Source organism: Pezoporus wallicus, unplaced genomic scaffold (genome assembly GCF_028554395.1).
Source record: "Pezoporus wallicus isolate ANWC-B61680 ecotype Strahan unplaced genomic scaffold, APGP_CSIRO_Pwel_v1 contig_1876, whole genome shotgun sequence".
NCBI lineage: Eukaryota > Metazoa > Chordata > Aves > Psittaciformes > Psittacidae > Pezoporus > Pezoporus wallicus.
In genome coordinates this window covers 759,401-831,489 of record NW_026638337.1, presented here as the reverse complement: position 1 = coordinate 831,489, position 72,089 = coordinate 759,401, and the positions used below count along the sequence as shown (strand labels likewise).

The window sequence follows — 72,089 nt, the reverse complement described above, 5'->3', positions numbered from 1 at the left end:
CGGCAGTGAGCAGGACTGTTAATATTTACTCTGACTGCTGCTGTCTTCTCTGTTTTATAGAGCACCCCTGAAGGAGCAGAGGAATAGCGACGGACCTTCTGCTGCTGTCTCCAGAGAGCAAAATGGTTTCGCAGGCACTTACATTTTGGTAAATGGAAACCCCAGCATCACCTTTAGTTCTGTGAGCTCACTTTCTAGCAAGCATCTCAGACACTGGTCTTTTCCTGATGCTGATGCAGATTTGTCCTTTCCCTCTCCTCCTCTGCTCCAAGGACAAGCCTGAAGGTAACCAGAGAAGGCTTTCTCCTCTCCAAGCTGGAAGGCATTCAGGGATGGTGCTGGGAGCCAAAGCCAGTGTGTAGTTTCTCTGGGTGTGAAATGTGGAGTTGAACATGGAAGAGAAAATTCTCATGGGTTCCTGTGTCTGGGTCTGGGTCTCATTACAAAATTAACTAATTAAATTTTCTGCTTTGTGTATGCTTAGATTTTTAAAAGGCAGAAGCACTTTCGGGTCTCAAAGTGAGAACCAGTAAATACACTGGTACCAGAAGTGGCTTTCAACTGTTTCTTATTGTCCTTATTTTTGAGCAGAGTATTTTAGCTCCTGTAAAAGGAGACACTGCCAGTTTTCACTATACAGCATGCACAAGCTACCCAGGGCTCTGTGCCATTGCCTTTCCCCTAACTTCGTGTGTATAGATGAGACCATTATTTCCATAGCGTACAAGTAAAAGCACATTGGTGGCGTGGGAGTTTCCAGTGATTAACGCTGGAAAGGTTAGGCATGGATCCCTTGTTGAGATACCACTGCATTCTAGCAAGGATCACTTTGCTATTGTGCATAAAGTGGTTTGTTCTAAGAGCAGTAAAGTGTTTTGTTGTTCTAATATTACGAAGGTTCTTTTATTCAGATGTACTAGCCAAAATCACTTGAGCATTCTGTTGTTCTCAGCCTGAGGCTTCTCACTGCTCAGCATGCAGCTGAGGAGGTATTTTTCTGTGTATCAGCAGAGCAGGAATGCTCTGGCAGCAGGAGTACTACAGTGCCACGTCTCAGCTGAGAGGCAACCACTTCTAAAATTTATCTGGCATAAAGTGCTTGTTTTTTTGGAAAAGGCACAATAGCCTGTGTTGGTGGGCCCAGAGCCACTCAGTTTGTCTTAAGATTAAAATGTTAAGGTTGGGATTCCTATTACCTAAATTTAGCTTTTCAGGAGTCCAGCATCTAATCTAAGCTAGCCATGTTGGCCACCTGTCTGGTCAGAGAAGAGGTGGCTTGCCAAAATGGGGTGCATCTATCCAAAGACAGTTGCCAGAGTAGATGGAATGACTTGCCCTCTGCTCTTGCCTTTATTTGTAGTTCATTTGAATTTTAAGGTAAACACTGACCTTTCAGGTGGCTTCTGAAGGGAATCCACTTCTAAGTGTTCAAAGCTGATGCAGAAGACTTCTCTCTGAATTGGGGAACTGATACTTTCTACATGAGATTATGTTGTTGGGGTAGTTATTTTCAATCAGCATGCTTGCAACAAATGTGAAACCTGCTAAGAAATTAACAGATGGTTTTTTTTTTCTGGCTTGGTTTATCGGCTTTGTTTTGTTTTTAATGTATTCCAGTATTTTCCAAGGGAGGTGTTTGGTCTGCAACAGCCTTGCATCTCATAACATGTTTATAAATGACCCCTCAGAAAAAGAATTCTGGTTCCCCTTTTGGGGAGGGAGGTTGGTCACAGAGCTGAGAGCAGGAGGGTAAAAGAACAAGACTCTTGGCATCTCATCTCCCATTTGCTAACGAAACAAGTCTACCCAATATTTAATTTGGTAGATTAACAAAAGAAGCTATCCCTGCAGAGTTGGAAGCAAGCTTCATTATGCCATGTCTTTAAAATTGCCAACAAGTCTCTACAGGACCTAATTTAACATTCATTTGCTCACAAAAGTGCTTGAACAACAACAAACCCGTCCTGTAGGGGGGTTTGGGACAAAGAAACTCTCTATTCTATTCCGAACCAATCATAAAAGCAACTGTATCCTTCTCTGTTTTATTTGCACACATATCTGATTCTGTACAGCAAGTGAGAGTACCCATAAGACTTCTCTGAGGCCCCAAAGGGCTTTGGACTCTTAACTAAAACACCCCAAATGCCCTTCGCTACAAGATCCCACCAAACAAGCCAATTACTTCTCCAACAACCTGAACTGCACAGAGGACCAAGCACCAGGCAGGGAAATTGGGGAAAAAGAAACAACTGCCTTTACTCATGTACACACACGCATATGGTTTTATAAATACATATTTTGATATCTGTATTTTTTTCTGTTCACCTGTCTGATCAGCCCTTTTCTTTGGCCTCTCCAGGAGATGCTGCTCCCCAGTAGGGAAAAGTGGAAGCCCAGACTCTGTTGTAAGAATAATCTGATCAATATGAGACAAGAGCATCCATCACACATTGCTCCACCTTACACAAACTCTGTGACAATGAGAAAAGGTTACATGCAGTAAGACACTGTACCCATGAGACTTCTGGTCACCTACTGTTTGAGAAAAGGTCAAGGAGTAATTCAGAGTCCCTGTTGTCCACAGCTTTGAAGCCAGGACTCAGTCTGGAAATACGAGAGAAACAAACCCTGCCCCAAACTGCCACATTAGGGATCTTACAAGCAGAAACCATGCTGAAACATCTGAGATGGACTTCAGCCAACCACTTGAGCTTGACATTTATACCAGACCACCTGAATAGCTCACTGATCTCTGGAATTTAGTTGCCAGAGCAGGTGCTTAAGCCTGGTCTTCAAGGTCACGGCATGCACAATCTGAGGGCTGCCTCATGCTCACAGGGAAAGATTGTCTTCTCCCCATCCTTGGCCAGTGGAATTCATCCCCATGCACAATGTATATGGTATTACTTTCCCACGAGACGGTGATCATCTCATCGTCTCAGCACAGGCTGATAAAATACTGCAGGCTGGGCTTAGTTTCCACACATAAACAGCCCAGGATTAGTGATGCTCATGGGATTAAGCATGTGAAAAAACACTTTGCCAGAAGAAGAAAAGAAAGAGTATGAGAATGGATGCTGGTGATGAGGAGACTGATGCACATTCTGCTAGCTGCTTAATGCAAACAAAAATGTTCAGGACAGGATTAAACACATGCTGCACAAACTATTCAGCTACTTGTTCATCAACCTGTAAAACACCACATCAAATCCTATTAAACTAATTGGAAATATTTTTGAAGTGGGAAAAACAGTCTCACCTTATCCATTTTTTAGATTAATTTCTGACTCTATAGAGATCTTGTCTCTGCCATCACTTAAGTGCTTGTTCATATTATCTAGCATGTAAACCCATTTTAAGAAATCACCTGTCTCTAGATTAGAGGGTTGAATGAAAGGCTTAAATGCTGCAGAAATCAGCAAATTCATTTATTTGTCAACATTGCCTGATACAAAGATCCTGTGATGCATCACTCAGATGCTCATTACCGAGTAGGAATGGCACTGCAGTCAGTGAAATGAAACTGAACCTAATGATGCATGCCAGCAGCAAAATTAATTGCTTTGCAAGAATTTATAAGCAAACTGTTTAAGTTGTTTCCCCAAATGAGTACAGTGTCCCGGGTAACTTACCTTTCCTTCTCGTTACTCTCGATACAGTTGCTACAGGCTGTCGTTTAAGGGTTCAATAGCAGAAAAGGACAAATAAACATGGAAAGGAAAAAAGTTTACCTCTTTGCATATAAAAATCCAAATTCTACAAAATATTGCCAATGGCTTAGAAAATACAAAAATTGCAATGGTTGCTCTCATGGGTTCTTCTGTAATAATTTTTTTAACCTGACTCATATTTGCAACATTTTAGGCTCATATGTGATTAGGAGTCACTGGATGGTACTACTGGAGATGGTTTTGCTGATCTTATTTAAACTGACTTACTTAAGGCCAGTTCCTTCCTGAATAAATGTTTATGGCCAAACATGATAGATTGCCAGTCTCTGTTGTGGAGAGGCTAATGAGTAAAATCCATTTTTCTAAATGAGGTGTTTTTTCAAGACTGATGTGTAGATTCTGTCTGTAGGTTACATCTATGCAAGCAAGCAGCCAGGAGCCTTGTAAATCCAAAATCAATCATCTGTGGAGAAGTCTGCCTATATTATTAAGTTTGCTGGGATCCTAGAAAGAATTGTAAAGGTCTGATACACTAGGGAGCTGGAAAAGTCAAAGCAGTTTGAGAGCTCTGCTGGATCACTGACAGCCTACAGAAATATGCTGCTTTGAAAATCAGTTCTTCACCAAAAGGTTTGAGAGCATATATTGCCTGCGAAAGCTAAAATGGAAATGCATTTTTTATTTCATCATGCTACACACAGCAATCAGGGATAGAACAATTCAGTCTGATGACAGTTTTCATTCCTTTTCTTTTAGGGGAGAAAAAAATACTGAATAGCTTTTTGTTTTTCAGTACTTGCCTTGTTCTTTCACTCTAATATGCAGCCTTTGCCTGCTTTTTCACCTGCCACTTACACACTTTCTAAAGCACAGGAAAATCAGTTTTTCATACAAAAGGGAAGAGGTGTTTCATAAATAAGGAAAAGCAGGAGTTCACTTTTACTGCAGTCATTCGTCACAGAAAGGGCAGGGAAAGTGAACAAGATCTTTCTTTGGTGGCATTTTTAATATTCTTGAAAATACCCTCTAATATTCTGTGTAACCAGTCTCTGTTTAAGAACTGCCTCTTGCTGCATCTACAGAGAAATCTGCAACAGTAATCTAGAATGAGCAGTCATTTTACATGCTGTATTAAATCTATGAAGAAAGAGATCTAGATGCATTTTCCCTAAGTTTTCACATGCTCTTCTTGTTCTTTCCGTAGAATCATAGAATAGTTAGGGTTTGAAAGGACCTTAAGATCACCTAGTTCCAGCCCCCTCTGCCATAGGCAGGGACATCTCATACTAGAACAGGTTTCTCAAGTCCCTGTCCAAACTGGTCTTAAACACCACAAGGGATGGAGCATTTGCCACTTCTTTGGGCAACCCATTCCAGTGCCTCACCACCCTCATGGTAAAGAACTTCTTCCTTATATCCAACCTAAATCTCCCCTGTTTAAGTTTTAACCCTTTACCCCTTGTCCTATCACTACAGTCCTTGATGAAGAGTCCCCCTCCAGCACCCTTGTAGGCCCCCTTCAGATCCTGGAAGGCTGCTATGAGGTCTCCACGCAGCCTTCTCTTCTCCAGGCTCAACAGCCCCAACTTTCTCAGCCTGTCTTCATATGGGAGGTGCTCCAGTCCCCTGATCATCCTCGTGGCCCTCCTCTGGCCTTGTTCCAACAGTTCCATGTCCTTTTTATGCTGAGGACACCAGAACTGCACACAGTGCTCCAAGTGAGGTCTCATGAGAGCAGAGTAGAAGGGGGAGAATCAACAAGCAATTCAATTCAACAAGCCTTTAAAGATCAGCTCCCTCATGTATCCTTGGTGTCCTATATAAGGATCCTTCTGGAAATATGAAAGGTTTTCAGACCTGATGCAACTCTAAGTCACATTGTAGGACTCTGCCCATATAGTTTAATAGCAGTCATGCTGTGCTCCAGCGAACTGACATTGCAGACTCTGGAGCACATGCTGTGATCACTGAGTAGCCTCATTTAGCAGAACAGCCAGCCCATAACCTTCTCACCTCTCTCAGGAGAGCACTGAGGTGTTTTATGTGATGCCATGATTGTAACGTTTCCAAAGTTACTTCATCATTCATCAGTTTGAAAAGCGAGTTAATTAAGTGACAATAGCAAGTTTTGTGTTGCAAAGAAAACAAAAGAAGAACATTTTCTTGCCTCGAGGTGATTATTATTTAAGCCTTGATCCTGCCAAAGTTTATGCACCTGCTTAAGTATGTAACTAGTTCTGCTTGCTGTTAAGTAACTCGTTCAGCTTGTGCCCACTGTCTCCAGCCATAGCAGTACTGATTTGATGCTGAAGGTCCTGCATAAATGTTTGCATAAGCCATGGCATTTGATCTCAGCACTGTGGTGTGAGATCTGTGCCAAAAAATGCCAGTGTCTGGGTGGGTTGGTGCAGAACAGCCCTGAGCAACAAATCATGGTTAACTTTCCAGCTACGCAGTGTGTGGAGCTGAAAACACTGCCTTGATGGGGAGAAGTAGAAAAAATTAGAGGGAGATTTACCATGGTTACGTTCAGCTGTATAAAAAGTAAGCATCTAGTCTAAACTAATTGTATAGGCTTTTTTAATAATCAATAGAGTGAAGTTAAGAGTCTCATCTAAGAGATCAAGATGGAGGACATAGCTTGCTCCAGTATGTGGAGGGCAGATGGAAGCTGGACAAGTAGCTTAGATAGGATGTCAAATATCTTTAGACGATATTAGAAATATAGGTCAGTTGAATCCCACCCTTGGAGTCTGATAAAGGGAATCTGAAAATGGGGCATGAGTTTTTGCACATGGGACAAACATTAACACTATTGCTTCTCATTCATTTGTTGTGCCCACAGCTGGCATCCAAGACACCAGCCCATTGGCAGGGATGAATGACTCGCAACATAAGTGAGTAGTGAAATAATTATCTGACAAATTCTCCTTTCATTTAACTAAAATAATTCTAATAAATCAATAAAACTAAAATTAATAAAAGCTCATAAAGCTCTTTAACAGCAACTGCACATACATAGAACAAACTCAGACATGGTAAAACTTGTCCAGGCTTTCAGACTCTGTTGCTCTCTTGCTGACAGTAAACCAATTAGACGATTTTTAATGCTGGCTATTTTGGGAGCAGTTGCCTATACTACACAAACACCTATTACTGTCCACATAGGCCTTGGGACTGGAATGAGAAAGAAAGGCTAGAATTAAAGCAGGCTCTCTTGGGTTTTGAGGTCATGATGAGCGAAAGTGAAAATAGAGAAAAAAATCAATCCCAACACTGGCAGTATTCAGGATCCAGGTGACTGACCTTGGAAGTAACATGGAATTCAGGCTCCTATTAATTTGCCCAGTCCCTCTCTTACTGTATTGTAAACCAGGAAACATTCAGATTACGTCAACAAAGTCAAACTCGTATAAAATTATTGTAAGATCCCAATGCAGCCCAAAGTCCGCCTGTTAAAAAAACTCTTGCATGCAAGACTCCATTCCCCAGAGCTATTTTTTTCTGTATTTTCCCTTTTAAAACTGAAAGAAAGAGGACCATTCAGCAAAACAAAAAGCAGTTATTCAGTGTTTCATATACTGACAACATTCATCCTCAGGAAGTCTTTGTTGATTGTGCCTCACATGTATAGTAATAAAGTAAAAGAAACACAAAACTCTGGTGTCTCCATATCCTATAGATGACATGAGACCATTGTCCCACTATGTTTAAACAATGCGCCACCCCTCATGGAGAGTCTCCCCAACAACAGTAACCAGCTACCAGAGGTCAAGCAACCTCTTTAGCCAATTAAAAATAGCATTTCTAGACACTGCTTCATTCAGACATTGTTTCTGGTTTGGAGACTAATGAATGATAGAAAATAAGGCAGATGAAATGTTATATTACATTGACATAATGTATGTAAACAACAATTAGCGCAAATTCTGAGATGGGTTTTTGTTTCAGTTCAAGTGGCATACAATCAGATTTGAGTGTAATCTGTCTGAGTGCTACAGACAATTTAAAAATGTTCAGAGAATTAATAAGCATGTGGGCATATAGAATTAGAGCTTATATAAACATATATTTATGAATATATACCCATCCATATAAATAACAGCCTTAAACAAGACATATGAACATCCTTAAATATAAAAACCTAAAGAGTTCTAATGTCGTGTAGATAACAGACATGAATATCAAACAAGCAAGAATGATTTCTTACTTCCATTTACTATTTTTAGTACTAATTTTATAAATGGTAAACATGACCTATAACGAGAGACCACTAATGTTTAGCTGCCCACTGGAGGCCTTTACAGTAAAAAAATATAAAAATAAATTAACCTAGCTGCCTGATAATGTAAAAAAACATCCTGCTGTAGTCAGCAGGACAGAGCGATGATAAACTGCAGTCCATGCTCCAAGATCCCTGCTGAGTTTGACTCTGCACAGATAGTAGGCTACACTAAGCCTTGGGCTGCAGCGGCTCCTCTAAAGCATAAATGAAGGCTGGGATCCTGGTGGCACCAACAAGCAATAAGAGCTATAGCTCTCATGTTTAACAGTTTTACAAAGCCATTTTCCTTCTGCATCCTTAGTTGGACTGAGAGTAATTTCTGGTGCTCTTTTTCTATCCTTCTTGAACATTAACTATGCATTTTTTCTTTAATTATTTTCTAGACAATTTCATTGGCAATGTTGAGTTCTGTAGCAGACATTCACCAAAGTCACAGATTCTTGTTCCTTTTTCTGCAGAGCTGTCATTTAATTTGATATGGCTCTTTCAGGGTCTTTGACTTCCCTCTTCTCTGCAAATTTTAACAATTTGTACCACCACAACCCTTAAGACCTTATGATAAATTACAGGAATAATAACCCTTATGCTAAATTATAGGAATAATAACACTTATGATAAATTATAGGCATTTATAATTTCCACATATTTGATTTCATGATATTAAAAAGCATCTTACTGCTTTGTTTTGTAAATCTTTTGTTAAATCCAAGTTTCAAGTTCAGAGCTTGAGCATTATTTCATAGAATCATAGAATCATAGAATCGTTAGGGTTGGAAAGGACCTTAAGATCATCCAGTTCCAACCCCCCTGCCATGGGCAGGGACAACTCACACTAAATTATGTCACCCAAGGCTCTGTCCAACCTAGCCCTGAACACTGCCAGGGATGGAGCATTCACAACTTCCCTAAGCAACCCATTCCAGTGCCTCACCACCCTAACAGTAAAGAACTTCTTCCTTATATCCAATCTAAACTTCACCTGTTTAAGTTTAATATTTAAGTAATACTTCCCTTAATTACTCCTTGTTGTCAGGAAGCTGATCCAGGTTGGATGCTTCTGTGCTAAAAGTTCTCCCTCCTGTTTCTCATCTACTATATAATAAAGAACTTTTTCCAGTTGTTTTCAAGGTTATTTTTCAGTACAGATTGGACAGATGCATCTCTAAATTCCTAGATGTACAGAGAGTTAAGCCACCTCAAGAACAGTGGTGATTTGAGCCCTCTCCAAAAGAGGACTGAGGACTTATTGTTCTTACTCATGTTATTCTTTCTTTCTCGTTATTTCACCCTCACCTTTGTACCCTCCTCTATCAGTTTTCACCCCTGCTCTTAGGAGTTCCCGGACATAACTAATGACATCAGTAACTGTAACACCACTACACATCTCTGCTACACCCGTTAGACTGGCAGAGTTCCTGCCTAGTTCAGCTTTAACAGGAAGGTCAGAATAACCTCTGGTACTCAGTAACACCTTGTTGTTTCCTGTTGTCTTCTATTTGTACAAGGGTACTGCAAATGGGAGAGGGGGAAATAAATCCTTAAATCATATTGGGGCATTCAGGTGCATGATGTGAGTTGTTTTAAATCGGTTTGCATTTTTATTTTCCAGCAAGATTGGTCTGATGAACAACTTAAAAAGTAAATAAATAAACCATGATTCTGGCCAGTGGTGTGTATTATAAACTCTACAAAACCTCAGAGGTCATTTTGTTGTCTCCCTGCTAGCTCTGAGGCAGGTGAGAACTGCTAAATGCTGTTCCCAGAAGTCTGCTGGCATCAACAGAGAGGCTGGTAGGACTCACATGCTGGTTTGACTTGACACAGAAGCAGCAAACAGGCAAAAATCAATGTTCTTCCAAAGGGAAAGAAATTAGTTTAGTACGAAAAAATATCTGAAATCACAAATTATGAGATTTCTCCAAAGGCCAGCACAAGAAACCAACAGTGCACAGCAGCAGACTACTGGTGGCAAGCAAGCTGCAAGATCCAGCCCCCATTTTTAGTGCAACTTTTTGCCTGAACACTCCCCTGTGAGAGGCCTGAATTCAACAAGACTTGAGCCATACCAGGTAAATTAAACGCAAAATTGGCTCTGTAAGACTTTATATAAAATGCCCATGTATATCTACAAAGACATTAAAAGTATCCTGTTGACTAACCTGATCTGTTCCTTGCTGCCCTGGATATCTTGCTCTGTGGCTGCCAGAGAAGGAAAGAATCCTGATCTGTCCCACAGCCAAACCCCAAAGAATTAAACCCTTTGTCTCAGGAGCCTTTCACCTTCTCAGGCTGCTCTGTAAAATCTGGAAATTTCATGGTGGTGTGTGTTCCTTCTCTTGAAGATGCTCCTGTTCACAGACTGCCTCAAAAGGGAAAACTCTGGAGCACAGGAGAGGGCTGAAAGTTTCAATGTTGGTCTTGGAGTGTAGGTTTGACATGGTCTCCAGTCCCAATAGTAACAACTGTTGGGAGAGAGTGCTGCTCTTTTGAAAAGTGGCGATTCTGCCATTAAGGCTATAAAAGACATAGGAGATGAAGTTTTATGCTTCAGGGCATAAACCAGCCTCTCTAGCAGCCTTGGTACCAGTAGAAACTTAGCAAATAAGATTATAACACGGTTGTCCATTGTGGGGGGTTTGTGTGTCTTTCTCTGAAGCATTTGATGCTGGCCACTGCTGGAGATAGGATATCACATTGGCTGGACTACTAATCTGATTTATAATAACAGACCTTTTATTCCTATTAAGCACGTCCCAGTACAGAGTCAGGTTTCAGCTGGTACTGATGGCCATGAAACACTAAAGCCGCAGCCCAATCTGCTCATAGATACCTGGCACAATTCTTCTCAAATGGAATAGAGCACAGCAAAATTCTACTTACTTACTCATGCCTTGACATATTTTTCAAATGAGGAGCAAAAAAACAGTTGCATATGTCATCATTTTTCCTCATAAATTGCCAAAGTAATGATGAATGATTCTGTACCTGGACAGCTAAATTCATGTGACAATTCTGCAAGGAAGCCTTAATGGAGAGGAGATTTGTATATCTGAGTACAGGATTAGGTTCCAAAAAGCAGAATAGCCTTCTAGGCTCTCTATGTTGCTAGCACTCCTCTCGAACAGCATTTCCCTGCTTTGCTTGCTCACTGGATGTGGGAAAGATTTGTTTTCAGATGTGTATGCCTGTAGCACTTGCCTGGGGGTTACCTGCAAGATGATGCCAGACTCAGCAGGCAGCTACACTTCTGCAGTTCTTCTTGTTCCTGCTGACTACTGCTGACCACAACTCATTTCCTCTCTGTGCGAATGTGAAATGAATACTATCATAACAGCCTTTCTTAATACATCCCAAAGAGAAAAGATCGTTTTCTGTTTGATGTTTGGCCATGCTGCATTTCAAATACATGACCTCACCTCTATAAAACTGGTGGGATTTACCATATTGTCACATGTAGTACAACTTCTACCTAGATCACCTCTTTTTGCCCAGCACACAATCAACCTAAAATGATCCCCAGCATATACCAGCTGTGCTGAACTCTTAATTTGTGTTGGGTCATCATAGCTGACAGACAGGGGAAAAAAATTATGTCAACTGTTGAGTAAACCCAGCACTATGAACCTTCCAGGACAGAAACTAATGTATGCTTGTACTGTGCTATGCCCAACACAGTGGCATTCTGGCCTGCAGTCACAATAGTAGATTCAAATACGTAATGATAATTAATAAAGATTAGTAAAGATAAAGATATCAAATATGTAATGATAATAAAGTTAACTCTTCATGCCATCTCTTGGACAGCACAACTGCACATCATAGAGGGGAGCTGATCCTCATTTATACAACAGAAAAGTTGACCAACTTGCATGTAAGCCAAGTAGCAAGGACAATCCCCTCTCTATTCCTGTATCCTACTGCTCCATCAACACAAGATGCATGATCCTTCCTTTTAATGGACTGTTAACTAGAGGCAAAGAAGCAAAACCTATACAATCATGCTGGTTTAGGCTCTACATCTTCTGTATTCTACCTTATGGTTATGTCGTACGGATGTGCTTATCTTTGTGTGCCACAGATGAGCTCATCCTCCTAAATAATTTAGAAGAGCCATCTCCAATGCAGTGGAAGTGCCCTGCTGCCGCCTGCTTGCCTTTTTGGCCCCTCATCTAGTTTGCCTGTGCTTGCTGATATCCTTACTTCTCTGACTTGCTTCGGCACATGGACTTCTTAATGCTCAATTGAAGGGTATTTCCATACAACCTTTGGCAAGTCATACTGTGAACTGGAAATGATTACAAAGCCCTGCTGTCTGCCCTGCCTCCTTGTAGCAGAGGTGGTGGGAAGGGCCATGCACCTCAGCAGTCACAGTACAGCCAAGGACACAATTCCAAGTTGCTGCCAATTTCATAGAATCATAGAATGGTTTGGGTTGGAAAGGACCTTAAGGTCATCTAGTTCCAACCCCCTGCCATGGGAAGGGACACCACGCACTAAGTCATGTCACCCAAGGCTCTGTCCAACCTGGCCTTGAACACCACCACGGATGGAGCGTTCATAGGTACCTGTACAGGGCTGTTGTCTGCATGGAGTGAAAGGCTGGTCTGCAAGGTGGCCAGGACCAGATCTCAAGAGCCTGTTCAAACTTAAGCTGTTGTATGTAAGGGTTTTTAATTTTGGTGGGTTTTTTTGGTTTTGGGTTTTTTTGAAAAAAGTCCGTATTAATAACATTCTCAGTAAAAACTCTATTCAGGGAGATCTATTTATAATTCTTCAGTCTGTCACTGATTTAACCAGAAAGTCATATGTACCCAGGAATGTATTATTTGGGATAGAGATACAGTCTTCAGGGCTTATCCCTTCATCCCATCATATATGAGCATTTCTATTTAGATGTTTTATAAAAGTAAAAAGCAAAACCAAATAACCAAGAATGGAGAAGCCCTGCACTGGATTTGTCCCTCAAGGACACCCAACTGGAGAAGAACTAAGCAATGTTTCAACATTTTGCTATTACTCCTATGAACACAAGCTTTTTTATCCTATTGGTGGCTAGAAGACCTGACTGGGATTGGGGATGATGATATGAGGAACCATAAAAACATTTATCAGGGGAGAGTCACAGTTACAGCATCACTGTTTTTGCAAGGGGCTGCTGGAGGCCATCTACACCAACTTCTTGCTTGAGCAGGGTCAGCCAGTGCAGGCTGCACATGTCCAGTTCAGTTTTGAGTATCGCCACACTTACAGGTTCCACAGCCTCTCTGGGCAACCTATGTCAACATTCAGTCACCCCCCTAGGGAAACAAGTCTTTTCCCATGTTCAGACTGAATTTATTGGTTTTGATCTTGTCTCCATTGCCTTGTTCTGTCAGTAGGCACCACTGAGGAGAGCCTTGGTTCCTCACCTTCATTCCCTGCCACCAGGCACTGACACTGATTAGAGCCCTCTGAGACCTCTCTTCCTGGGGCCCAACAGTCCCAGCTCTCATCCACTCCTCCTGTGAGAGATCCCTCAGTCACTGTCTCCCAAAAATGCATTGCCTAAGCAAACTTGGCTGACAAGAGAGGGGATGACACAATGTGTGACCCTCACAGAGGCCTGCATGTAGGGTCACTTCTGCTGGCCTCCAGGTCTTCTCCCAGGCATCGAACACGGCTGCTTGTGGTAAATCCATCTGCTGCAGTCAGTTGCTTTGCGTTGTTTTGGAGCAAAGTATAAAGAACGGACTTACAGCCTCAGCAAAGGACAGTGTCTTGCCAGAAGCTACCTTTGCCCCAAAGTCCCAAAGAGGAAAGGCAGTGTCAAACTTTTAGTATTAAAAGGAACAACTTGGTCCTAATTTCCTGTGGTTTTACACGAGATCTGTCCCAGAAGGAACGGGGCTGCCTCTGTCTCATGCTCCATCTACTCAACTTTCCTGATTTTCACTTTTTCTCTTGGACATCTTTACAGTCACCGGGAGCAGCCTGGAATGAGGAGTAAAACACCCATTACACACAGCATTTCAGACGTGTGGGAATCTCATAGGAGCTTTACATGTTAATAAAACTACGCAGTTTGGGGGAAAAAAAGGAAGATAAAATCAAGAGCCTTGATATTTCAAACTCTAAAAATAATGTGAGAAATGAGAAATACAAAAAATGTACGGGCCACACTTGCAGACCTGGGGTGCAAAACATTAAACCACTAACATAAACATTTATTTTTGTTTACTGGAAGCCGTACAGGAGCAGAGCTCGAGCCTACAGGTCGGGGAGGGGATCCCTGGAGGAAGGTCTGCAAGGGCAGCCGCAAACACCCCGAGGAGGCCGCAGCCGCCCTCGGTTACAGGCGGGTTGATGTGGTACGTGCCCGGGTGGCGGTGGCGGTGGCAGGGCCTGGTCTCTGCTACCAGGCCCCGGCCATGGCCCGCCGCGGGAACGGGACCCCACAGCACCCGAACGACAGTGGCGCGGCGCGGGGGCGTGGCCATGCCCACAGCCTACAAGCCCCATGATGCCGCGCGGTGCCGGTGCGTGCTGCGCGAGCGGAGACCTGAGGCTGCGGGAGGCGGCCGCCGTTGAACGCCCCCCGGCCCCCGCCGAGTGCTGTCGCCGCCGGAGCGCCGCGGGGGAGGGCTTTCCCCTCCGGCCGCCCCTCAGGCAGCCCTCCCCGGCCGCCGCTGTTGAATGCCGCACACCGCCTAGAGGGGGGCCAAAGCCCGGCGTCCTCCCGAGCCGCCGCGGGCCCACCCCGGCCCTCCCGCACTCTTGCCCCGCCGAGGGCAGAGCGAGGTCCTGCTAGCCCGCCTGCCTGCGCGCACGGGTCGCCTGCGCCGGCTGAGGAGGTGACTTGGACGCACCATTATCCCGTGAATCATCCCGTCGTCACTTGTCAAGGCTGGGAGAGAAGGAAGAGGGAGCGAGGGGGGAAAAAGCCCGCACGCAGCTCATGTGGCGGTGTAGTCCTGCCTGGTCCACCTGGCACCGCTGCTGCCTCCGCCGCTGACAGGGATCTGCTGCCATCTCTGGTCTCCCGCTGGCTCATCCGGTACAGCCCCGGCACCGCTTGCCCCTGGATATTCCTCCTCCTCAGCCGGCCGCGTTCCCCGCTGCACATCGGGCACCTTTGTTTCGTAGGGGACGTGGAAGTTGCTGCTTCGGAAACTGACCCCCGTTTTGCTTCTTGAAGCTCTCCGGCAGCCGGCTGTTCTTGGTGCCTTTTTTTTTTTTTTTTTGCCTTTTTTTTTTTAAGTTGGTTTTGCGCCATTTAGGGTAATATCAAGATGTCCAGCAGCGTTCCAGCTGATATGGTAAGTCTCGCGCTCCTTATATAATAATATTATTATGGAATAACGTTTATTTCGGCTTTTTTTTTGCAGAGAAAATAGAAAGAAGAGGGGCGTGGGAAGAAAGAAAAAAACCCTGTCTCAGTTAAATATTTAAGGAACAAAAAGTTCCGAGTTAATAAACGCTCTTCCAGCTCCAGATGCTGGTTCTGCTCCGCTTTTTGGTAGCAGAGTGGGAAATCTGCAGCGTTGCCTTCTATGTAGCAAGGCAAGGGGGATGTCTGCTTTCTCTTACCTGTGGCAGCAAATATCTGACTGCCCGTGCTTATTTCGTGTAGCACTGCTGCTCACCTATGTTGAGCATTTTTTTTTTTTTGAAAGATAATATGAAGTAAGAGCATTCAGAATTATTTATTCGAGCTGTTTATTTTATTTATTTTTTTATCCCCTGTCTAAACCAGCTGAAATTTGGTCTCAGCCTCCTTCCTTTTCTCCTCTCAAACTTGGCTTGTTTCTTACCGACGCTTTGTCTTCCGATGTTGATGGGTAGTTAATCTCTTCACTTGCTGCCGGGTCAAGAGCAAGAGAGAAATTCTCATACACTCATTACATGGCGAGGTTCTTTGTGCACTAGCTGCAATCTGAACATTTTTCAAGGGCACTCCTCGTACTTGGATGGCGGACTGTACTTCAGCCTGGGTTGGACGCTCGGTTGATTTAAAGTAGGAAGGTGGAGAAGGGCAAGAGGAGGGAGGGTGGATCAGGTCTGATAAGTAATCCTGCGTTCAGTACGACTTTCCCGTTTTGTACGTATTTCCGTAAGTCACTTAATCGGGAAAAAAAAAGTTGTGGCTGCAGTTTAATATGTTCCTTATTCTCACGGCACAGTATTTTCACGTTATCTACCCACTACTGTTCACATTTAAAGGTACTATTTTTTTCCAGTGCACCAGGCTTGTCCATGCCTTTGTTTTCTTTCAGGATGAAGTTATGTTTTGGGAGTAAAACCTGCCCTGTGGTGATAACAGTAACCCCGAGTAGCCCTTGTTTCAGCCGTCGATATACAATTAATGGTGCATATGTATGACAAACGGGCTGGTGAAACAGTATTATCCTTTAGTTGCTTACTTTCAGTGTTTCTTTCACAGCTTTTGTACTGCAGCCAAAATGAGTGAATTCTGCTGAAAAAAGCAAGCAGAAGCAGTAAGAGAGGATGATCAAACATGGTTTTAAGCTCACTTCTTTTTTTCCCCCCCTTTCTTTTCTTTCTTTCTCCCTATCTGCCTTTCCCAAATACTATAGATAACTTCCCACCCCCTGGATGAAAAGGGTAGTGAGAAAACTCTCTCAGACTTTAAACCCTTTCAGACTGTCATTTTAATATATTTCATTTTAGGGTCTGTCTGGCAGTTAAGAGTACTCTGAAGCCTCTTCTTGCTTTCACGTGTCTGTCTAGCATAATATCACAGAAATCCTCTCAGTAGCTGTGGAGGGTTAGATGCAAATCTCTTTGTGCCGCTTTTTACATTGCCTGGAGGAGTCCCTTGGCTGTGACATGAAGCAGTCCTCTTCCCTCTCACCTGGGCTGAACATGCTGCCACCTCCACATTACTTCTAGGTCTTGCCTGCCTGGGAATCATGATGCTGCCACTAAGCTTGTAGTGTTTGACACGTTAGACAAAATAGACACATTTTAAGATAGGTGAAGTACTGTTTTGTTACTATGAAAACAATTTCCTTCTGTTATGATGTCATAAGAATACCAATGACAGAGATAGCTAGGCCTAGCAATGCTGTGTCTTCAAATCAGGAAGAGGCTTGTTATATACACAGTGATGTTTAAATACTGAGTCATTACAAAAACATTTGAATGAAGATGTTACCAATGTCGGTAGAAGGAGTTTGTTCAGGAAAGAAAATAGGATTGTTATTTGATTGAGCTTTAAAGAGGAGCACTTACCAGGCTGTCACTTTGTTCATATGTGTTTTTATTTGGTGCAGGATTTTTGCAGTTTGCATTTCTCTTATCCACCCACTGTGTAATCTGAATATACAAAAAAGGTTGTTTCCCATTTCAGTAGGAGTTGACATCAGTGTGATGGAGTGTTTACAAAGACTCCATCACACTTAGTAAATCTGCTATGAATTACTGGAACATTATAATGGTTATGTTTCAAACTGTTTATGTCAGGTTCACGCACTAACCCTCATAATAATAATAGTAAAAAACTGTAATTGCTGATTCTTAAAAATGTGTTTGTCTTCCTGTCCCACCTCTGAGAAGGATCTGCTACACAGAAATTCATAGTAAATTATCAAATTTTTAGTAAGCTTTCTACTTGTATGTAGGCATAATTTGATCCAGCCTCCTTTTGTCTGACATCTAGTCAGACAAAAAAAGCTACAGCAGATTTTGCCAGCTAACCATTTCAACATCACTTCTTAAATAATTAATGCAGTACTTTATGATTTGCATTCCACTAATAAATTGGGTAGTGACACACCACATTCCAGGTATTATAAGTTTATGGTGCATTATTCCTTAGCAGCATGTGCTACTTACAGGTTAAAACTCCATTCCTGGAATGAAATGTGCTAATATGTCTGTATTTGATTCATTAACTTAATTTGGACTAGATGGGGGTGGACTGTTCATTAGGGACTGTAGTGACAGGACAAGGGGTAACGGGTTAAAACTTAAACAGGGGAAGTTTAGACTGGGTATAATGAAGAAGTTCTTTACTGTAAGGGTGCTGAGGCACTGGAATGGGTTGCCCAGGGAGGTTGTTCACCTCCATCCCTGGCGGTGTTCAAGGCCAGGTTGGACAGAGCCTTGGGTGGCATGGTTTAGTGTGAGGTGTCCCTGCCCATGGCAGGGGGGTTAGAGCTAAATGACCTTAAAGTCCTTTCCAACCCTAATTGTTCTATAATTCTCTGTATGGTGCAGTGCTTGAAGACTGCACTGCCGATCTAGAACCTAATTTTGTTTGATTTCTCACATAAGTACTGGTGTTTGTAGTGGCAACAAGGCATCTCTGAATAGTCTCTTTCAATAATTTCATCAGGCAATTCATCAGTTTTACTGTTCGGTAGCAGCTAGAATTTGACTGTGAATAACATGAAGGCTGTTCGCAAGTTGTGTTTCTTTTGTAATAATAGAGAGACATGAGGTGGCTTATGGACTTGTTAATCACACTTAGGTGTTTTGTTGTTTTTTTTTTTGAGTGGACCAAATTAAAATAGTTTGGCATTTGTTTAAACACTGTAGCTGACTGTTGTTTTAAAACAAGCTGTGAAAAACCTATGTCAGACAGGAGTTATTACTCAGTTGAATAATCTTCTTTATTTTGGTAGTTATCGCCAGAATCTGGGAAGCTGTGTCTCTGTATTCTGTGTGCCTATGGTACTTCTTACAGATACAATGTTAGAAGTTCACAGTAAGGGGCCGGTATGTCTGAAAAGTGTTATGGTCGCCACTGTTGCCTGTATCGGTGTGTTTTATATAGGTATGAAAAAACTCTTCCTGGGCAGTTCTGTGCATGCCCTCTAGGACATCAAATTATTTTTCTGTCGGAGCAGTAACTGAGCATGATGCTTTAGGCTCATGGTGGGGTTTTTGTTTGTTTTGGTTGGTTTGGTTTTTTTTTTGATACTTGATAAAACAGCAGAATACTGAAATCTATCAAACAGGTTTTTGAATTTTATTATGTACAGCTATTGAATCCATATGCTATACTTAGGAGATATAGGTGGTATGGGAGAGATTATTTCTAGTAAAACAACGTTTGGTGTGAGACATTTGCAGACATGCAAGGGGATGGAGTCTATGGTCTCAAACACATACATGGAAAATGTTAAAAGGGGGCAGTAGGTGGAAGAAGAATAATAAATAGAAACCCTGCTAAGTTCACCCTATGTTAGTGTCAGCATCTTTAGTGGAAATATCTCTGTGCATTCATTTTTAGGAAATTTAGTATAGGATGGTGATGAATAGCTTAAGGTATATGAGGACTTCCTTTTTAATGCATATTAATGGCAGCTAGCAGGAAAAGGATGGATATGTAACTGATGCTACCTCAGTGGAGGAATCCTGGCATCCAGGAATAAGGTTCAAACAGGAGGGACTCGAAAGTGTAGCTGGTTGCATAGCAGCTGAACTTTGTTGTTCATCATTCAGTCTGAACAATTCTTTCATTTAAGAATAATAAGTGTGGCATCACTATAATACTCTTGGAACATTGAATGAAAATACTTTGTTCACTCATAGCATTTTAATGTATCAGAACAAAATGTACTGTTCGTCTATTTTAACTGCTTTTCCTTTTGCCTTCAGTGGATCCTTTTCCCTGGTTTTAAAAATGACTGTATTCCTAGTAGCCTTTGTGCATAGGAGACATAAGTGAGGCCTGTAAATCGGTTTGGTTTTTTTTTTCCTAATAAAGGTGTAATTATTTGTTTGTATTTTTGTACCTTCCATGTTGAAAGTTCTAATTCGTTACATTCCAAGATAGAAATAGCTTAACAGGTTTTTATGTACAGAAGTTTTTTCCTTCTTTTTTTTTTTTTTAAATTTTTTCACTGTTACTTGCTGATTGTAAGATACTCCTGTCTTATCCATTGTCATTCTCAGTGTTTTGTTTTGTGATTGTTGCCTCCGTTTGGAGAAGGAATTGGTGGCATCTGCATTAGAACGAAGAGCTTGATAAAGCTTCTTCTGACTCCTTGTATATTGAGCCAGCCTTTGTAGCATATTGCAGTGTTTCTTGTAACCAGGTAAAGAACATCCTCATCTGTTACCTGCAGCAGTGGCTATGGATAAACTTGTCAAAAGCTGAGGCTGGATGTCTATGTTTGGCTGTACTTCAGTATAATTTACTTTTTCCCGTACCCACCCATCTTTTTTCTTCTACAGATTAAAAAACGTCCTACCTATTTATATAACGACCAAAAAGAAGTATCTTAGTAATGTCTAGCATTTTATGAATGACACTGTAGTGGAAGTTCCACAGCACCCGAACACATTAGGCATACTCTGAAATGGTGTTTGCATGTCCTTCATTTAATTTTATTTGGGGATGAACTGCTGTAACCTGTGGATGAGATAATAATTGATATTTATGCTGGGCCTTGGTGCAGCACTTTAGAGGGAAGTGTAGGCTGGCAGTGTAAATGGTTTCTTCCTTCCTGCCACCCACCCTTGTTGTTGTTACCTGAATTGGTTTCTCTCTACTTTTGTTGTCTAACGCGATGAAATACTGGAGGGGATGTGCACTGAGGGACATTTAACTCCTCCCTTGTTGGGAACGCTGGGAAGCCAGTGGCTGACCCAAATGTTAACTTTCTAAGTGTAGCAAAATCATCGCCTGTACAACAGGAACATTGAATTCTGCATTTTAAAAATTGCCAGATATCAGCAGTGGGAACTGGAAAGCTCAGTGGGGATCTGAATAGGGATAGGTTGTACCTCTCAGGTGTGGAATTAGGGACAACTTCAGGTACTGATAATCTGTATTTGACCTTGGAACTTGTGAATGCTGTTTGTGTGTATCTAAACTGAAAGTATTAGATCATTCAAGGCACATAACTCTTTGTTGGCTTGGCTTAAGGCAGTAGTAGGAAATTAGGCTGTCTGAATGTGGTTCTTGCAGCAGACTTTGTAAGCAGTACTTTTATGGCACTGTAAACAAAATGACTAAGGGCATGGCGTGCTTTTCTGTTTTTAACAGAGTTCTTCCTAAGCACAACTTCTGTGAATGTTGAAAGCCATGGTCATGGTATATGATGTACCTGGGATTTACTTGCTTTATATTCCTGGTAAAGCAGCTTTGTTTCTCAGTAAAAGTTAGAATGTAAACTTTTGGTGATGTCTCTGTCTGCTTATGCAATACTGAGCAGAATGGAGAGCTCATTTCTGACTCAGCCTGTGAGTGCTACTCTAGCTTGCAGGAATCCAGAAATATGTGGAATGTGACTAATCATTATTGTGGTTTTATGTAAAAGAGATAGTACAGTTTATTTTCAGTCTTTTCCGTGTATAGTATTGGATCCACTAACTTGGTTATTTCTCAGTCTAACTACGGTGAAAAGCAGAGCTGATCAATACTTTTTTCCATGCTAAGACTGTTTTTGCAGCAACTAATTGAGCCTACTGAAGTAGCAAACCTTCCCTGCCACAAATCTGCATGCGTAAACTTTAGCTCACCATAATTATTAAAGGGATATGCCTAAGCTTTCATTTTAGAAGCTGTTGAAGATAAGCAGAAAGTCAGTGAGAAATTTTAATATGTGAACTTTGAGACTCCAGGTCTTCCTCAGTTCTAACATTCTTTTGAAATCCAGTTTTTGTTAAAATGTGATTCTGTGAATTCTTCTAGAACGACAGTCTTGAATTTTTGACAGCCTCTGTTATACATACGTTGTAGAACATCTTAAAGCAATGACTGGAACATTTTTTACTTTGTATACCTCCAAACAAAACAGGTTCACAGATGTTCTCTTAAGTGTTGCAAGCAGCGATAGTGGGGAAATGTTGAGGGAAGAAAAGATGAAAAATCAAAACCTTGCAAGAGTTGTTAAAAAAAAGAAGTTTGCTGAGACATCAGTTAAGGTTCTGCAGATAGCATTATGCACTTCAATACTATAGTTCTATGTATCTGAAAGAAATGTGAAGAGGGAGAAGACTTGCTCAACAGGCTTTCTGGGAATGTAGGGAGAATTATTTAAGAGGTTTGTTAACATCTGAGAGCAACACTTAAAGAAAAAGTTCAGGCCTACTTACTGGTAGGTCTGATGGGCCTTAAAAGTATAGTTCTGCAGAAATACTTAAATGCTGTTGCAGGTGAGTACTCTTACAGACTTGTGGAAATCTGTTGTATTTTGTGGTCACAAGCTGGGATTGAGTTTAGCTCCTTGACAGAGGATAAATTTGTTGCTGCTTGTAAATCACCCACAGTGAAGGCTCTCTCTCAGTTTGTAGTAAGACTGCAAGTATGTTGAAACCTGATTTAAAAAACTATAATGGGTATTTTCCACAAATAGAAACTTTGTGTAAAAATGCAGATTTGACAGATCACACACTGTGCCACTGCCATCAGCATCCTGTAGGTTTTTTTTCTACTTTGTGTAAAGAAACTTGAAATTATCTTGCCAGTGACAGGATTACATTTGTGGGTTTGTTTTGTTTTGGTTTTCCATTTAAAATTATTTGGCAGATTCAGTTTAGAGTTAAATGGAATGCTTGTGACAAAGTTTAACTGGGATTTTATTTCGTTGTACTGTTGTTATGGAGATAGAAACAAGTAAGAAATTCGTTGAGTTTTATGTATCCCATATAAATCAACCAAATAAAACTAGAGGTTTTGCCTAGGAGTTTGGTAGGTTGGTTCCACTACCACAAAATGAGTCTCTGCCTTAGTGGGACATAGGTACCAAAATGGTACTTGGCGTTCAATGGCTCAGGGATGCAATTGGAAAATGTTTGTGTTGGTGTCTACGGACTGTGATGGTTTCCATCTCTCCTGAGAGCTGGCTCAGATTACAGGCTAATCTAATTTATGTCAGTAGCTTGGACCACTGCTGAGGAATGAAGGTGGTCTTACCCTGGAGTGCTTTTTAGTGCAGCTGAGGAACTGGATGTTAATCTGAATATTGGCAGTTTTGCCACATTCACAGTATCATGTTGCGTAAGAAATTCTCTCAAACATTTGATATAAGTGTAGTACCAATTTCAAAATAAGCACAAAGGAACTAAATGTGTTTTTTCTTTAAGAGATTGAAAAAAAACAACGTGTTTCATCTCCAGAATTTTAGTACTTCAAAGTCATACTGTAGCATTGGCTGGAATCTCCTCAGTGGAGTTACAATATGGTAATATTTCTTGGTCTGGCAGAGATCCACATCACTGTAATCTGTTTCTGATACTTAACGTACATTCTAGTTAGCACTACTTAATCTGTCTCTGGAGTCTGATAAATGTTTTTAATATAGAGAAATAATGGAATAGTGATAAAGCAGTGAAGTGCAATGATACTCAAAAATCTTTCATAGTTGATGGTGTAAATTTAGGATTCTCTTCTTAAAGGTAGATTACTGTCAATCTAGATGTGAATATATGTGGCAAATGCTAGTAAGCCTCAGGAAAGGTATTATAAATCATATTACTATAAAAATAATTCTTCTAAAATAGCAGTCTATTTCAGGATTTCTTAGATTAAATACTGTCTAACATTTTTCAGACATGCTTACCATTTATATACTGTAAGGGACTGAGCAGAGGCCTTTGTATGCTTTTAAAGCCTGAAATACCTAATTGCAGTAATTCATGTTATTCTTTTTTTATTTATTTATAGAATTAATATTTGTATGAGCAGTAACATGAACATTGAAATAAATTTAATTTTTGGGATAGTGTTCTGTGATTGTATTTGATGCACAACATGTTACTTAGGACATACTAAATCTGAATATTTATGTCATTTTGCTTGTGAATGAATATACTTTTAATCTGTGCAAGCAAGTTGTGCATCATAACAGCTGTGTGGTGTGACTGAAAGTTTAGGGCTCACTTCTTAATCCAGGTTGTTGATCTGTGGTGGAAACAAACTTTATTGGGCTTGCATGTTTTAGTGATTTATGCTTTGTACACTTGTATAGCTATTTTTGGCAATAAACCCCAAACTTTTCCACTTGTAAAATGAAGCACAAACCCAGTCATAAATACCTGACTGTTCAATAATATTTATCCATCCTGTGAAATAAGTACATAATTGTCTCTTCTTCCAGAGCCATGTGCTGAATAAGGAGGGGGAAAAGCACCTTATTGTTCAGAGACAGGATGGTGCTTTATCTTCCTGTGCTGCTCAAACTTTTCCTGGAAGATGAGTCTCAATTAATTTTGAGCCTTCCTGTAATAGTAGACTCCTTAACAAGTACTTCATAAAAATCCATTTATCTGTGGAAGATCAGTGAGAGAAGAGGTTATTAATTCTCAAAGATTATGGGTATTGTGGAATGTAATTTCACTTAAATATACTCTTATACCAGATGACACTGCACCAGAGTTTCAGGGAACGAAATCTTAGTTTGAACTGCAGTCAGAAACAACATTCAAAGATGAGCCAAGATTATGGTTTTTGTTTGTATTTTTAATGACGTTGTCTGTTTTAGCCAAACTTAGTTGAAATGTCTCTGGCCAGCTCTGCTCTTGTACATCGTCAGTGCCCGTCAGTCTTGGTTGTTCACAGTAGTCATATTGCATGACTGAACCAACATTTAAGTGAAGCTAGTGTGCTCTTTGCTGATGTGAAGATTTTATTGCAGAGACTTCCTGTAAGACTTGACAGTGAGTTAATTAAAATTATGCAAAAGTTAATATAATGTTTATACATGGATAGATGCTTCCAATAACATTCGGAGGAATGTTGTAAACTTACTTGTTAGTGGGTTGTAAAAAGCAAGTCTTGAGGCTAATGCTTTAGGGGAAGCTGATTTTCATACCAGTTTTGTTGTAGGTCTCTGTTAGTATTTCCTTCAACTGTTATTATTGATTGAGAATCACATGATTTTGCTGAAGTGTTCTTTGTTGGTCTTTCAAAGAAACTGGAATTTTGAGTACTTTATGATCAAGCCTTAATAAAACTGTCAATTTTCATGTTCCTTCTTTTCAAATAGAATCATAGAATAGTTAGGGTTGGAAAGGACCTTAAGATTATCTCGTTCCATCCCCCCTGCCATGGGCAGGGACACCTCACAGTAAACCATCTCACCCAAGGCTGATATAACAAAATTAGGTTTAAATCTGAAGCAATCTGAGGAGAAGGAAGCAAATCCACATCAGTTTCCAGATGCGGGCATTTAATTTTATTTTCAAATTATCACCCTCAAATTCTCTATTTATTTATTTATGAAATTAAATGTAGGAAAGACAGCTTGTCTTATGGATAGAGCACAGAATGAGTAGCAGTCAGTGCCTTTATCTGCAAATATGCTGCTTGGTAAGTTTCAAACTTGGTTTAATAAAATAAAGGCAAGCACCAAAGTGAACAATTCGGAGTGCTGACTAATGCCAGATAAGGTGGAGTAAAGGTGAATAGTTTCTTGCCTTTTATAGTTGATTCTGCTGCTGCATATCAGCCCTGACTTTGATGCTTAATCCTAGTTTATGAATTTTATTTATAACGGACATGTGGTGAGGAGGTCATTTTGTTCGCCTTTGTTCTGTTCTGAAAAAACAACCAACCAACTAAAAAAACTTCTTGCTTTAGCTTGTGGATTTTAGCATATAGAAATGAAGACCAGAGGGAAACAAAATTGGTGGTTAGTGCCTCTATTCGATTTTATTTTTTTTTTCCTTTTACTAGATGTTGCTTTGCAGAAGGTGGAAGATGGAGAATTATACTTGAATAAACACAGCATTTTCTGTAGTCTTTCATATTTGATAGTTTTTCTTGTAAAATCAGATGGCAACATGTTCCAAAAAATGGGATAGAGTATTTAGGAAGAACCATAGATCTTTGTTGTGGGAATTTGAAATTCCCCGTACAAGAATTACTTACTCAGAATCTTAATCTAGTAGTCCTGTATTTTTATTCGTTCTTTAACTTTGGTGTTAAGCCAAGAGTCATTTTGTCGTGCTCTACCGGAAGCTGCATTTGCTAACTCCAGCGTGTCTGTGGAGCTACTGGGGTAGGGAAGGGAGATTTTTGGAATTGTTTCAAAATAGTTGTTGCTGAGTTGCTGGAAAAGATGGTATTCACTTTCTGTTGTAGGCATCTTGGACTGCTATTCTAGTGCTGGTAGCAGCTGAAAGGAGAACAGAGAGAAGCCAAATCGTGATTACACGAACATGGGTACAGGCACTGAGTGTACTAGTGTCAAAGCCCTCAGGCTTGCTTATGGATAACAATTCGTGGTACAAGCACAATGGTCAGCAAGGAGCAATCAAGGAGTTGTTGTAATTTTCTGTTACTATGCATAGGTTTTGTACTCTTAGTGATTAAATTCCATTTCATGAAGCTTTTAATATGTCAGATGATTCTGATGAAGGACATCCTCCGCCTGCCTGTATCTGAATCCATCCATTTTCAGAATTGGTGTTGAATGGGGATAGAAAAGCAGCGTGTGTTACTTCACTGGGTGAGAAATTTGAGATGTGTCCATGTAAACATTATCTCGCCTTCTGGCACCAGTAAATGTACATTACCAAATATAGGCTCTAAAGCAGTAAGGCTTCAAAGACTTTATTCAGTTGCCTCAGCATGGCATTTAATGACAGTTCCCACGTGCCGATGTGTCCAGGATGGCCAGAGAGAGCAGGCACTGATGACCCATGAGTTAAATATGGGAGACCCATGCCCTTCAGGAGGAGCAGCTGTGGTGTATAGGAGGGATGCACAATGCCTAAGAATAGCACTAGATTTATATGGTTAAATAATTCTTTTGAGCTGTTGGAGCTCTGTAAAACCTCCTCTGCTACACTTCCATATTGTTAGGTTGCCTTTACCTAGCTTAAATTCATTAAGTAGTGCTTCAGAATCATTACATGTTTTAATTTACCATAAATCACAGTTCTGCCACTTTTATTTCCTATAGAAAATGTTCAGGTCTACAGCTGTGAAAGAAAAACACTTTTTTTTTTTTCCTTTTACTGTGGCAGATCTTCCCCTAATTACCTATATGGAAGATTGAATAGTTGTAGGTGTGCTACTGCTTGTTGTGATGAAGTAGATACAGTGTGATTGCAGATCTTTGCCAAGCTGTTTCACACAACCTGTTTAAAAAAAAGAAAATGGGAGTTTATATGTTTCCTCACAATAAATTTAAAAGTATTTGAGGTTACCAAACATGAAAATTTCTACACAACTGGGTTAATTTTGAAAATTATCTGAAGTCCTTGAAAGGGCATTATCAATCCTCTTAATTTGTTGTCTAAAGTTGGACTTGAATGGTCTATTCTAAACAGTACAGCAGTAATGTGATGTATTTTTGCCCAAGTATTTAATCACACTTGTGGAGCAGGACTGAAAGAATATTGTCTATATAAATGCTGTGGGTTTTTTATGATGCTGAATTTTTATAATAGAGTCTTGCAAAGTAAGTCTGATATGGGGGCTTTTTATGTTAGATAAAAAGAAATGGCTTGCTACTTGAAACTTGACAGGTCTGTCTTGACATTTGACCTGAAATGTTTGCAAGATAATTCATATCCTCAGAGCAGAAATGAAAATGAGTGGGTTGAAAATTTATGCTTACATAATTAAATAATGAAGATTCTTTGGAATTACAGAAGATATGAATGCAGGGAAGCTATTACCATTGCCCTAGCAAGGTTTGTTGTATGATGGAGCAAATTCCATACCTGTAATTTGATGAATACATTTTACATCTATATTTTGTAGGATGGCTTTTAATACTTTCGTATTGCCTAAGGTTGAGTTATGGACTGAATAAAACCTTTATGCCATGTTTCATATTAGTGCTTTTGTCTCAGTTTAAGTTTTGACAGGTTAGTGTTGTTTGTGTGATGGGCTTGGGGTTTTTCTGTTGTTGTTGGCTTGTTAGGTCTTTTTAAGTTTGAAGTAGAAATCTAATGATTGTAAATTAAACATTTCCAGCATAAATTGTTGTAGTATTTGTAAAAGAGGAAACAATATCCAAGCTACATCATGGCTGTGTTGAAAGTAAATGTTTTTTGTCTCTGCATACTTAAAGGCTATGTTTTACTTTGCTTAAACACCTCATGTTTTGAGGAATTACATGTAGAGGAATCTGTGTATGTTAACTGTGTAAACAGATGTATATCTAGTCTTCATTCCTTTGAGAGGACTAATATTTGCATTGGTGCTTCTAGCAGACCTCTTTTGCATGCCTAGATTACATTGCTGAGGGATCAGTCAAAACTTTACAAAGTAGAATTGATAAATTGGAGACCCTGGAAATAAAATTTGACCTGAAGAGTTAGACTTTTTATTTTTATTGCTTTTTATCTTTAAACATAAAGAAGCAAAGAACCAGCAGCCCACAACTATATTCAACTCCAGCCGTTTTCTGCTGCAGATACATGGGCTTCTATTTGTGGGTGAGTGTATCATGATTGTTGAATGCAGGCAGTTTATTCAAAAGACTTTTATTGTTCAAACTAAGCTGAAAATGATCTGCAGGATAAAGCTGTGACCTAGTTCTGGATTTCCACGCTTTGGACAGTATTATATAGTCAGATCTGTGCACGTGAATATCTTTTGTTTAATTCTCTTTCCTTCTTTTTGAAGATTAATGAATAATAAATTACTTTTAATATTTATGTATCTATGAATAGAATGTGCAAAATATTCTATTCAGTGTTAAATTTGTGGGTTTAATATTTGTGGGAAGAGAATTTTTCACCCATGTATTAGAGTGAAGGTTAGCCTACCTAACTCATGCTGGCTCTGAAGTAAATATTGCGCCCATTTGTAGCATCAGCATCCTATGTATGTAGGGAGAATTGACTGCCCAATCTGTAATGTTAGGTATTTGAATTTAATAACGTTCATGTTTCTTTTTAGGAATGGTCAAGTCTCTGTAAATGAGCAAGTTTATTATTAAGACATTTACAAATATTATAGATTTTTACAATTAGAATGAAGACTTGCAGTTAAGCTGTTACATTCTGTGTAACTGCTGGGCTACTTTTAATAATAGCTTGACCCCATACTGAGATTGATTTTTGTGGCATTGGACTTCCTGGTTAAGAGTTCACATGACTGACAAGTTTACTTGCAAGTGTTAGAAAAATCTCTAATATAAACCAGTGTTTTCTGAGAAGATACCTTCACTCTTCCATATGCCATATGAAAAGGTTAAGACTTTGATTTATAAAAAAATAGAAGGGAATTTTACCTGTAATTTAAAACAAACAAGTCTTTCCTCCCCAAACCCTGTGATGTAAAGCAAAGGTGATGGAATTACTCTTTTCTCTGTGAAGACTGGGTACAGTTGTATGGTATTACATGCCAAAGGAGTATATATAGAAGGCAGCTTTGTGGATATATGAACGAGAGGAAGGTTTTTTTCCCTGAGAATGAAGACCTTGCACCCAGTGTAGGGGAGGAACTGGTTTGAGACCATCTTAAAAATCTGAATGTGCACAAGTCCATGGGTCCTGATGAGATCCATCCGCGGTCCTGAAGGAGCTGATAAACGAAGTTGCGAAGCCGCTGGCCATCATATTTGAGAAATCATGGCAGTCAGGTGAAGTTCCCGATGACTGGAAAAAGGGAAGTATAACCCCCATTTTCAAGAAGGGGAAAATGGATGACCCGGGGAATCACAGACCAGTCAGTCTCACCTCTGGGCCTGGCAAAATCTTGGAGCAGGTTCTCCTGGATGGCATTTTAAAGCACATGAAAATCAACAAGGTGCTTGGTGACAGCCAGCATGGCTTCACTAAGGGAAAATCCTGCCTGACCAATTTGGTGGCCTTCTATAATGGGGCTACAGAACTGATGGACAGGGGTAGAGCAGTTGATGTCATCTACCTGGACTTGTGCAAAGCGTTCGACACTGTCCCACACGACATCCTTGTCTCTAAATTGGAGAGACATCAATTTGATGGATGGACCACTCAGTGGATAAAGAACTGGCTGGATGGCTGCACACAAAGAGTTGTGGTGAATGGCTCAATGTCCGGCTGGAGACCAGTAACGAGTGGTGTCCCTCAGGGATCGGTGTTGGGACCAGTCTTGTTCAACATCTTTGTCGCTGACATGGACAATGGGATTGAATGCGCCCTCAGCCAGTTGCTGATGACACCAAGCTGTGTGGTTCAGTTGATACGCTGGAGGGAAGGAATGCCATCCAGAGGGACCTCGACACGCTGTGAGGTGGGCTAATGCCAACCTCATGAAGTTTAACCATAAGTGCAAGGTCCTGCACCTGGGTCAGAGCAATTCCAGGCACAGCTACAGGTTGGGCAGAGAAGAGATTCAGAGCAGCCCTGTGGAGAAGGACTTGGGGGTGTTGCTTGATGAGAAAATGAACATGAGCCGGCTTCAGTGTGCGCTTGCAGCCCAGAAATCCAACCGTATCCTGGGCTGCATCAAAAGGAGTGTGACCAGCAGGTCGAAGGAGGTGATCCTGCCCCTCTACTCTGCTCTCATGAGACCTCACCTGGAGTATTGTGTGCAGTTCTGGTGTCCTCAACATAAAAAGGACATGGAAGTGTTGGAACAAGTCCAGAGGAGGGCCACGAGGATGATCAGGGGACTGGAGCGCCTCCCTTATGAAGATAGGCTGAGGAAGTTGGGGCTGTTCATCCTGGAGAAGAGAAGGCTGCGTGGAGAACTCATAGCAGCCTTCCAGTATCTGAAGGGGGCCTATAGGGCTGCTGGAGAGGGACTCTTCATTAGAGACTGTAGTGATAGGACAAGGGGTAACGGGTTAAAACTTAAACAGGTGAAGTTTAGATTGGATATAAGAAGGAAATTCTTTCCTGTTAGGGTGGTGAGGCACTGGAATGGGTTGCCCAGGGAAGTTGTGAATGCTCCATCCCTGGCAGTGTTCAAGACCAGGTTGGACGAGGCCTTGGGTGATATGATTTAGCGTAAGGTGTCCCTGCCCATGTCAGGGGGGTTGGAACTAGATGATCTTAAGGTCCTTTCCAACCCTAACTATTCTATGATTCTAATTTGCAAGAAAATTACCTGAAAACTCCTCGGTTTTCTAAGCATGAAGTCTTTTTCTCAGCAGAAATGTGGAATAGGATAAAATCTATAAACATTTTTTGTTCTAAACATAAGTGTATGTACTACAGTGCATGCTTAGTTTTGTTTAATTTGGGAAATATTTTAAGGCTGTTTAAATATTGTATCTCAGTTATGTTAAAAAATTCTATTTGGAGACTGAAGCACCAATTTCATAACCTGTGCCACCATCTGTTAAATACAGCAGCAGCTTATTTTTTTTTTTTCTGGATGGGTTTAACCAGCTGTCCATTTTGCACTGTTGCCTGGATGGAGGCGTGCATTTTAAGAATAACACAGTCGGCTTTCTGTGACTTGACAATAAAGCTTTTTTATTTTGGTTTGAGACTCCTTTAGCTTGTCTGATGCTTCCTCATATTTAGTCTCTGGCCGAGGCATGTATTTGAAACCTTTCCCCTGTTGCACTCCCCTAGCCTGTGCTGTCATCTTCTCCCACTTAGGCCTGGAGCTGCTACAGAGGGCAAGGCACGCGCCTGCTTAGCGAGCTCTCTGCGGGGCATGCGGATGTATTTGCTAGCAGCGACTCAAAGTCCATTCTAATCCTATTGACATCTAACCCAAGTCTCATTTAGTTAATCTGTCTGGCACTCTCCTTTCTTTATCTGACCCTGTGAGATGACACAGCTTTTTGTAACTTTATTTTTGAGTGTTTCAGGATGGTAATACAGACCAGTAGAGTTTACTGAAATAGTTTTCCCTTTTAAAATGTTGTCTTCCTGATAAAGAAGACCTATTCAATAACGATGGTAGAGCAACCTGGCAGATTTTAGTGTTATGTTGTTACTATGTTTAGTTATGATTTATATGAAGGCTGATGAGACAAGGAAAAAAAATGGTATTTACAAAAGTCTGGAAAGAAAAATGTTGTGGGTCGGTTCATTTTATTCTGCTGTTCAGTTTGCAGCAAAGCAACCTGTATTTAGAGAAAAATAATAAAATTACAGAAAATGGCTTAGGTTTAGAAACTAGCTCTTAGCTGACTGCAGTTTAGAGCTGGCTTTAACCCCAGAATATGGCTTTAGAAATTCAGTTTCTGACTTCCACAGGACTTTTGCCCAAGTAAAACCTAGCAGAAGTCAGTTGAAGTTACCTGAGGCAATGCACTGTTTCCTGATTTGGATTTGCATGAAATACATTGTGTGCTGAGTCTGATCACTCACACTTAGAATCGCAAAGCTCCTTTTTGTTGCCTCACTCTGTTCTGTCAGGTTGAGACACTAGGGTTGGGAGAGGATTTGGCTTCACTTCATGTGGAAATACTTGTTTGTTTATTCTTCATCAACACCTCAGCTAGAGGTGTTTGCACCACTTAAAAGCATGAAACCCCTGAATTCAGTGTTGTGTATGAATACCACAGTATATTCTGGTCCTGCCCAGCTTTGTTTTGTGATCTTCTGAGAACAGCAGTGCTCTGTTTTGGTGCAGCTTGATGGATTAGCATTTTGCTATGTCTCTGGAGTCTAGATAAGCATATGAAATGGGAACAAGAATTTGTCGCTTTTGTATGGAGGACATCTGTGCTACTAATCAAGCTATGGTATCAAAATATTTGAAATGTTTTCTTATAGGCATGTGTCAGTTGGATAAACTGAACTGGAGAATTGATTGCATCCAGTCTCTGTTGCTTGTACGTGTTTTGCTTTGGCTTAACTTTAGTGGTCCAGCTCATCAGAGGCTTATTCTATGAAGATCAAGGACCTCAAATCTATGCTTTTAAAATCTCCTTTGCCCCAGACCTTGTTTTCAAAGTCTCACTGGAATCTTTGTAGCTAAAACCAAGGTATATAAGGTGATTACAAGACAGTCCATTTATCTGTGTTTCTGGCAAGTGGGCAGCCAAACCAGGCAGGTAATGCCTTCATTCAAATGTTTTGATGAACCAGTTGACAGAATTGTGCTAATCTCTGTCCTGGTAATTCAGTTTCTCCCTCTACTTTGCCATCTAGTCATTATGTCTATACATGGCTAGCCATATAACACTTGCCCTCCCCTGGCCATGTTTTCACCATGTTCTTACAGTGAGATTGAGTCAGTGGTCGTGAAGCTGAAAGAGGAATTGGCCACTGATTTGACGGAGGACTAATCTACCAGAAATTCCCCCAATCTTTTCCATGCATCCAGCTTAAAACCATTCATCTGATGATACTAGGTTTGCTAGATCTCATGCCATGAAAAGGCAGAAAGTGGGAGCATCCCTTCCATCAATAGCCTGCACTGACACAAGTTCAGATATAACAGAAAATGCACTTTATGAAAAGACAAGCTCGCTGAATGTTAACAATCCAAATGTGCTTACATTTATGTAACCACCATGAACCGAGACAACGCCAGTCTCCAAGTAGGATCGTAACAGTGAACATAGCTTAAGGGATTAGTTGCTTGTCAGGCAAAGCAGAAGCAGTCTTTTAATTGTTTTGGTTTTTTTATTTTGTGAATTGAGTATTAACAGCAAAAGGCACATGAATACCTAAATAGCCATCATTTTAAATAGTTATTACTACTGTAAACTTCAGATGGAATTGAATAACCAAGAAGAATTAAGGAAATTACTTTCACTTTAATACCTTTCTGATGCAATCTTTACTCCTTTTTCATGTTGCTGGTGCCGTATTTATCAGACATTAATTTCCCTACTGGTGCTGCTTTGTGCATATGTGGAAATAAATCAGAGGAATGATGAGAAATCCACAGCAATAAAAATCCTTTGGCCTGACAGAGGCCTGGATATAATGTGTAAGTGTGTGGGAGGTGTTGGAGGTATTCACCTATTCCTGTAAAATCTGTTTTGTCCTGGTTTTGTGTAACCCTTCAGCTATCAGTTGTAGTAATGAGATAATGGTATAAAGTGTTAAGGTAAAATGGAAGATTTAGAAGATTTTTTTCTTCTCTTTTTAACTCTCTGAGTCTCAGAAAATGTGAGTCAGAGGCAGTTATACAGAGATGTAGTTTTATACCCATCATAAATTATTCTTCCACAGTTTATTAACTGGGCTTAAACCTGTTGGTGGGGCTTCCAAATGTGGTCTTTGAAGCTATCTCAGTAGGCAGTGCCTTGATGTATGGAATGTGTTTAATACAAACAAAACACAAAAGTAAGAAAATCCGCATTTATAGATCATGGAGTCTTAACGTTAGAAGAAAAACTTCTGAAGGCTGTGTAGTCCACAGAAGAGCATGCTGTGATGGTGGCTCAAAGCAGGGCTAACCTCAAACTTGGGTCACGTTGCTCAAGCCTCATCTGCTTGAGTCCTGACTATGTCCCAAGATGCTGATTTCACTGCCTCTCAGGCCCAGAGCTTAAACTACTTTCACTGTGAGGGTTTACCTGCATGTGCAGTGAGAATTTGCCTTCCCGCAGTTTGAGACCATCAGGATGCTACAAAATGCTGTTTGATACTTCAGCTCTTTGAGTAAAAACTTGCAATCAAACTACATCAGAATCTCTTGATTTTGAAGTCCGTGACTGACTCATTTGAAATTTGTAGCAAAGGAGGAGTTTGTCTTTGCATAGGAGTTTGAAGAGAGATCTGTGAGGTTCTTTCAAAATGACCTGTCATTCTGCATTCCTGATGCCCTTTATATCAGGGTATTTACCCTCATCTGTAGTTGGAATGGTTGTGATTGTATAGATTTCTGTTGAAAAAATGGGTTTACATATAAAAAAATAAATCCATCTCTGTTATTTAGGTGTAAGTAGGAAAGAGAATTTATTTGGGTTCTTTTGTGATGTTGGGGGACTTGAAAATAGCGAGACCCTTCAATTAAAATTACGTGGCTAAGTAGAAATAAAGAATTCTTCCTAAACACAAACCAGGCTCTTACATGTGTGAAGCTTTGGAGAGGAGCAGTTGATAAGATTTTTTTGTAAGGCAAAACCCATAAACAAGGAAAAATTTGCCTTCTTTTTGTTGTTGTTTGTAACAGGAAAAAGTACTTGAATGTATGCACATGTTCCTTGCATGTATAGTAATCTGTGTTTTGTTCACTCAGCTACTGTGTTTAATATGTTGGGGTTTTTTTTGTTTTTAACTTTAAGTATTCAGGCTATTGAAAGAAACAAGCAGAAAAAGGGGAAAAAGACACGATCAAATTGTCTTATTTAATCTGAATCTTAGAATCACAGAATGATTTGGGTTGGAAGGGACCTTGAAGATCACCTAGTTCCAACCCCCTGCCATGGGCAGGGATGCCTCCCTCTAGCCCACGTCACCTAAGGCTCTGTCCAGCCTGGCCTTGTACACTGCCAGGTTAGAGCATCTACCACTTCTTTGGGCAACCTGTTCCAGTGCCTCACCACTCTCAGTAAAGAACTTCTTCCTTATATATGACCTGAACTTCCTCTGTTCATCAGTATCAAGAGATTGTGACTGACTGCTTATACCCAGTGACTTTTTTGATCCTTTCAGATTTACAGGAAAAAAATATCCATGCCTGTTGCTCAGAGAAAGAATTTCAACACTGGAAATAAAATTGTGACAAGAAAACACCCAAACCACCTTTAAAGCATGTAGGTTCTGCAGAGGGTTTGGGTAGTACTCTAGGGAAATAAAAGTTTCAGAAGATCTTTATTTTAATGAAAATGAGACTATTTTTTTTCCCCTCCCTTCAGATATAAGCCATGAAGAGAAAAGTTCATGCTGTTTTAATGAATGTTAAAAATGACCTTTTTGTAATCTTAGTAGTTACAGGAAGAAATAATGAAAAAGCACAAAAAATACCTTCAAATCCCTAGTGCCCTTCTGAACAGATATTTATTTCCTGCAATATGTTTGTATTTCTAAACAGATCCAAGAGTTGGTTTATTTAATGTACATTTAATTCTCTGTGCCAAGAGAAGATTGTGAGTAAAATGAGAATAATTTTTAAGTAGGTTTATATACCAACAATTGAAAATGTTCTGATAAGAAATGCCTTTCCTCCCTGGACTTGTGCCTTGCTTAGAAATCCTAAAACACTTGGTCTGGCTGTGGGAAAACCTATGTTAATTCAGGTATTATGTAGACAGCCATATGGTAGGAGAAGAAACAGAAGGATTTTTATTTATTTATTTATTTATTTATTTATTTTAATTAGATAATGGTGGAGATACTGGAGACTGCAGCATCCCACAGTGCCAGCTGGAAACTGCAGTGCCCCTTGCCAAACTGCTGAAGCATCCCTTTTCTGAGCTTTCTTCATCAGGGCTTTTTACAAGTTCCAGTTCCTCTAAGCACAGGCATATTCCGTGCCAGTAACTGGGAGAACAAGTCAGTAAGGAAGTTGACAGGCTTGGTCAAACATGGAACTCATGGTTGGATCATTAACCTCAAGAGGCAGTGCTAAGCGGTTGGTGCCCTACCTGCAGGGTGGTTACAAGCAGACCTGCAGGGGTCTGTTGGGACCTAGGTTGTTTAATGTCTTTATCGGTGACCTGAGAGAGGTGACAAACTTATTAAGTTTGTGAACACCAAAATGTGGGCGCAGTTGACTTGCTTTGGGGTACTGAGGGACTTAAGCAGGCTAGGGACTGGACCAGCAGGAACTTCATAAGGTTCAGCAAGAACAAATGTCTTGCATCTGGGGTGGACTGACCTCCAGAAGTTACGTGGTCCGTGGAGCACAGTGGGCCAGGCACTCCTGCCAGCATGTCTTGGGAGGACTGAAGGCCAACAGCATCCCAGGTGATATCAGGAGGAGCATTAACCAGGGAATTAAGAGAAGTGATTGTTTCCTTTTACTTGTCTGCATCAGGAATAGAGCATCCAGCTTTGGGTGATTTTTCCTGTACCACAGCGAAAGAAGAAATTTATTGATCAGCTGCAGCATGTTCAGCAGAGGCCACCGAGATGGGCAGGAGCACTTCTGTGAGGAGAGGCTGAGGGAATGGGACTTCTTCAGCCTGGAAAAGAGCTGGCAAGCACCAGCTTCCTAGTACTTACAGGAGGTTATTTAAAAGATGGAGTCAGGCTCTTCACTGAAGTAAAAAGATGGGGGAATAAAGGGCGGTGGTCATACATAGGAGCAGGAGAGGTTTTTAATTAAGGGAGGGGAAATACTGTAAGAATAACTGATGGCATTATGTTTATTTGCTCTTGCATTCATCTATATAAATTTTTTTTGACTCATTCATAAACCTGTTGCCCATCTCTACCGTGCAGGTTTACTTTATCTTATTGCTTGCTGGAGATGTCTTCTGGTGTAAAAGAACTTTCCTTCTTTTCCTGATCCATGGTGAATCAAACCACCGTGTGCAACTTCTGAGGTTATATATTTTATCTTTATTGGATAGTCAGCAGAATATGCTGGGAGGTTAAGATTCTTGGCCAAATCCTTGGGTTGAATAACTGCTTTGTTGTTAATAAATTGCCTTGAAATATTTTTTTAATTAAATCTAGGTTAAGGTAAAATTAAGAAAATGTTATTTATAATATTTCGAGTAGAAGACGTGGATGATATAATGAACGCAAATACAGAAATGGAAGAGAAGGTTATAGCTAATTGATTTACATTAAGATTGAATCTGGAAGACCTCCCTCTTGTCTGCAGATGGTTTGCCATATTTTATTTCTGGAAACCCACCTTGACAGGTTGCTGTCTTCTTGTGTTGTGTTCCATATGTAGTTCCTTCTCCTGGAAGCTCTTTAATTTTTTATTTGATTTTTTTTTTTTTTTAATCCCTGGCTTTTTAAAAATCCTAAAAGTTTGTGAAAGTATTTAATCTCTCCCTATAAATCATCTTAATTTGTACTTCAGAGAATGTCTTCTGCTGTACTAACTCAAGTACTGACTTGCTTTCTTAAAGATGGAACTGCAGTTTTATCAGGTATCATTTTCAATGGATTTTGTCCTGCTAATAATGACTAAAGAAGACTTAAAGCTTCCTTTTCTTCCCTCTGCGCCTGCTCCACTGCCTATAAATCTTTGTGAGAAATGTAATCTTCAACTACATCATCTCTCTGTGTCCAGCATTCATTAAATAACACACTTGTTACTAACATCTAAATAAGATAAATATATTTATCTCGCTACTGGTTGTAGATTTGGGATGAGGCATGGCAATAAATGACAGCTTTGGAGTGGTAATGGATTTGAGGTAGTCCTTCAGGGTTGCTATGACATAATTTTGTCCTTTTTTCTTTTTTTTTTCCCTTTTTTTTTCCCTGTAGTATTTTTATTGCACCCTCTTCAGATGACTCTCTAACTCTTACTCCAAACTTTCCTGTAGATTTCACAACACTCTGCTACTTTGCTCAGTTGAGCAGACAGAACCATCTGCTTCAGGCTTTGTATGAGTACCTCTAGTCCAGACTTGTCCCCTGGTCCAGCTAAAATCTTTCTGTTCCTCTGACACATCTTTGATTAGCTCAAACAGAACTGGGCCTAAAGCCAACTGCCTTGCCTGTGTTCTCTGTGGGCATTATGAGCTTTCTGATCATCGCTTGGGCCTGGAATCTGGGTGCCATTTTTGAATGGGTGTGATTGAAAGGCCTTAATGAGATCTTTATCTACATTTTTCAGATTCTTGTTTCATAGCAACTCTAAGTAACTTACATTCTCTTTACTTGTCCCTACAGCGAGAACTCCCCAGGTTCTTCTCATCTCTTTTTTCTTTTTTCTTTTTTTTTCCAGTTACGGCAGCATTCTTTCCTCTCACCCCTTTTATGTGCTTCCAGAATGATCTGCAAAGATATAAATGTAATACTTGCATTCTGAATACATCCATCCATTATCTCTTCCCTAGTTTATGAAAAATGGATTGTTCATCTTTGTAGCATGCACTTCCGTTTTCTGTTGGGTCATTTGGTTCTCAGTGGTAACTGCTCCTGCACATACACTTAATGACCCAGTGAGTACACCTTGACCTTTATCTCATGCAGCTCATTCTGTTTGGAGGGAATATTGTGTATGTCTACTGCAAAGTCAACATTTTCCATGTTTTTTTTTTTCCCTGATTTTCCGTGTGAATTTCTGCAAGAATTTTGGCAAAGTGTACGTGATGTTCTAAGATCCCTAACCATAATGATAGTCACCAGTGCTGTCTTTGTGATATTATCTGTGGGGGTTTTGTATTTCTTTGCCAAACTGGAGTTACAAGAAACAGCTGCTTTATTGTGCTCACAGTTAACTGTGTTAGACTTTGGTTTCTCAGCAATACTGTGATACAGATAAGTAGAGAAGAGGTGGATAGTGTTTGTCTATATTAATAAGTGGGGGAAAAATGAGAATATTCAGGGCAGTCTGAAAACTGTAGTGTGCAGTTGAATGATAAAAGTCGTGGTCAGCAGCTACTCACAGCAGTCAGAAAAATGGGACAATATTAGTAGGTACAAGTGGGACAGGACTTGGAGGGTAAAACATAAGCTTACTGAGACTGAGGTACCTGCAGATGAAAATAATTATCACATATGCAGGAGACTAAATTGAGGGAAAGTGGTTTAATGTATAATGTCAGATAAAAGTGTGAACACAAGTGAGTCACCTTGGGCTGGGTGCTGGTAAGTAAAAAACACTGCTGAAAGGTGGAAAAGTTAGGAAAATAGGTAAGAAAATTGATAGGAAGCTGAAGTGTAAGAGGCAGGGAGGGCAAAGAGCACGGGATCACAGCAGTTCACAGGAGGCTAGGGATTAAACAAAGTCATCAGAGTGTTTTAATTACAGTTCTTGTTCACCTTCTGGAAATAAATGGGTTTTTGGCTTCCTGACAAGTCACAGTCAAACAGGAAGGGTAATGCAATAATGTGTTTTCTAGTGATTTGTGTTGGTTTTGTCCCAGGGAGCAAGAACTTACCCACCTAGAAAAAGTCAAGTTAGTTGTATAGGATGATTCATGAGGGAAGTGGAATATGATACATAATGCTTTTACAAGAATTTCCTCAGTGTTGTATACTTGCCTGTGTTGCTGTGGATGGTTGATTTCTTCAGTTGCATTTACATTTTCATGTATTTGCATCTAATTCATTGTGAATTGGAGTAGGAAACAAACCTTATCTACAGACAATAACATGGGCCAGGGAATTACCAGAAAGCTGTCAGCTGATATGACACCCACAAAGAACGACCTGTTGTGAAGCTTCCCTTTAAGATGTTAACTCTTTGAGGAAGGAGTATGTGGTGTGTTCTGATACGGTTTCAGAGGTAACTCTAAACAGCTGAATTTTCTTCTCTTGAAGGTAGCTATATTAACATTAGTTAATGTTGAACATACAGTACATCACTCAAGCCTGGACCTTTACCACTGGACTTTTAAATTTATTTCCATTTCTCTTGACACAATTGTTTCAAACTCATAACAAAGTTGCTTTTTAAAAAATAGGTGGAAGTGCTTCTCCTTTTCCTTGATAATTTCATTCTGGTCCTTCTTCTGTACAACTGAACAAGCCCTTTCTTAAGATTTTCTACCTGTGTAGAAAATCTCAGCCTCACAGTTGGAAATCTTGAAATACTATGTGTGATCAGTGGCAGAATGCTTCAGTGGAAAAGCTTGTCAGTATTAACCATCTCTTTCCTTCTAATGCTGTATGTATTACTAATGCAATGAATGTGCGTCTGTTTCTCTCTCCAAGTGTTTTTTCTGGATAAGTTTTAAGTGGATGTGCAACCTGCAGTTTTATAGTTCAAAAATGTAATCTTACTATTTCAAGAGCAATTAAAATAATTGTGACTGTTTAAAACCCAAACCAACTCTACTAACCCTTTATTATACATAAAAAAGATCTAATCTATTAAAAGTTATTATTTATTTATAGTTCATGAACATTTAATGCTTGCTTTTATGGTAAGGGAAGTAATCAGTTTTATTTCAAGAAATTAAATATTTGTTCTGTGTTTTGTACTGCTGTTAGGCTTGAACGTGTGCAAAGGGAAAAGCATTTTCATTAGTAATACAATTTCTGTGTTACAGCACACTTCAAATGTTAACAAAATTAAAAGAAGCTAAAATAAAAATACATTAATAATTATTGGATAACTGAAGGTAGTTCTCCTTATTAAGCACTCTTGATAAGAAGTTGCGAGGTCTCTGGCTGTGCCTGAACACAGGGTGCTTATTATAGTTCCGGTTTGTTTAGTGCTTAACATCAGTTAAAGGAAAATCTGTTCAGTTTGGAAGCTTGTTCAGTTTGTTACTCTCTGCACAGTGAACCTGCCTGTGAAACATACTGGTGAAAAATACTCATTTTTTTAATGCCTTTTCTCCACTTAAGCTGAAACTAAGAGCATGTACTTAGAGCTGCTTTCCAGAGGTACAGCACAGCTTTCAAAATGGAAGTGGGAGGCTTTCTTAGGTTGAGGCTTATGCCTTTAGCCAGTTGTCATGAACTGCTTCCAACTGTTAATCTTGCTGCTTTGTAATCTTGCTGTATGTATTTCTTAGTGTTTTGATCTGCACTGGCTTGTGTGCAGGAGAAAAATCATATGGCAGCATGTGTGTGTTTTTGGTGAGACAAGAGGGGATAGAAGGGGGTCCATTTAGCAGCTTGTCATCATTAATATTTCTCTCTGGTTTTCTTTTTAATGCTTTTCTACAGAGCAGAAACAATTCTTTACAAGACTTTGCTTGGCTTCAGCCTGTAGTTACAAGGCAGCAGAAGCAGCAGCCTGGGAACCTGCAAGTCAAACCTCCCGATCCCCTCCCAAGCATATAGAAATGATGCAGAGGTCTCTCTTATAAGCTGCTATTGAATTGGTGTTAGTTGGACACTCAGTATCCATTCAGAGGACTGCTTAGTTGGTTGAGGGGAAAAAAATTAATTGCTATGACTTGGTCTCTTGTGGTTTGCAGTGTAGGCTATACTTCCTTCCTAGATGAAATAAACTTGTATAATAACAAGGGAGTATTAATTAGTATTGTGTTTTCCTTTGGAAAGTTTGGAAGTCTGTAACTGAGGAGCGTTTGTGAATGTAGCTTGTGAAGCAGAGAAGTAAGGTGAAGTACTCTTGATTCATGTCCCTCTACTCGTTTAGCTTACTACATGTACTGTTCCTCCATGTGAGTGCTGTTACCAAACCACAAAAGAAATAGTAGGCAAGAAACATTTGGGTTTGTGTTGCAGTTTGCAGAGTTCTGAAGAAATGTTTTCTCTATGTATGTGCATGTGTTTTGTGGTAATAACTAGCAGTATTTAAAGAAAAGTCAGAGTTGTGGGGTTTTTTTAAACATCCCCATGCAACTTAGTGCAGTTGTGTTTGACTTCAGCTTTATCAATACATGGAAATATCACATTGTGAATTACGTTTACTATTAAACATTAACTGAGAAAATGATGTGTTCTGAGTACTTACGAATTATTTGCCCTTACATTCAAGGAGAAACATGAAATTCAGGTATATGCAAGGATAAAAATGCTGTTTTGGGGGTAAAAGGACACTTTTCTTGATTAAATACAGTCTTTCAAAATAGACCAAGCTTGAGTGGGCCACATGATCAATTACTTTTTGTGACATGAAAAATACATTTAGTCATTTGAGGTAAGAAAAAGGATGGGCAAGCACTGTAGGAGTTTATATGAATTGTCTTTCGACAGTGAGGCAGATGAATTCTAAGATTTCAAGAGCATAAAGGTTGTGTGAGGTAAGTGTTCAGTAGAATTTACTAGTTTGTTTTAATGAGGCAGAAGATGTAATTCAATAAGAATCACTGTGAAAATGATTGTCGTGATTTCTGTCAGGCAGAGCTGTTAATTTTCAAAAGCCAAAATCAGTCATTGAATGTAGGAAAACATCTTTCAGATGTGGCACTGTGGAGCCAAGACTCCCCGTAAAGACTTTACTCCTTTTTCTGAGATATCCAGAGTAGGTCTGTGTCAGAATAAGACTGACTGTATTAGATGCTTGGATTGATCTCGGATGGTTTTTTGGTTTTGGGGTTTTTTTTTTGTTTTGGTTTTTTTTTTTGTTTGTTTTTATTATTTATTTATTTGCTTTAATCACAAGAGGCAAGAAAAGTTCTAAACAACTTTTTAACCTTGCACCCAGTTTTGTTGCTCTATAACTTCATCCTGTATTGCAAAATGGGAGAGTATTCTTTATATCTCGTTTCACTTTAATTTTAACTTCTGCATTAATTGAAAAGTTTGGAAACTTCTCAAATTGGGGTAGGTTTAGTTGGGTTCACTTTGAGATTCTTACGCTGTAATGTAATAACTGATTACCTAGGACAGTTTGGCTGTGCACTGAAGTACACTGTAAAGAGATCCATCTGCAAGTTAGTGTTGGACTGGATGATCTCCAGAGGTCCTTTCCAACCCTAACAATTTTGTGTGTGTGTGTGTGTGTGTGTGTGTGATTCTCCGTAGGTAGTTTTTATACTGATAAATAACACTGTAATTAATAATTATGGAAGTGTTTGCTGTTACATGGACTTAATTCTTTTGTTTGTTGAGCAGAGGCTTTAGCAGAGAAAGGTGGAGGTGTTGTTGCAATAGGAAGTATCTGAGAAGTTTAAGAGAAGTTTAAGCTTGTGAGCTGACGTGCGTCCTAGAATGTATGATTGAAACACTCTTTAGGTGTTTTTATCTTTATGAAAACACAAATTATTGTATGTAGACTCATACTGCTAATAAAGCTGAATTAATATGGGTAATATATCTTAATTTTTCACAGTGGCATTGAATGTGAGCTTAGTGCAACCAGATTGACTCAGTATTCCAGATAAGACTTCAACCACCAGTGTTTATTAACAGCACTAGTCACTTTTTCACTACTTAATCTATTTTCTTCAATGCACTTGTGTTTGATCTCTGGTTTGAAGTTTCAGATAATTTTCCCTTCTCTTGCATTGTTTCTTATAAAACTTCTTTATGGAGGCTTATTCTTGTTTTGATACTGAATGTCTTGAAAATTGTTCTATTGTGTTAATCTGTGGTATTACAGTATAAGTATTGTTACGTACAATACAGTGTACATAAGTGTTCATAATGTAAGTAATACTATATTTCTTACTGTAAAGATTTTAGTTTATTATGGATGAAGTCCACTCTCTTCACATTTAAAGAAAGGAAAATGGATTATGGAGAATGGATGTGTTATCAGTTCCAGAGTTTGGATGGGTGTAAGACTGTGAGGTCCATGCTGCCTAACGTAAGCACAGATGCAGTCTTTCCTACGTTGTCTAAATAACATGACATGGAGGCTTTTGAGATTTGACTGTTAGCAGGTAATCACAATAATGATTTCTTCTTCAGAGAGCAAACAGTACCCTGATGAATTTACTGACGCACTTGGGGCAGAAGGTGGATATAATCAGCTAGTTCAGTACTTGTGTGAAAAGCTAATTAAACTTCTTAATCCTACCTTTGAGGCATGTATTGGAAAAGCAAAAATACCATGGGTTTTGAAGAGCATTTTGCTTACCGTCTGTTACAGTTCTATGCTGCAGTTTTTAAAATGGGAAACTAGTTTTTGCCAGGATAGATTATAATCTTTGCTATTTGATTAAAAGTATCAAACCCTTTGTCTCAGAGCTGCTTGGGTAACTTCTATTTGGGGCATAGCATGTTAGGTGTATCGAACTGGTATTTCTGTGAACGGTTAGCACTTTAGAGGTTCAGAACATTAGTGCCTTGGGTTTACTTATTTTTAGCCGCTTGGCCATGAATATTTGTGGCCAGTTTCTTTTCATGACTTAGAGCCTCATAGGCTTCACATAGCTTTGCAAAGATCACAGCTGACAGCCATCAGTCTTATTCCATGTCACGTTGATCACCACTGGACTTGATTTTCTTCCTTTTGCTGCTGTTCTGTCCTTGCTGATGTTATTTCTGTGTGCTTTGCAGTCTGGAACTGGGTTGGGTTTGGGTTTTGCCTTTTCTCTGTTGTTTCCCCCACCACCACCCTTGCCATGCCTCTGTGGAGAGAGTTTCCAGGTTTTACTAGTTTTTGTAGCTGGTTGCCATGTCGTGCTTCTACCAGTTTCCTTGCCACTCTTCTCTGTGCTGCCTTGTTCAAATTTTTCATAAGGTCTTAAGAAAAAAAAATTATTTTGAGCATCATTTACACTTTTTAGGTCTAAATCGGAACCAGACTCCTCCAGGTGGTACTCGCGTGTCAGTTAGCTGACACACTAACAAATACATTTCCAAGATGAGAAGAATGAACTAACCATGGTGATGTGTAGATCTTAGACAGCATATCTAGCACAGTGTGCACTTATGCAGCTACTCAGATCCTTGATTTGTAGTGTAAACACCAGGCAGTGTTCATGCAACACTTAGTTTGTGTAATTTGATAGGCTGTTTATTATAAGTAAACAGTCCTGCCTGCTGAAGTAATCAATGAAATAGTTATATGCACATGAGAATTCATTATGTTCTTTGAAAACTAATTTCTGAATGAGAATGTTAATATGAAAAGCAGATGATGCCATAGTTGTGTCTGGCACCGCTAAGTGACAGTATCACTAGCTGTAGGTTGATGCTGATTGACTCTCAGCTGAATAGTCACCCAAGCCTTGGGTAGCTTAAGACAATAGTTTTCTTGATAGCTGTTTTGAATGACAAATACACTTTTCTTTCTAAATGCCAGATCCTCCTTTCAGCTTTGTGTAATGATTTGTCTCCCAAACTACTGGGGAGAATGAAATAGTTCTGATTATGTGGACTTTCATTCTCTTCCTGTAGAGCAGCTGTATTTTCTGTACTGTCTTGTGAGTGTATGCTAGATCCTTTGTAAGACATAGTTGTAGCTACAATTCTACTACTGTGCTGCATTTGTGTTTTAGCAATTACCTAGAAAATCATTTGGCTGATAACTAAACTTTTGAACTATATCACTGTTAAAATCATGTTGTATACACACAGCTGTCATTCAGTTGATTCATACATATTTCCCTCCCCCAAAAAATCATAGTAATGGATGTTGTGGCTCCTGACAAAGAGCATGGTAGATTCTATTCTTATACTTTTCTTTCCAAAAGCCTAGTTGCTTTAACTTTTATCATGTTATGACAGCAAGTGCAAAGATATGGCATATTTCTTTCCTGTCATGAAAAGATGTTTTATTTGTTAATACTTATTTTTGTTAAAAATTGGCGATCCTTGCTGACATGGACGTGTGTTGAACATGTTGAATCCCCAGTAAGAAAGACCTGGCTTGTTTGTTTTTGGGAGAGAGTGTTTGCTGTTTCTTGTAAAATCAAAGTAATGCTTCAATAGAGATAATTACAAAAGTTTCATAATTGTCTGGGAAATAATTCTCCATTAACGACAGCTAGTCATAACCAGTGGTACCAGTAAGATTTTTCATAACATGGTCAGTCATTGATGCTATCTCTCTAGAGTATCATGCCTTTTGCCTTAATGAAAGAGGGGATGAGAGGATTTTAAAACTATTATAGAATATGTGGAACTATTAATAAAACACTCCTAGTTTTTAAACATCTGCTCTTTAAATGATCTATAGCCTAGAAGTTTGTATATAAAGGAAACCAAGCAACTATCCTAAAAAGCTAACATTTGACTACATGAGAAATCAAAGGGAAAGAAAAAGCTAGGTCATCTCATCTTAGGGAACTTGGATGTGCGGAGATGGTGAGTAGTATGTGACAGCTGTATTGACCACGTGTGCTAAAAACATGAGTACAGGAAAGTTTAGTATTTCGAATAGGACTTAAATCTAAAATGATTTTATTCTAGCAAAAGCCCGTGGCGGGGGGGCTGGAACTAGACAATCTTTAAAATCCCTCTGAACCATAACCATTATTAAAGTCACAATGTATGAGGAGGGAAGCCTGTTAAATTGTTTATTCTCCTGAGAATATACAAGAGAGAGATTAAAAAAAATTAGTTCAGGCAAGTAACACTAATTTTTTTCTGTTCTAAAGGTAAGAATTATAGATACTTTGGGGATCTTTCAGTAACATACCTCTGTAGTTATCCATACATAGTGATTTGTAAACCATAATTAAGATGCAAGCTAGAACACATGTTGGCTTCTGTGAATCTGGGGCAAACTTACTCACTATGACACAGAGCAGATGGCTTGTGAAAATGTAGTTGTTGATGCAGTAAGAAGTGAGAGCCATGACTGGTGTTGCCTATAATTGCTACCAATTAAAAGACTGTAAGGCCTTCAAGAAGACATCACTATTCTCCCCTCCTGCTAAGTGTTTGGTGAGATCCTAGATCAAGATGATACTTATGCTTAGAAGATGCCTGAATATCAATTGCCTATTAAATTTGTGCTTTTTATATTTGTATGTAGATAGATTTTTCTGGAGGGCTGGGATGAAACATCTGTATGTAAGTCAATGCTTTTTGTGTAGACTCTGGACACACAAGACGAAGAAAGGAAAAAGGTATTAAATGTGGTAAATGTGTGCTCTCTGAAAAGCTTCCCTCCCACCCCTCCAATAAAATCTTAATTTTCTTTGAGGAGAACACATTTTTGTGGATGAAAATGGTGAAGGTGCCTTGCCAGGCAGATGCAGTCTGCTTTGGAGGTGCTGCTTGACTATTGTGGTGGCAAGTACTTGACAGAACTGTGTGGTATACATAAGGGGATCAGGAACTGGATCATCTGAGGAAGTTGAGCTGTAAGCTAACAACTGGTAAATTGTATGTTTCTGACTCTGCAGAAGGCTTAACAATACCAGAGAAGCTATTGTTAAGAGGCCAAAATGAAAGGGCACCTTTAACTGTTTTAGTCATTAGTAGACAGGCTGGACGCACTAGTGCTTTTCATGATGGAAATAGGATGAGAATTACTCTTAGACTGCCAGCTGGTTGGGAGAACACAAGCACTTGACAAGCATGCAGTAACAGAAAGGTGGATAAGCTGTGCCTTTTGGTATTCAATAGTGATTGCAGAGCACAGTAAATAACTGGATCAGACTTTACCTGCAATATCACTCCATTAACTTCAGTCAGTTAACTTCAGCAGGCTTAGCCTGAGGATGAATTAGTGCCATAATGTTTAAATAGAACAAAACCATGTAAGCTTTCTATCAACATGTCTTACATTTTTGTTGAACATTAAGGGCAACTCATTGAGGAAAGGAAAAATGGAAGGTAAAGAGTGTTCATTATTCTGTTCCAAGAAGTACAGGCACAGGTCAAGGTCAAGCTGTTTGCTCTTGAAAAGTTGCATTCTGAATAAATTGGCATCCGCATCACAGCCTTTGATCTCATCACATAATTCAGTGTTTTCTCTGGGCTATTTTAGGAGGAAAACAATTAGAAAAGGTTCTGTTCTCATTCATATTCAAGCCGCTTGCTTTTGCTGGAGTAAACGAGATCTGTGGTTATTGAACATCCATTTTGATTAAAATTTGAACTATCTTTTGCATCAGAGACAAAAATATATAATGCCCCATCTCTTGCCTTTAATTATCACAGCTCAGTGATTTAGATAGTACTCTGAAATGGCAAAATTTTGGCTGCCTGCCATGGTACACAGTAAGTGGGGAGAAGCTAGGAATCAGTAGCTAATGATAAAACATTAATTTTGTGGTGTTTCCACCCAAGTGAACTGAAATACATCTCTAAGTCAGGGTGCAGCTCTTTGCCTCTTTCGTGTTTTAAAAGATATTTAAGACTTTTTCCATTTTGTTTTTGACACCTTCTCTTAGGGGTTGAAAAATGTAGTATTTTAGTGCTGATCAAGATACAGAATCGTACAAGGTGAAGAGCCTGTCAGCAGAGTACCCAAATGACTCTAGAGTGAGAAGATGCAAACTTGTGTCCTGTTGCTGAAGTTCCCAGTGGGACGTAGGTCCTGAAAATCTTGAAGTTGTTTTTTTTTTTATCATACTATGTTCTTATTAATAGCGTAAAGCTGATACAAGGTGCATTCAGGGCACCACATTCCACTTGGTTTGTCTTTAGGTATAATTAGAATTTTTCAAGCTGTGTCTAGTTTAAATGGCAAATAGTCACAGTGTGTTTTTTGTACTGCGAAGTAAACTGCATTAAAACAATGTAATGCAACACTTAACTGCAAGAGAAAATAGAAGACAAAGTTGTATTCAGAAGGTTGTTTCGTTGTTCTTCCTTTATTTCTTTTCTGCTCTAAGTCAGGCTATTTTTGTACTTTGTCACTGTCCCTTTTTGAGGACTGAGGAGTAGTAGCACATTTTTTAAATAGGCCTTGTGTTGGAGATTAATTTGTTCCTGAGCAGAAGTATCATCTCGTGAATCTTTATGCTCTCATAAGGGACTAAAGGATGGACCTTTCCTTTCCAAGAAAGTGGTGAGGGCTTGGGGTTTGTTTGGGGTTTTTTTACTATTAAGATAAATACATTTTTTCCTTACTTAAAGATTTTCCAAGGAATTTTTGAAATTGGTTACTTGTGCCATTTTGGTGGGAACTGAAAAATGAATATATACACTAATATACACACTAGCTTTGAAGTGCTCCTTAATTGCTTTTCTGTCTCACATCATAGAAAGTTGGAGCAGGAGGAGGAGCAATTGGACTTCTCCAATAAAGAGTAACTCGGGAATGCAGAGAGGCTGATAAAAGTTTCTTGTGTTTAAACAACTTAAAATGAGAAATCACTTTTTAAAACTCCTTTTCCAGTGTTTCACCGCCCTTACAGTAAAGAATTTCTTCCTTACATCTAACCTGAACTTCCGCTGTTTAAGTTTAAAGCCATTACCCCTTGTCCTGCTACTACAGCCCCGGATGAAGAGTCCCTCTTGGCATCCTTGTAGGCCCCCTTCCGTTGTTGCCCAAAGAAGTCATAAATGCTCCATTCCTGGCTGTGCTGAAGGTCAGGCTGGACAGAGCCTTGTGTGACATGGTCTAGTGATGTAATCCCCCATGGCAGGGGGGTTGAAACTAGATGATCTTAAGGTTCTTTCCAACTCTAACCATCCTATGATTTCAAAATGGAAGAAGAATAATTAAAAAACTCAAAAAAAAACCCAAACAAACAAAAACCCAAACAAACCAACAAACAAACCAACCAAAACCTAAAACTGAACCCCCCTCAAAACCCTGACTTATTTCCCTGGAAAACTAGCATGTGGAGCTAGATGATATCCATGACAATGTGCTACTTGCCCCAAGTTAATAGCAGTTCCCTTGAAATGTCAGATTTTTTCCTGTATTGTTGTCGTGGTTTAAACCCAGTCAGCCATAAATCACGCAGTTGCGCTCTCACTCCCCCCCCCCCCTCTTTTCTTCCTCCCTGCTCCTGGAGGAATTGGGAGGAGAATCAAAAGAATGCAACTCCCACGGGTTGAGATAAGAATGGGTTGAGTTTAGTAACTAAGGTATAACGCAAATCACTACTGATACCACCAATAATAATAATGATAAAGGAAAGAGAAAGAGAATACAATACCACCCGCCAAACGATAATACCCAGCCTGACCGAGTGTCCTGGGTTCAGCAGTAGCAGTCATTTTTCTCCTTGGTAGCTGGTGCAGTGCAGTGTTTTGACTTTCAGCTCGGTAACAGAGCTGAAACAATGATGTTTTGGTTTGGTCAAGGACTCTGTGGGCCTCATGCCCTGCCAGGGAGGAGGGAAAGCCGGGAGGAAGCAGAGACAGGACACCTGACCCAAGCTAGCCAAGGAGGTATTCCATACCACAGCACGTCATGCCCAGGATGTAACTGGGAGTGACCTGGAAGGGCTTGGAGACTGCAGGGTTGGAGGAGGTATCGGTGGGTGCTTGGTCTGGTGGGGTTGGGCGAGTTATTGGTTATAATTGGTTGGCTGGTGGTGAGGTGTCGTATTCTCTTCCCTTGTTATTTCCTTTATCATTATTATCATTGGTGGTAGCAGTAGTGATTTGTGTTATACCTTAGTTACTAAACTGTTCTCATCTCAACCCGTGTGAGTTGCATTCTTTTCGATTCTCCTCTCTGTCCCTCTGGGAGTAGGGGGAGGGCAAGAATGGGGGGAAGTGAGTGATCATTCAGTGATCGCTGAACCCAGGACACAGAGTAGTGAGTGATACCTAGTCAAACCCCACAGTGCCCTAGCCCTTCCGGGTAACTCCCCCCAGTTTACATCCTGGGCATGATGTGCTGTGGTATGGAATACTTCTTTGGCTAGTTTGGGTCATGTGTCCTGTCTCTACTTCCTCCCAGATTTCCCTCCTCCCTGGCAGAGCATGAGACTCACAAAGTCCTTGGTCAGACTAAACATTTGAGCAGTAACTAAAAACATCTCTGTTATCAGCGCTGTTCCCAGGCGGAAAGTCAAAAACGCAGCACTGCCCCAGCTACTAAGGAGAAAAAATGACTGCTGCTGCTGAACCCAGGACAATTCTTAATGTTTTCTTTGTCTTCATTTTGTTGTGGGTTCATTTTTGTTTTTTTCCTCTCTAAATGTTATTTCTGGTCAAGTTGAAGCTGATGTTTGTTTTCATCCAGGCTATAACTGAAAGATCACTTTCATCTTTGTTTATGGTCTCACTGACCTGCTGTGGTTATAAAACTGTTAATACCTCCCAGTCTTAGGTATAGTGTATGCAGGTTTTGAAATGTCTGTTAATGCAGCAGGAAACTCAGGTTTCTGCCTCAGTTTTCTCACGGTGCACAGACAGGGTATTCAATATACTCCTCCATGCGTATCATTAGTTTATTCTTTGTAACCATGGAACAGCTGCATCTGAAACTTCTAGGAATGTGGGTTAAATCAAACTGAGTCCCACAAAATTGGTTAAAGATAGGAAAAAATTATTGACTGGGGACTAAGTAGGGGTGGAGAGTGTCTGCTCCTTGGACTTGGAAAAAGCAGCTATGTGTGAAACCTGTTCCATGGAATTGTATTTTCTGCGTTAGAAGCAGTAGTGTTTATTTTCAAATGTGAGATGTTAGGCAGTTCACAAAATGAGGATTCACAAACCTGCAGGTGTTGCAGCTCCCTTTTTAAAGATTGTATAGAGCTGTCCTAAATAAAATTTTAAAATATTATGTAAATATTCTCTCTACAGAATACAGTAGAATAAATGCTGAGTTATATCAGAATTAAATCCGAATTCAGATAAGTGCATATCGTTATCATTATTCATGTTTGTGTAGTGGATTTCTAAGCTTTAACTACCATCTTGCTGTGACTGTACTCACCAGAGCTGACCTTTTCAGTCTGCAAGCATAAGCCTCTCATGTCTGCATTGATATTTGATGCAGTTTTATTATTTCCACTCTTGTGCTTTGAAATGACTGGTTCAGCATGGTATACTGATGGCTAAATGATCTCTACCAAAATTTTGTCTTAACTGGAGTGTATCAGTTTCTCTGTTTTGTATTTTAGTCACTTTATTTCAAAGAAAAAAATGCACTTACTCCAACACTGGGTTGAAAGGATCAGCTTCAAAAGTGAGAAGCTTGGATGCCATTGTGGTTAAGTCTTTCTGCCATTTTTGCTACCTATTTATTTTAAAGCTCAGTTCCAAACATGGTCTACTGTATGTTGTAGTTTACGCATCGCAGTTATGATGGACTTTGTCAATTCTGTCATAATGTAAGAGAAATGTATTTTGCATGTGCAGGTGAGTAGGTCTTTCTCTGAATTTTCCTGTCTGAGTGGGTTCACTTGGGGGCTAGTAGTAGGCAGGTTAATTCTGTACCCTGTGATTAAAGCAAGCATCTGGGATTCAGTAGACAAAATGCCATTTGAGCTGGGAAGACCAGATACTTGAGTGCTCCCATTATTTCAGGTGATGGAGTGCCTCCATTATCTTGTACTGCTGGGACAGAAATGATGCCTGAGTGGGTACTTGCATCTCTTATTTCAACAAATTATAGAAAAATCTGTTACGGATGAGATCTGTATGTTTCAATAAAAGGTTTCTTTACTTTTATATTAAAATTGATTTTCAGTGAAGATCCTTCACTAGCTCCAGCTGATGCTTTGATGTGTTGTGTTAACCTTACCCCTCTCCCCTTGCAGCCTTGCCCCAGGATAGTAAAGGAAATAGTGTGTAAACTCCACTGAAATCCATCATGATCTACTTGTACTTTATAGCTTCTGTATTAATTTATTTTGAAGAACAGTGGGTCATAGATTTTTCTTCTTAAAAGGTAACCCTCTAACTCGTAAGAGGATATTGAAGAATATACTGCCATTATTCCTGTGTTATTTGAACTGGCATGAGGGAATGCATGAAGTGTGACCAAGCAATATTATTTTAAGCTAAAGAATGTCATGGTTTCCACAGAGACAGCTAGGTCTAGTATAGCTATCGAGTTAAATACTTATGGGACTTTGCTTTTGCTTTTTCTTCTTCTAAATAAAATTTGATAACACTTCCTATTGGTTTTCTTTCACCCGTCACTTCAAACTTCTCTAAAATTTGGTAACTAATTCTTTAGCAGTGCAAAGCATCCTTAGCCATTCCTGTTTGAGAAAGTAGATGTGCTGTGGTATGGTATACCCCTTTGGTTAGTTTGGGTCAGGTGTTTAGCAACAACTAAAAACACTGATGTGTTATCAGCATTGTTCTCAGACTGAAGCCAAAACACAGCACTGCACCAGCTACTGAGAAGAAAATCAACTCTATCCGAGCCAAAACCAGGATGGAGGGTGTCATGTGGGATTGCCCTACTTCCACAAGTGGTGTGGCTTTGAATGAATGACACAGGTTTTTTTAGCCAGCTAGTAATGAAGCTGGATCTTTTTTCAGTCATGCTGACAATTTATGCAACTTCGTGTTCAATGCCCATTTTTTTTCCTGATAGGAATTAAATTTATTATAGGTGCCAGGGATTGTAAGGGTAGAACAAAGCGTTTTTGTGCACCTAAAGCTAAATTCAGTGGGTTTGAGTATAGCCAAATGTAAATTTTAAGTGTTCACTTGAGGGAGTGCAGTTACGTTACCTGGATTTGCTGTAAAGTATCTCGTGACAGCACATGTCTAGAAGTCTGATTCCTAAGAACTAAAGTTTGTTTTATTTTACTAGGTGACTCTTGAACATGAGTCCAGAATCAAGGATCTCTTCTCATGAGAATGCTTGCATGGTTGGGCTACAGATTCATGTTTCTTGCTTACATCCTTTCTGAACTGCATCTCGGTCCCTCTACCAGCTAGTTTCTTGGCCAAGAAGGTGCTATTATTATTACTCTGGATATGTCTTAAAATCACAGAAAGCTCTGGAAATTTTCAGAAGGCTGCTTTAGAAAATGACATTGAATCCAGTAATCACAAGCTGATACAGTTAAAATCAAATGGAAAAACAAACAAAATAGGCATGTACACAAGGGCTTTGGATTTCAAGGGGGCCAATGCTGATTAAACTAAGCGTACTGGGTTAGTGTAAGGAGCTTATCTGAAGAATTTGCATCTTGGTGTTTCTTCACATTGATGACATTAAAAGTATAAAATGCATGATAGATGAGTGAAAGGTTGGAGAGAGAGACTGACAAATTAATAAACACCTCAAGAAGGATATTGAGAAGGAGCAGAATAATAGTGGAATAAAATTCACAAGTTAGATTATAATAGATTCGCTGCCCAATTTTCTTTGGAAGGGAAGTGTTTTTCAAATGAGGGAAATGCAAAAGAGGCGTAATTGGTCTGGGCTTCAGTAAGTGGTTGATGTTGAGTAGGACAGCACTGGTTTTGGAAGGCAGGGTTTGATGGTGTGTGACTTGGGTGGGGAGGATGGTGAGATAACAGCATTTAATGTGGAAGTGTCAGGATGGCAGTCATGCTTAGTATAATTTTTTTTATATTAATTTTGGGACTGTCTTTCTGATGTTTCTGATATGACACAAGGAAAATCAGTATGTTGATGAAATCTGACAATGAAAATTTGGAGCACAAATAGTACAGAAGATTATGGTGTTGTATGGAAAAGATTGGATTATCTCAAAGACTGAATTAATAGCAAAATTCATGGCATTATTATAAAAATATCCTGTACAACATGGTTAAAAGCAGTATTTTGTAATGCAAGCTTGAAGGAAATGACTGGACTAAAGACTGGACTAAAGAAGAGCATTGCAAGATTACTGCATTACGAGTGTGGTACAGTTGTGTTATTTGTATGGAAAATGGAGAGGCATTTGCAGTCAATTTAAGGAGGCTCTAGTGTAATTTTATAAATCCCTGAATTGTTATTGTAATTCTACTCATGCATACTTACGAAGAATGAATCAAAACTAATGTGCATTGGCTTTAAAGTGAATTGTAGGATCATTCAGTTTGGAAAGGACCTTGAGAAATTTTCTAGTCCAGTGACCTGCTGGAAGCAGGGTCACCACTGAAGTAGGGCTATGGAGATGCTGTGAGGGCTGGAGCACCTCTCTCATGAAGACCATCTGGAGTTTGGCTTGTTCAGCCTGGGGAAGAGAAGGCTCAGGGGAGATCTTAAAACAGCTTTCGGATACCTAAAGAGGACCTACAAGAAATCTGGAGAGGGACTTTTTACAAGGGCATGGAATGACAGGACAAGGAGGAATGGCTTTAAACTGACAAGAGGATATATTTAGATTGGCTATGAGGGTAGTGAGGCACTGGCACAGGTTTCCCAGACAAGTTGTGGCTGCCCAGTCCCTGGCAGTGGTCAAGGCCAGGTTGGATGGGGCTTGGAGCAACCTGGTCTGGTGTGACATGTCCCTGCCCATGGCAGGGGGTTGGAACAACATGATCTTTAAGGTTCCTTTCAACCCAACAATTCTGTGAACTCAAACTTTCAGTTGGGTCTCAAAAACACCCAAGGACTGAGCTTCCAAAGCATCTCTGGGTGACCTCTTCCACTGCTTTGATGTCACTGGAGGTAAAAATTTTCTTCGTTACCAAGTTCAAAGTATCTTGTTTCTATTTATGACTTATGTCTCTTGTTATTCTGTCTTGAATCTCAGTAAAGAGGTCATTATCTTGCTATTTCAGGCAAAGGAAGGCTGCTAACAGATGCCCACCAGGCTTCTAGGCTATACAAGTCCAGTTTCCTTAACCTCTGTTGATGTGCTTCAGAGCTTTGAAGACGGTGATTACACCAAAGGGCAGCCTGTTAATGAGGAAAACCTTTGCTTGTGTATTTTAGCAAAGTGTGTCCTTGTCTGGAGATGTCGAAGAAACCCATCGAAACCCCGAGGGGAGAAAAAAGCCTATTACAACTAGAGCCCAAAGTAGGTCTGGCATCAGGGAAGGTAACCTGTCCAGTAATGAACTTATGCTGGGAATCAGAAGAAAGCTCCACTCAATGGGACAGTCTTCCAGGGGGTGTCAGAAGCAAAGTTCTTATATTCTGGTGGATGTATTTCCAGAATGGATTACATGGGTTTATATATCTACTTTAGGAGTGAACTGGACTCTAGAACCTGCAGGTCCCTGCTGTATTGCCTGTGTAATGTTTCACTTACGTTATTCAGACTTGGTTCAACCACCTATGAGAATTTGGGTGGAATTGAGTTGGTGAAATGTACTGCATGGTGCTGTGAGGTTCTCTTTGGCCTGGAATAGTTAGAAAGCTCTGATGCATCTTTGGAGAACAAACTTAATTCTCACACTTAAGAACTTGAACTAAATGTACTGCATCTTGAGAAGTGAAACTTTAGTCTGTGTTTCTGAATGCTCTTATCACTTTCCCTTCTGGTCCATTGTTAGTTTTTAATTCAGTTTCACATCTGTTAAGAAAAGGGGTGGGGGTGGAAATAGGCTTGTATATGTGTTTTAATCTTAAACAGCTGAAGAAAAGCAGTTAGTTTAAACTTGGCGTAGAATAACAGATGATATGATACTTCCGTCCTCTGCATTTTAATTGTAAGGTGGAAGCTGCTGCTGGAGTATAAAATTGATAACAAAGTAACTTGTTTAGCTGAATAGGTGGGAAGTCACCTAAACATCAAGAAACATCATGTAGGTTGTAAATGTCTCCTTTCTTGCATTTTTAAGTGACGTCTCACTTATTTAACTTCAGCTGTGAAATTAGAAGCACTGTGGCACCAAGACAGTTTGTAGTTACACCTTAAAGAATGAACAAACTCCGTTGCAGATACCTATAGCAAAACACACTTTATTCTACATCTGCATATACATCATCCAGATTTCTGTTCCAAAAGTTGTGGTCACAGTTGTTACAGCAGTCTTTGCATAGATATATATTTTTAATTTATGTAGGGTTTTTCTTTTACACTGTATGTAGGGGTTTTGTTTTACACTTTAATTACACTGACATTCTTTATTGTGTATGCAGTGCACTGATGGGGAAGTTAGTGGTGCTGTAATGATGAGATTGGTGTTGGTTTGGGGGGCAAGGGTGAGGTTTGCATGCTTGAGAGCACAAACAGAGCGTGCTATTATGCAACTGTGTAGAGGGGATGTGGTCCACACATTGTGTTCAGTCCTACTGCTGATGCTGGAGCTGTTCATCGCTGTTTTCGTCAGTAACCTTGCAGTTGCTGTGATAATGCATAAACGTGAGGATGTATTTATTCCTTATCAGTTTGCTGTAGCAAAAGACTGGAATTCGCTTTGGTAGTCTGGAAAAAGAAATCAGGATGGTTGTTGTTATGACGCCTGTGGAAGAACAAACTTGTCAGGGCCATGGGAATCACAACAGTGTCACAGCACCAAGGCTCTTCTGACAAGCATGGATGGAGGGGCTTCAGGCATACATGGGAAACAGATAAGACTGTCTTGCTAACTTTTAACACAAGAAATAGGATACAGGGTAGCTAAGACTACTAGGAATCCTTTTGTAACTTGAAAAAATTTGCTGCTTTTGTGTCAAAACTTCCCTATCTAAACAAGTTTTGGTTTTTTTTTCCTACACTTTTCTTTGAGTAAATGTGTATGCACATATGCTCTCCCCCCCCCCCCCCCCTTTCCTTTTAGATATGATCTTTCATCGCAAGGCATTTTGCCAGAAAGGTTTGTTTCAGATCCCCTGTAGTCTGTTTGAAGTGGTGTTCTCAGGCTTGCAGAAGTAAGTAGTACAGCAGTTGCAAGCCATTAAATTTCACAGTGCTCTTGAGGGAATGAGATTAGACCCTAAATTTAAAGGCAAGTTTTAAGATTCTTTGCTTCAAACCCTTTGAGGTAGTGCAGTGTGCAACTCAAGACTAAGATTCATTCAAGCCAAAGTTAAGAAATATAAGGAGATATATATCTTTTATATATGTATGCACATATATATATGTGCATATATATAGACAAACATGCAAACGAAATGTCAGTGGCATGCTGTACTATAAATAAGAAAATACTTTAACCTTTCATTAGAGCAGCTGTTTCCTTGCACTTGAAGCAACATCTGCTTGACTGATTTAAGGATTTATTTTGAGCTTCTGCTTGTATTTGGTGATTCAGTTTATTATTTTTAAAATTAAAATATTCCTCCTGCATTTTACACATACTTTGTCATATACCCATAAAATTATCCGTTTATCTTAATGAGCCTTTTATATATCATAGTAGGACTATAAGAAATGCTCCTCGGCAACAAAAAAATGTAGAACTATGAAGTTATCTGTCTTGGGGAGTTGGAGAGGGGGAAGAAGGAACTGACACTTTTTATCTTTTCCTGTTGCTTATACTGTACATTAGCTGCAGAAGTACCACTTAATCAAATTTTACAGGAAGCTGAGTTAGTTTTGATTATTTCTCTGTGATATTCTTCTTTCTGTATTCACTGGTAATCTCAAAACTCAGTAGTGAGGATAAAAAGAAATCTGTCCCCTTAATATTATGCTATCTGAAAAATGACTTCAGTTCTGTATTAATGCTGCGCCATAACCATATTTTAAGTGCTGAGCAGGACTAATCTTCTGGGTTTTTTTTTAATCATCTCCTTGTAGGATCCAGATCAGACAGTACTAGGGAGCTGATGGTTTGGTGTTCTGTCTGCTGCCTAGGAAAGTGTGATGATCTTCAAAAGAGATAATCCCAACCACGGATAAGCTACACACAGATGAAGGATAAGAAATCCTTAGGTAGCCTGCACAAAATCAGAGTTGGGGTGACTGCTTGGCCAGAGGGAGCAAGGTGAGGGGGCCAGTTAGAGTAGAGGAAGTGGATGCAGGGGGATTGGAGTGAGAGGCAGATTGGCTACTTGTGATGAAGCTTCTCACTGCTACTGCCTACAGCAGGCACTGCTGCTGAGTATTTGGGGTTGTTTGGTTTGTTTGTTTCTTAAACAGGCAGCCCATTCCCAAGTACAATAACAGTTTGTGGTGCTTTCTGAACCTCTTGAATTTTTGGCACTGTGCTGGTTTTGTAATGAGATGCGTTAATGCTTAAAGGATAATTAAAGATAATGAGGTATAGAGAAAGTGGAATGCAGTGCAGCCTCTGAAAGGCAGAGCTTGGCAAGCTGACTTTTGACGAAAAAAACCCTATTTTCTACATAGACATTTTTGTAGTTTCATCTGAATATGTACACAGTAAGTGATGTGGTGCTGTATTGCAAACTGCTGGCTAAATAGGAGAAATTGCGATCTAGTAGAGAAATTGTTTGGAAGGGCCTAAGATAAAGGACCTAGCTGAGGGGAGGGAAACAAGCTCAGAGCTTCTTAGTGGAATCGTTATAGATCAGTTGTCAGATCAGTCTTGCATTATCTGATTCATCTAATGACAAAGGTATATGTAAAGGGATCTTGCTGCTAGAATTTGATGACATGAAGATGAAAAAGTACTCTTAACATGAAAAAGTGTTCCATTGAAATTCTGGGGGATTTCATAGGGCATGGGCCCAGACATGGAGTGATCTGAAACATCTTTGTGGTACAGAATACTTCTTTCCACCTCACCTCTTTTCCCTGGAAGGAATGGAATAATAGGAGTGGTATGAAATTTGGAGCCTTGTGCTTCAGGGCATTACAGCCAAAATGTTGGTTAGAAGAATGCAGGCTGAATTATTGAAAGGATCAAAGTAGAGAAGGGTACGAAGTAACTGAGCAAAAAGCATGGGGCATTTATGAAGGCATATGTGCTCTTGGGACATAGACACAGAAGGTATTTCCAGTAGACAGAGGAAATTACTGGTGGCATTATACAACCATCTGGTAACACATACAATCGCAAAATCAACTAAACTGTGTCAGAAATAATAATCTGGTTTGAGGAGAAAAGAGAAGAAATTGAAGTGTGCAGAGACAGGCTCCTGGGATGAATGGGGAAATGGGTATCACAGCAGAGAAAGATTAAAGCGCTTGTCTGGGGCAGTCCAGCTACAGAAACTATATATGTAAGTGCTGTCCGTACATGTACAAGTGGAGACAGCTAAAAGGGGGGAAACTACTTAAACTGAAAGACAGTATAAGCAAAACAATAGGTAGACATGGTCTGGCCGTTGCTGAATTTAGGCATAACATTTGGAAGTCGTAATTCAATTACAGTAGCCAGGTTTTTGGAGTAAACAGGAATAGTGGAACTTGGTTTGCTTTTCCTGCTAAATCTTGTTGAGATTTGAAAATAATTCTTTAATCATTCTGGAAATATCAGAGAGCACAGAACTTTAATGCTTGTAGCCAAGTGTGTTCTGAATTTTATGAACAGTTGTGTAAACAGCATTCCTGCAGCTTCTCCCCTTTAAGTTGTTTTATGATTTCATGGTATGCAGTGATTTGGACTTGATTTTAAAGGTATTTTCCAACCTAGCTGATTCTATGATTCTGTGCAATACAATATTGTGGTGCTGTGGTGCTTTCTCAGAGACAGCTACCTCTTGGCTTTTGAAGGGCATTGATGGGGAACAGCGAGGGCAACCTGGCCCTTTTACATTAACTGTTTGAATCCTTGCTACGCTTTGAAATAGAGACTGAATTGCTTTTTGGAGGGGTCATTTTATTCATTGACCTTAAAGTGTGCAGGATGGTAGAAGTCTTGAAAATTTGGGCATCAATGTAAATCTTTTTATATTTGATCTAGAAAAAAAAAACAACAGTTTACTGAATTCCAACAAGGAAAGCTTTGTTGCAACTTCAAATGAGAGCCACAGTTTGTGAGTGTGATTTGGAAGAAAGTATCCAAGCAGTTAGGCTACTGCAGTCTTGCTAACAGTTGATGCCATTTAGGCTTGTAGGCCAAGCCATGGAAGCAGCTAGACTTCTACTTGCCATGGGCATTGGTAAGTGCTAATTACCCAAACACTTTTTGTGACCTTGCTAGCAGTTGCTTGAGGAGCCAGAGTTTAATCTCTTTTGCATTGTGAGTCACTATTGTCATAGTGAGCTCTTTGTACAGGTTATTGTAATGCTATATGGAAAAGGCATTATACTCAGTAACTTGCTAATAAAAGAGGAAAATAATAGCTGAAGATGCTTATGGTTAGATAGAGGAAATCAATGATAGAAAAGCTGTGATATGGTGCTATTACTGTATTGCATGTGGATGTCAACTAATTTGCTCGGAGTGAAAGACAGTGGTGGAACAAAGTTTTGGGTTCAGAAGACTGGCACAGGGATTCAAGTTCTGTGGCAGCTGGGAGCAAGGAAGGATGCTGTCTTGACTCCCTGGTGTTTTGTAGGCAATTTAGTGGGTGAGATCGGGGCTGACAAGTATCATGCTGGAGGGAGGTGCTAGGCCTTTTACTGGGGCTCACAGCCCACGCGGATGCAGGTTTTGATATTTTTAGTGCTCTCTGTTTGGGTTATTTCAGGTTTATATTTTCTCCCTTCAAGAAGATACATTGTCACTGTCTTGGCTGGAATTCTTTTACACTCTGCTGAAAGCTTGTTTTAATGGCACAGCTGATTCTGTCACTACCTATCAGAATCTTCTGGCATTTATCATCAAAAATGCCAGCTGTTGGAATTTAATCTTTCTAGATTATGTGTAAGATACAACATTTTATTGACCTCTTTTGACACTATTTTCAACACAAACTGTTTTCTTGAATCACTTTGGATCAATCTTACTCTAAAACCAATGGCACCTTTTTGTAACTTTAACTACTTTGTCTTCCCTGCATGCTTCCCTAATAGTGCATTTTTATTTATTCTTTTTACAGATAAATTTGCGCCTCATCTTGGTAAGTGGGAAAACAAAAGAGTTCCTATTTTCACCAAATGACTCTGCTGCAGATATTGCAAAGCATGTGTATGATAACTGGCCGATGGGTGAGTAGCTCTGTGGCTTTGGCTTTTTAATTTGTGAGCTAGAAGCTTCCCTGTGTTGTCAGATTAAAGTGCCAGTAAACTGATCTCTGTTCGCAACATTCAAATTAAGGATGTTTATTGTGTATCGGAGCACAGATTTCTATAGAAAGACAGTTGTTCTTCATTTTCTCTGATTCTTCGGTTGGGGAGATTTTTAGATGTCTGGACTATTTCCCACTTGATTTCTAAAATCTGCTTCCCCAAACTGCAGTACTTCTTTCCTTCTGTCTTCAGACACTTTTCTTGCTTAATCTTGTTAGAGGATCTAGTAAGTGTGAGCAAATCTTGGAGATATAAAACCTCTTATTTGAGGACAGCTAATGTAAAACATGGCATGTCACAGGAGCACATTAGTGAAGTTGAGGCTGAATTACTTCTTCTTTATTGCCTTATCTTGGAAAAGATCTGTAGTAACAGCATTCTTCCAGGAAAAAAAAAAAACAACCAAAAACAAATACAAAAGAACATTTTAAGAGACACTAAAAGACTGAGGGAAACTGAGGGTTGTCTGTCTGAATATATTTGGTATTAAGAAGGAATACTGGCTTCAGAAAACGGAATTGAAAACTTAAGATGTGTATTCACATATGTGAATAGTTCCACTAAAAACAGAGTGCTTCTGTTCTCCCCGACTATGATTTCATGGGAAAATAGCCAAAACACAGACATAGCATTACATATGATGAAAGAGAATGCTTCTTTTGGTACAGGACTTCATCTGGGTTACTGTTTTATGTTAAAAAAGACTACTGTTTACACAAACTAAAACATTGCAATATCTGTTTCTATGGTGCCTTTGTCAAAGATGCATGGTGGATGATAATTCCTGCCAAAAAGTTAGTGCTCATTATCCATATTTTAGGCCTTAAATTGCTCTTTGAGGTCAGGAAGAACAGGGTTACAGTGGACTTGTTTGCTGTTTGTTTTGATAGCATTATGTATTTAATAAAATACGGAATGAAGGGGAAAGTATTCCCTGAAGTAATCCTCTGAAGTATTAGATATACATGTAAAACACTTCTACACTAAGAAATCCAGTTGATGTATCATAAAAACATAGAGTGGTTTGGGTTGGAAGGGACCTTAAAGCTTATCTAGTTCCAGCCCCCTGGCAGGGACACCTTCCACTAGACCATGTTGCTCAAAGACCCATCCAGCCTGGCCTTGAAATGCACATCCTTGAAATGAACACAGATGTAGCATCTTTGTAGCTACTGAGCATATTTTAATGTGTGCCTACAGCATAGTTGTCATGATCAAGTGCTCTCTGTGTACTTTCGTCTGAATTAGTAAAGGCAGAACTGTTGTTATTCTTACTCAAGTTTATTCCTGAACATGCGGTCTCATGTTCCTAGTCTTGTGAAGAGCTTGACGGTTGCAGATTCTGGGTTAAGAAAAACCCCAGACTTTAAAGTCTCTTTTTAAGAAAAAGAAAAGTAGAACCGGACATGGAAGCCTCAGTTCAAATAGCTGCTGCCCTGAGGGAGTTCTCTAAATCTTGGTGAATATTTAATTGCCTGTGTAAAGAAGAATAATGTCAATTTAAAAGACTGAGGAAAAAATCTACTTCAAAATAATGACTGGGTTTTTACAAATATCAGCTCAGTAGCTGTTTTGAGGCTGAGAGTGCTCTTTGCTACAGGCCTGAGAAATCTTGGTGAGGACCAAATTTTCTTTGAAATAGAGATGATGTGATTGTTTTTAGCACCATTTGACTTCTCATGATCTTGTGGGGGAAAGAGATTATGAAATATTCTCAGTTACATGCTGGCAGGATTAAGGCAAACTTCTCTTTTGGCAAGACAGTTGTGAATTAAGAATCTCTTGACTTCTAGTGGAAAATACCAGGTTTATATTAACGTGTATCATCTAAGTAGATTACCTGTTCTCTTCCTGCCCTCCCCATTTTCTTCTAAATAATATTAAAACTTTAATTGCACAGCAATTATCTGCTGAAGTTTAAAAAAAGTCCTAGGTAAATAACTTTTCCGTGGTTCATTTAGTCATCGGTGGAAATGGAAACCTGAAATCATGTCAGGAAGAAGTGTTTCAAACTGCCAGCCAAGGAGCAAAAAATTGAAAGGATGGGTAAATTGGCAGCGAACCAGTGAGCAAATACCTGTGCCAAAATGTAGTCTGTCTTCTGTTGGTTGCTGGTTTATGTCATTATGGCATTATAAGCTGGCTGAATTTGTCTTTACAGCCATAGTGTGGCAGAGTTCAGGCTAGATAAGTAAAAATAAATAAATAAATGATTTTTTTATATCTTCCAAAAAGTCATTCACCCCAGTAGTGTGATAATTCAGCTCCTTAACATAGCCCACTTGACAGCATAGCAAAAAGGGCATGTGCTTGAATTGCAAGACAGTTGAATCAGACCCTGAGTAGAAATACTTGAAATTCAAATAGCTTTGGTTGCTTAATTTGATCTAATCTTATAAACCAGGCACATGGCAGCACTCTGGGATGCTGCAGCCACTGCTGTTGATACCAGCCTTGCTGCCACTGTGTTCTGGGGCCACAATGGCTCCTGCTGCCCATCTGCCTTCTTGCTTTTTCACACCAGGTGCCTCTCCATACACTCCCTGCAGCCATGGTTTTTGTTTTAAATGCTTCCCCTTTTCCCCTTTTCAGTTCTTCTCATTTTGTGGTGCTTGTATGTTAATTTTATGTTCCCAGTGAACAGGTTGGTTTCTGTTGCTTGTCATGATCCCATGCTGAATAATTCATTTTGGCATATAAACACCACAAAAGCAGAGAGAGAGAACATTTGTGAGCAGCTGTTGCCAGAGATCTGGTCAGCTAAGGAACAGAGGACACTGTATTCCCAGAGAACCCATTTAAATTCAGTGTTTCAAGGTTTTATGATGTTTGTTCTGAAAGCAAAGCGCATATTTATTTGTTGTTCACATTGTGACAGGAACATTGAAAGATTAGGAAAAGATCATTTAAGCTCCTAAATTATTTAGGGGGCTTAAGCGTTATACGAAATGCATTACAGGAAAATGCATGCTTGCTTTCCCGAGTCACTGCTTGCCACAGAAAAACACCCACAGATTATCCTTTGAGAAGTTCCTTGCAGTGTGTCAGTCGGCATCAGCTCTGAGAGAAGCCTCTGTTCAGGCTCTCTGCAGTGACTGCTGGGGGATGCTCAGGTCACTGCCCCCTCTGGACATTTAACTGGCTGGAACTGGCCATTGTGGAACACTGCTGAGCAGCCTGCTGAGCCAATTCAGGGCTGTCATCTCAGAATCCCATTTCAAATGACCCATCACATGTGCTTTCAATCTTTGTGGCTGCAGAGCAGCTCCAGCTAGTTGGCTAGTGAGGAGGCAATTTTATCCAAGTGGATATTAAACCTCAGGAAGCAACTTGCATTTATGAACTATTTAGTGTAGGACTAAGTATCTCATGCAATCTGTAGAGTTAGTAATATTTATACTTGTAGGCATTATACTTGTAGGCATAAAATGACGTGTTTCTGAATAACAGATTTCAGGAGCGCTAGCCTTGAATTATCTTTCTGTGTCTTCAGCCTGTGCTCTCTCTTCATTGTTTCCTGCAGGAGGCCTATTCTTAGTTTTCTTCTTGGGTAAAGGTGAGAGAAATAACAAAAGGCGTTTTTATTACAATGTAACTGTGAAAATTCTCTCTTTTCAGACTGGGAAGAAGAACAAGTCAGCAGTCCAAATATCTTGCGGCTTATTTATCAAGGGAGGTTTCTTCATGGCAATGTGACATTAGGAGGTATGAAAATAATTTTCATTATGCATGTTACAGCCAGGCAAAGGTGATATTTATTTACAGTGCAGTAAATGCCACTTTATTATTCAAGATCCCAGGATGGCTTGCTATACAGTATTTTTCCTCTGCACAGAGTAACATGTATCTTATTGTGTATTTTTCCATCTTGTTACTGCTAGTTGTTAAACTTTGGGGGGTACCACCTGCTAAGTCAAATTTCCTCTTGCATAAAGAAACAGTAATGCTGCTTTTGTTTCTTCTTTCTAAAATGGAATATTTTGTTCCACCTCTCTTACACTACCCTTGTCGTGTAATGTCTGAAGTATCTTAAAATGTTTGATAAACACTATGATAATTGGTTAAACAATACTTTAAATCTTACTGCAGTGAAGGAAGACACTGTATGAATGAGAATGAGGGAAAGCATTCTTGCTGTCCAGTGCTCTCTCAGGGATACAATTGCATAGTTATGTGAAAACAGAAGTAAATGGCTCCACTTCATATGCCAAGGAAATGCAATTCAACTGTGCCCCCTTGTGGCAAGCTTTCCCCCGTAATTATGTATAGTTGATGGGTATCTTTGATGGAGATATGACATAAAGTTGTAACAATAATCTTTCTTTTTGTAGAGAAGAGTTGCCAGTGTGAATGTCAACTATGTAAATGACTAAACAAAATGAGATTCTCTTCTTTGTGCCAGTTTAGAAATAAATTAATACTTCCACTTTGTACGTTCAGGTTTTTCATGCATTTGGTACTTGAGTACAATACAGAGAGGAGAAAAGAATACAAAATGAGATTTCAGCAATTCTGAAGTTAAGATGAACTTGAAAAGAATATTTCTGAACTGCATATGGTGATCTTTCCATGAAGTGACTGGAATGATACAGTCATTGATTCGCTTTCTATTGTTACTGATGTTGGCTAGTGATGGACGTTTAGAATGGATTTACTCTCCGTATAAATCAATTTTTAATGCTGCTATATATCCAGACAAGATCAATGTCAACTCAACTGTGAGAACTCTGAAATTTTTATTCACTCTTTAATTTGTATGTTTACCAGGTGCCAGCTAGTAGCATTTGGAGTAGGGTTGAAAGACAAATGTGTTAAGTCCTGGATCATCTCTGCCATTAGAGTTGCTCTTCTTACCCTACCTTTTCCAGGCAAGGAGATAGCTAAATGGGATTTTCTTTGCCATTCATCTCTCTCTAGGTGTTGCTCTTGACCACCAGTGCTTGTTCCCTTTGGTGACGTTTGTCTAAATCTGAAAGAACATTGATCATTTATTTAGTGTAGTTAATACATTGTTTAATGAGTTAAGCTGAAAAATAACAGCTGCATGCTGTTGACTCTTGAGTTAACCCAGGTCTATGAATTCTGAACACTTGGGTTCAGGGCATTTTAGTTCATTACTAATCATTCATGCGTGCGGTGTAATCACTATGGTTTTACCCTAAGGACCTTACATGTATATTAGTGTTCTTCAAAGATTTTTTCTTTGATAGATTGTTCTAAGTTTAAAAAAAAAAACAAACCTCCCTAAAACACTGGCTTACTTCAGTGCTAATGAAGTTGTCTAGAGCCAGATTATGCATCTGAAAGCGAAGCAGCAGTTTATGAAGCAGCCTGAAAAGACTACTACTTCAGGTTGTGGTGTTCATTAGACGTAACCTGAAGTGAACTGGCTATCTTTGAAAGAGAAAGGGGGAGTGAAGGCAGGGCGGAATTTCTCGCTAAATACAATATTTAGTTTCTTAAGCTGTTACAATACAGTTCATTAAGCTGTTCTGGCTTAATGAACTATAACTGAGTTAGAGCACTTAGTGTTTTATTTGCTTTAGGTGATTAAAAAATATTGACCTGGAGTTTGTACCTGCTGCATACTGAAAGTCACTTTATCAACCACTGAAACAAAAGTTTCCAAGGAAACAGTTTGGTGTTTTTTTAACAGGAGTCTGGTTTCATTTGCATTTGACAGTGACGTTGTAATATTCCAGTTGTAACCTCGTATGTCTCTGTCATCTCCTGAATCTCCTGATACTCAGAAGCATCAAAAAAAGATGAATTTATAGGAAAAACTGGCTTTTGAGAGAAGTTTTATTTTTAAGAAACTATCTCTTTTGCCAGCTCCTCTGAATGGGCTGTCACTACAAAAACAGTAGAGCGGATGGCATTGGAAGTGGTAAAGGAAAACAGGACCCCTTTGTAAAACTGCTTGTGCCACTCTTGCCTGCCATTCTTGAGCCACACTGTTTCATTGTGTGCTGCCTGTGTGAAGGGTTGGGGAGGTAGCTAGGGAGATAGAGTCTGTTCAGCTTCCAACAGGAAATTTCATCCTTTGGCTAAATATTTGGTCTGTACTTTGCTTTTGAAATAATACTAATTAGGGAGGTTCTCAGTTTCTTGTTAGATAATGGTAATCAGTGACTTTTACTTCCTTATTTATTGGGGAGGGGGGAAGGGAAGCCAACCTTGTGCCATACACATACTAAAAGGGGGGGGGGAGGGGAGGGGAAGTAAATTCTGATTATAGAAAATCTGCAATAAAAGTGGATGGGAAAGTGGGAAAGGAATGAAATAAAAGTTTAGCTTAGGTGAGAGAAAGGAGTGAGAGAATGAAGATGAGCAAGAAAAGGTTAGGGCACTCAGGTTCTGTCATGGTGCTCTAAGCAAGAAGCTGGAAATTGCTAATAAAAACTTGTGTGAACTATGCAAACTACTGCTGAAATCAGTTAATCAGAATATTAGTATACTTGTACTAGTTTACTGTAAATAATTAACCTTTGCAGCTCACTAATCAAGTCTCTTCATCTGTCTTGATATTGTGAGAGATGTCCCTAATGTGATTAGTTTGTAATATTTTGCTCTTTCTGTAATGGCTTCCTAAGCTGCTGATGTTACAGATCAGTATTAAAAGGCAAGATGCAGGTGTTTTTTATTTTGGAAAATCTTTGCCATGGATCAAAGTATGTTGTAGGAAAATCTGTTTTGCAGTAGTGGTTCCATGTTTTGATGTCTCAGGAGTAACAGTTTAGTGGCTGAATTAGCTGCTTTTTGCATCCATATCAAGGAAGAATGCTTATCACCTTGGTCTGAATGCTCACTTCTGCTTTTACTTACAAGAGGAAGGCTAAGTTTCCTAACAGGAATATAATGTTTCTAAGAACACAATGTTTTAAGTGATTATTATCAGGTTCCAAGACCTGATCTATAAAATTTTAGCCAGAAATGCCTTTATATGTTTAGTTAGTAGTTCAAACCTCACAGTATTAACTTTTGAACAGAATGCTTATCCAATTACAGCTAGGTTCAGTTGGGTTTTTGAAGAAAAACGACTGTGTTAATAAGTCTCCCTTTCTCCTTCTGCAGCGTTAAAACTTCCTTTTGGCAAAACAACAGTGATGCATTTGGTGGCTAGAGAGACGCTGCCAGAGCCAAACTCTCAAGGTAAGCTGTGCACTAGAGATATTTCTTACTCAAGTATATGGCAAAGCAGTCAGATATTTTACAGGATATTGGGGTATTTCATAGCAGAGAAAAGTCCTTGTGGTCTTTTGTGAAGCAAGTAATGGAATGCTTTTGTATATGTTGTTTATAGAAAACTGAGGAATCAACTTTCTGGTTTAGCATTATTCTAGAATACAGAAATTTACTCAAACCTTAACAGCTTTTATTTTTATTATTAAAAACTACTCCTGAGTTATTTTTCACTTACGTATGCATGTCTATAATAATATATTTTTACTAAAAATAATCAAAGGCAAACATGTATCAAGCATCCTGACACACAAAACAACCAAATTGCTGTAGAAATGTGACATGTAAGCAAAACTTTCTCCTTTCTCCACAGGTCAAAGGAACCGTGAAAAAACTGGAGAAAGCAATTGCTGTGTAATTCTGTAAACCCTGTTAGCTTTACCTGCTAAGTGTGATGTAATATAGTCTTTGTCTTTCATGCTGCTGGAATAGAAGAGGCCCTACCTTGCTTCAGAGACCTGTAGGAAGAGCCTGTCTGTAAATCCATGGAACTGAAATATTACATGAACACTGTCTCATTACTCTTTTTTGGTTTTTAAGAGAAAGATCTATGAACACTTTCATTGTTTGTTTTCTTTTTTAAATTCCTACTTTTTGTTTGTTGAATAATCTTACAGTACATCAGTTCTTGAAAGAATTCAATCTTCAGGAAAGTTAAAGTGTTCTTTTCCATAGCAGGAATCATTTTGCTGCCACAAAAATCTCCATTAACCAGATCTAACCAGTCAAGCTTTCTAGATGCAATTTGCACTAAATATGGTTGACAGTATATTTCTCATCAACAATCTCTAACAATATTGGAGACACCTAGTGATAACCCACAATGTATAATGCAACACTGGAAAGTAGTATAATTAAAACAAATCTCACTTATGGCCAAATCAAAAGAAAAACTGTTAAGTCAGTTGTAGCTAAGTCAACCTTGGTGGCCGAACTGGCACAGAATAATAACTAAAGCAAGTCTAACTCTATATATTTTCACTGCAACAAACAAAACTATGTGCCTGTAATTTAAAAGCACTCTGTAGAGGGCTGATGAAACTGAATTTTTCATTACTGCGTGCACTCTGATCTCGTATGTCAGTTGAGTGCTTATTCGGACAGCACAAACCAGTGCAGAGAGTGCATTTCCTAGCCTTAATATGGGAGGGGTAATTTCCTGTAGTTCATAGGCTTTTATTATTGTGCATAAATGTTAGAAAACATAATTTACTAATCAATTTTATGTACTTGAATATTGGCAATTGGTGTTTTTTTCAGTCATTTTCTCATCTGTACCTTAGTGTCCAGTGTCATGCTTACTCATTAGAGACTTCAAAAGAATTATTAAAGTTTAAAAAAAGCAAAAAGAAAAATCTCTGCCATAGTACTAGTTTTGTTTCTTTAAGTAATCTGCATTTGGTATTAGTGCTTGCAATGGTATTAAAATCAGAAGCTGATTTTTGAAGGCATACATAATTAAAAAGGATGCCATTCTTTTATTTCATATCAATAATTTAAACGTTGATATGCTAAAGAAATTTGCACAGCACTAAAGCATGAGCTAGTTTCATCTTAAACCTGTAAAAACAATAAAAATAAATTAAAAAATATAAAAGATTTTATATTTTTTTTTCACTGGGGAGGAATTTCTTCCTGCGTGAAATTACAAATATGTGTAGAATATATTTAATAAAAATCTTATAAAATACATAACTATAGAAGTTAAATATAGATTGGCGTGTAGTATAATAGAACAATATTCCATATAAATAGCTTTAGCCTTTAAAAGAAATGAGTCACAGGTTGACATTGTGTTCTGTACTAAAGTGTCCACAACTCTTACAGATGTTCTGTGTAATTGTTTTTTGAATGATTGACATCATTCAGATGTAATCAGGTTATTTTATTCATTGTTCCTGCTTTGATGAAATGCTTTATATGCAGTAGATTTACAAAAATATTGTTCATACTGATCAGAATTAAATTTGTATAGAGCAGAGTTTTAAAACAAATTGTAAATAGCACTAAACATTTTCTTTCTGCAACCTGTACTGATAGACTCTTCTGTAAACTAAATAAAAAGACTATTGTAGTGCATTTTGGTGGTGTTTTAAGGGTTGTAGTTAGGTCTGTAACTACTTTTAATAATACTTATTAATCTGGAAACTAATGGTTTATTAAGAAAGGGGGGGAGGATGCAAAACCTGCTGAAAACTGCTGATGGGATTTATCACTTCAGTTTTGTTTTCCTTTGATGTCAAAAGAAGTAGCCAAGAGGGTTTTTTAATGTTGGAGGAGAATGCAGGCATGGGCAATCACAGCTGCAGATGCACTGGTGTACCTCGCTGCAGTTACGTACTCGCAGCGTAAGGCTTCGTAGCCTTCATTACCTTACAGGGAGCTGGGAACTGAGGTGACAGCATTATGTGCTTATTGCCTAAATAAATTGGGGGGGGGGGGGGATTTCTTTCTACTCTGCAGTGTAGTTACTAAATAAGTAACTATGGGGACACAAATCTTATTTAAGAAAATAAGAAATTTTGATAAGCATCAGCTTGAGAAAGCTACTTGGAGCATGTTATCTTCAACTAGAAAATGAAGCTAACCTTTTCCAAAATGCTTATCACCCAAGTAACACAGACTCAGATGGGAAATGGCTATGACAGCACAAAAAGAAAGGGGCTGAGGCAGGACATGTTTTATTTGTAAAGTCTTTCAAATGCATTGATTTTGAAAACTTAATGTTTGAAATGTAATCTTGGTTTGAAAAACCAGGAGAGGTATTTAATGCAGTATAAATACATGAAAACCCAGTAGCCTCTAGTTAAAATATTTGGTGACCTCAAATAGCGAAGTATGTGGAGTTCCCTTTTGTTGAGATGAGTAAGA

At 39.4% G+C, this 72,089-nt stretch overlaps 1 protein-coding gene across 1 annotated transcript; it reads left to right on the top strand.

Annotated features, from left to right (window-relative positions):
* Positions 1 to 15,107: 15,107 nt before the first annotated feature.
* Positions 15,108 to 70,214, top strand: UBL3 (ubiquitin like 3). The gene is made up of 5 exons (XM_057410394.1): positions 15,108 to 15,251; positions 61,787 to 61,895; positions 65,595 to 65,681; positions 69,051 to 69,128; positions 69,532 to 70,214. The coding sequence occupies exons 1-5, from the start codon at positions 15,225 to 15,227 to the stop codon at positions 69,582 to 69,584; spliced, it is 354 nt and encodes a 117-aa protein (XP_057266377.1). The 5' UTR covers positions 15,108 to 15,224; the 3' UTR covers positions 69,585 to 70,214.
* The last annotated feature ends 1,875 nt before the right edge of the window (positions 70,215 to 72,089 follow it).

Bases quoted from the DNA above. Each gene is read 5' to 3' on its own strand.
- UBL3 (XM_057410394.1), top strand. From the start codon at position 15,225: ATGTCCAGCAGCGTTCCAGCTGATATG. The intron at 61,896-65,594 runs GTGAGTAGCTCT...CTCTCTTTTCAG, and splicing joins GTATGATAACTGGCCGATGG to ACTGGGAAGAAGAACAAGTC. The intron at 65,682-69,050 runs GTATGAAAATAA...CTCCTTCTGCAG, and splicing joins TGGCAATGTGACATTAGGAG to CGTTAAAACTTCCTTTTGGC.